This window comes from Panthera tigris, chromosome C1 (genome assembly GCF_018350195.1).
Source record: "Panthera tigris isolate Pti1 chromosome C1, P.tigris_Pti1_mat1.1, whole genome shotgun sequence".
Classification (NCBI taxonomy): Eukaryota; Metazoa; Chordata; class Mammalia; order Carnivora; family Felidae; genus Panthera; species Panthera tigris.
The window spans coordinates 158,937,164-159,007,859 of NC_056667.1; the positions used below are offsets into that span (position 1 = coordinate 158,937,164).

General features: G+C 35.4%; 1 protein-coding gene across 4 annotated transcripts; it reads left to right on the forward strand.

Moving 5' to 3' along the window:
• Nucleotides 1-1,415: 1,415 nt before the first annotated feature.
• On the forward strand, nucleotides 1,416-59,997 carry DYNC1I2 (dynein cytoplasmic 1 intermediate chain 2). 4 transcript variants are annotated; one of them, XM_007074578.3, is made up of 17 exons: nucleotides 1,416-1,612; nucleotides 2,962-3,078; nucleotides 5,139-5,256; nucleotides 16,780-16,870; nucleotides 23,056-23,115; nucleotides 24,907-25,022; nucleotides 36,314-36,409; nucleotides 36,618-36,780; nucleotides 36,904-37,003; nucleotides 37,531-37,656; nucleotides 38,543-38,689; nucleotides 39,059-39,172; nucleotides 39,451-39,584; nucleotides 40,452-40,596; nucleotides 55,435-55,575; nucleotides 57,414-57,539; nucleotides 59,343-59,997. In XM_007074578.3, exons 2-17 carry the CDS (start codon nucleotides 2,971-2,973, stop codon nucleotides 59,454-59,456), a joined length of 1,899 nt encoding a protein of 632 aa, XP_007074640.1. In that variant the 5' UTR covers nucleotides 1,416-1,612; nucleotides 2,962-2,970; the 3' UTR covers nucleotides 59,457-59,997. The 4 variants fall into 4 exon arrangements, with proteins under 4 accessions (XP_007074640.1, XP_015396825.1, XP_042850632.1 ...); XM_042994698.1 differs by lacking the exon at nucleotides 1,416-1,612 and adding an exon at nucleotides 1,683-1,860; XM_042994699.1 differs by lacking the exon at nucleotides 1,416-1,612 and adding an exon at nucleotides 1,884-1,992.
• Nucleotides 59,998-70,696: the final 10,699 nt, after the last annotated feature.

The window sequence follows — 70,696 nt, forward strand, 5'->3', positions numbered from 1 at the left end:
ATCTTCTTTGCTTGGTTAGCTTCTATTCAACCTTCCAGAATCAAAGATTTAGCTCTGGAATCATTTTCTCCTGAAAATTTTCTTTTCCAGAGTGTTTCCATCACTTCCCTACAGAATCCCATCATAATATTTAGTTGACCTGGTGTCCTGATGGAGATATGCATTTTAGCTATTACATACAGCACCCAGCACCATTCCAGGCACATGGTAGGCAATCAATAGCAAATTTCCAAATTAAACAAAAACTAAATACTAGGAAAGAAGGAAGAAAATGAAAAGATACAGTTTGAAATTTTAAGTTATGGGAAGATATCTTGAAATTCAAAGAATTTTCTTTCTCAAATTTATTTCTGAGATATTTACCTTGCATATAGGCAAAGTAAGATAAGGAAAAGACTAGGCACAGTCCCAAGGACTTAGAATTTGAATCCTAAAAATGAATCCTAGATTTGAGCAATGTCCCTCTAGAATTGAAGAAAGACATTTCTTTGGTGTTAGCTTTGTTTCTAGATAGTCTTTTAAATTATTTAAACACAAAAATTTTTAATGTGTATAGACCCATACATTTCCGGAAAATTCATATTCCAATAACTTTCCCTTTTTTTGTATATTAAAAAATCAAAAACTGTGGAAACCATTCTTGTCCGGTTTTAATAGATAACATGATTGATTTCAATAGTGTTATGTTTTCAAAAATTCTTTAAGAGAAAATAAAAATGCTACCTACCACACTACAACAAAGAACTGAAGAATTATTTGCAATGCTGATAAATATTTATTTATTTATTTATTTATTTAGCTAGCTATTTATTCCAACAGTAATCATTTTATTTCTGGGCTCAAATAAATATTCCATGTGTACATGATGAAATTTAGGAGAAAATACAGGAATTAGAAGTTCTTATTGCTAATTTTCATAACTGTAACACTCCAGCTAAGCAAGTTTACAACTGTCCAAGGATGCTGAGTAAAAACTGAATAAAGACTTACAAATTTTTTAAAGACAAATTGTCACATTTCTGAAAGAATGTAAAACTTTAGTTTTATATTTTAGATATTGCCTAAGATGCCACATGACACCTCAATAAGGGGTTTTCTCACTAAAACTGGTGTATATAGCCTAAAAAAATGTTGTTCATGTGCAGTGTAATACATAGGTTCACAGCCGGAAAATAGCCCTTCTTAAAATCCGGCCAGTGTTGAGTCAAAGATCTTAATATATAACTTATACAACACTGTGAGCGCTGACCAATGGACCAGAATACTGGTTTAAGGCCAGTGCTGGCATCTTCTCTTTGGGATACTGAAGATAGAAGGCCTCGACTTGGGAAACCGTAAGCCTCGGAAAACACTACACGTCCCAGCATACTTTGCGACTATCATTGACCATAACTCCCAGAATGCCTTGCTCGGCGCACGCAGGTTTCCCTTACAGCTGGGGCTTGTAGTTCTCCCTCTCTGGTCGTGTCAATCTGTAAGGCAAGGGCGGTGGTTGCTTATCCAGTCCGAGGATATCAGGCGTATTCTTCCAGATTTTAGCAAAGTGGAAACACTTCGGGTCCCTGGGCTGACTGAGGTCTTTGTCTTACCTCTTGGTTTCTACTTTACACAGGTAAGTCACGGAGGGGCTGCAATTCCACGCAGCGGGGCCCCACCCCTTCTTTCTGGAAGCGACCTCGTTCTGGTGAAGCCATTTGTCCCTAAGCTCTCGCCGTAGTGGCCGCCGCCCATCTCTCTTTGTGTGTGCCTCGGCAAGTCGCGGAGCTAGTGGCGGCGATTCTTGGAGTCGGGGGTGGAGGAGAGGGACGTTACCGGGTCGTTGCAGGCGGGCGGACTCTTTTCTTTCCCGCCAGCTTACAGGTGGGTTGACTGTGCTTCCCTCAAGGCCTTTCTGTCTGCTGTGTCTCACGTCGGGGCTCAAAGGGCGGTTTGGCAGTTCCTGCTGACTGCGCTGCCCGGCCCGACTCCTGAAGGAGAGGCGGGGAGAGCCAGGTGCGGTGAGTTGGGAAGGCGGGTGGAGACCAGACCACTTTCTTTCCTCCTTGACCCACCGGAGGTGGCCGGCGGAGCCTCGAGTCTTGCTCGGCCCCCAGCGCCCCCTTTTCCCAGACCCCCAGTCCTGGACTGCGCCCTCTTGGTGGTGACCTCAGGGGAAAAGCAACTCTTCGCCTTGCTCCATTTTATAAATAAATTACTACCCGGCGATGACAGCGTCTTCCCTCCCCGCGCGTGTTGGAAAGTACCCGAACATGGAGGTTGTAGCACAAAATTACCGAGACTTTGTCTTCCTTGTAGTTTTGAGAAAGTGAACTTGTCACTCGTGGAGCTCCCGGCCTCGGAGGAAGAGCCGGTCAGCTGTAGGTAGTGAAGCCAGTCAGACTTTGTTGTTGGGCTCTGTCTAAAAATATTCGTACTTTAAATATATGTGATAGTTAATGATGGCAGTTTTTGTGTTTTGCTTGTCCTGAATGTTAGTTTTACACGTCGGTTTTAGAATTTACAGGAATTTTTGTCTGCATATTGTTTTCATCAAATTTCTAGGGATGAATACAAAACTCTGGTGATAGATTTGGTTTATGTCCTATAGTCGAAGAGCTCCTTAATGCCAATCCATGCCTTCTGTTTTAAGAGTCAGAGACATTGTGTTAAATTTGGACATTTGAACGTTAAAGAGCTTACTGTGTGCTAGCTACTTTGCTCAACTCCAAATATTTACTTGCATACATTTCTTCATAATGTTTCCCAAGTCTTAGTGATATATATATGCTTCCATATTTGAAAAGTAGAGTTTATATGTTGTCTTTTGATCGCAGTGCACTACATGGCCTCTTGAGATAATTCTCTTTTTGAAGACTGATTTTTTAAAAGAGCCCTGCTTTTACCAACGTAATGATGATTGTAAATGGTTATATATTTTATTCCAACGTAATGATGATTATAAATGATTATATGTTTTTTAAGCTCACAAACATGTCGGACAAAAGTGAATTAAAGGCAGAATTGGAACGTAAGAAGCAGCGGTTGGCCCAAATCAGAGAGGAAAAGAAGAGAAAAGAAGAAGAAAGGAAAAAAAAGGAAGTATGTTTTCTTTTTTTTAATAAACAGTGTAAAATAATTGGATTTAATATCAAATACACTTTTATGTAATACCTGCAGAATAAAAATCTAGCAGTTGTGACTGCAAATAGAGCACTGTATGTGAATTTTAAGGAAATCAGATTTAAAAAATGTGAAAATGACAAAGTTGATAAGTTAAAATGATTTTTTTTACTGAATAAAAATATTTCATATGGATTGATGCATAAAAGTTCAATTTACATATTCCTAAGAATATGCTTATTATATAAAGTAAGGGACATCTGCCTTGTAATAGCTCTTAAAAAACATGGCATATATATCATAACTTAGTCTGGATTTTGAACTTTTCTGAATGTTTTGCCAGTCTGTTCTGCTAATAATTTGCAAGACTAAATAACGCAAAGAGAAATACATAATAGATTATTTAATTGATAGGGAATTTGTTCTTTTTTCCTTCATCATGAAATACTGAAATATTTTTGGCAAGCAGTGAGTTGATACTGCCTTAAAGATAGACCAGGTAGCTATCTCTTCTGATTTTTCACATCACCATTTCATCATGTATGGCAATTACACATTAATCCTGAGCTGGAGATATTTTGCTCGCTCCTGTGTTGAAATGTACATTTTTTCCCAGTGGAAACTATTTGGACAGATTTGTATAATTTTACCACAGACATGTTTTAAATGGTCGGTGTACAATAATTTGTCCTAAGTGTGACATTAGTTGCAAGGTTTTCTATTTGATAGCTAATAGCCAAGACTTCTAGAAATCTCTTAAGGGAAAAGAAAATCAGAAAAATTAAAAGTATGATTTATGTGCAGCATTGCTATGATGCTATAAAGGCCTGTAATTGAAGAATTTTCTAATTTATTCTGAACCTTGGAAAGTTGGAGATTTAAGTTAGCTGTTTGATTAAAAGTTAACTGATAGAATGGTAGAGCCATTCCAAAGTAGTATCTACAGCCTTAAACCCTTCAGTGCTGAAAGCATATTTGATTTTTGTTTTTCAGAAATGGCCTTAAGTGGCATAAATTGCCTCTTAGCGACATCTACTACATGATTTATAGCTAATTTAAAATTTATAAAACATTATGAGGGATAAGTTAATAGCATTAAATAGTGAGTCTACTAATATATTGCTATGTACAGGTAAATTATCAACTTGGTAATATAACCTCTTTGACTATTTTGATGAAGTTCATGGATGACTTCTTTAAGTTAAAATGGTATCATAGAATGTTATGATTGACAAAATTCACTGCAGATAATTGTATGAGTAATAGTGGTTAGCCAAAATAGGCATCTGAGGTGAATATATAACACTTTTCCTTCAAAAAACTTAAATTTCACTTGAAATGTTTTGGATGATTTCAGATTGTTGAGGCTTATCTAGTTTAACTGAAGGATTTTGCTAAAACTATAAAAGGCTAAAATCTGGCAATAATTTTGCTATGCAAAAGTGAATTTTAGCTTTACCAAATCCATCCGTGTTTTTTTTATTATAAAAATACTACCTATAGTTTCAAAAACTAAAATAAAATCTTTCCTCCAGATGAATTTTTGACAAACATCCTCTACATAAAATTGCATAAATACAATGAAAAGTACATTGTACAAAAGTTTGAGATACTCATACTTGATTTTCAACAGAATACGTTGTCCATTTACTTAAAATGTGTTACCTGTTAAATAATCTTTTTTTCTTTTTTCAATACTGTTGTGATATTTATATCTACGCTTTTGTGTCTCTAGGGAAGGTTTCCACAATTCCTAACCATGAATAGCAGTTTCATACTGTGGATAAATAGAAATAACTGTACTTTTTAAATTTACTAGGTAAAAACTTTTGTGGGAACTCCTTCATTACATATCATTTGGAGATTACTTACTAGAACTCTATTGAGAATGGTTTTCATTTAATGACTATAACGTGTATTCAAAATTAAGTCCACTCTCCCAGAGTATACAGTATCAGTACATTATTTAAAATACATTTTTTTGCAAACAAATATTTCATGTCCTATGTAAACTTAAGTTTTTAACTTTAAAAATTTAGACTGATCAGAAGAAGGAAACAGTTGCTCCTGTGCAAGAAGAATCAGATCTTGAAAAAAAAAGAAGAGAAGCTGAAGCATTGCTTCAAAGCATGGGGCTAACTCCAGAATCCCCCATTGGTAAGGATAAGAATATATCCATTTATAAGAGATAGATTTTATTTAGCTTAGACATATCTGAGATGAATGAATTGACTTTAATATGTTTTGCATATTTTTCTTATTTGTGTCTCTTAAAAATGACTAATCTTACAATTTATTCAGAATTATCTTTTTTCACATGTGCCAATACATGGTTATTTTGTTTGTTTAAAAGAGCTGCAAGATTAGGTATACTTATTAACATACAGTGAACAACCAATTGACTTTTATTGTTCAATCAGTAATTTATTTCAACATTTGTTGAATAAGTTTTCTGTGGTATACTGTATTTAACTCAAAGATAACTGTGATTCCTGGTCTTAACTCTATATTTCTTTCTGTAGGTTAAAGAGGTATAATGAGTCAAAGTTCTAAAAGCTTATTCGTATTCAGAGGTAGAGGAAGGAAAGGATACACCTCTGCTGTCATTGCCAATAAGAGAAGTAATACTGGTAGCTTATTTTGGCAGTGATTTGACTTGTTCTGCTTTTGTGCTATTCATTTTGATAACAGTACTAAACCAAAAAGCTGAGGTAGTAGAGGTACTGAAGACAATCTAGTTACATATCAGAAAGCATTAAATATTTAAATGAGCTGGGTGCTGTTACATAGTATTTTAGTTTGATATGGCCTTTATCATTTCTGGTTCGTTTGTGGGTTAATTCCATCTAGTTCAGGGTACATATATTTTAGAAATAGTAACTGCTGTTTGCCTCTTGTGAAACTACAATATAACTATTTCTAGAGCTGATATTTCTAGAAGGTTTCAAGATGAAAAACTAGTTACTCTCTTAGTCTGCTTCATTGTTATTTCTTTCAGCTCATTTGCCTTTCTTTATGGTAGAATTTGAAGATTGAAATATAGTAACTTGAATTGTATTTATTTATTTATTTATTTATTTATTTATTTATTTTGAATTGTCTTTATTTAATAAGCTAATGTTGCATAATGGCAGTTTTAAAAGTAAATGAATCATAACACTATTGTTAAAAAAATACTCTAGTAACTAAACCAAGTTGCTTGTTAGTTGCATAGACTATAATCAGTTTTTCTGAGTCTTTGGCTTCATTTTTCTCCTATAGGAATTTTTTCCCTTTTCTGTTTTTAGGATTTCATTTTCATGGAATTCACTTGCTCATAATTCTCAGTTCATATTCGTTATCAATTCTTGAAAGGACAGTCTTTTTTTAAATTTTTAAATTTTTTTTAATGTTTATTATTTTTGAGAGAGAGACACAGAGTGTGAGTCGGTGGCGGGGGGGGGGGGGGGGGCGGGGGGCAGACAGAGAGACAGAGAGACAGACAGACAGACATAGTATCTGAAGCAGGCTCCAAGCTCTGAACTGTTAGCACAGAGCCCGCCTTGGGACTCGAACCCATAAGCCGAGATATGACCTGAATCGAAGTCTGACGCTTAACCGACTGAGCCACCCTTGTGCCTTGAAAGAATGGTCTTTCAGTGTGTGGGTGTGGGTATGTGGGTGTGCATTTCTCCCTCATTCCCCATCTCCAATTCCATTCTCCTTCCTAGTCTTGCATTAAGTTCCCATTCTTGCATTTTTAACATATATCCTCTTGATCTGTCCTACATGTGCTTACGTATTTCAAGGTTTCATATTTATGTATATCTTACACACATAAACGGCATTGTGCTGTGTGTGTCATTCTGTTTATACCTTTTTGTCAAGCAGCATTTGAGAGCTACCTATGTTGCCAAATACAGATCTAGGTATTTATTTTTGACTGACACCTAATATTCTATTCTGTACCATATTTTACCTGTTTCCCAGCAATAAGCACTTGGCTTGCTTCTCCCTCTTTGCTTCGCTCTCACAAGCAACACTGCAAAGAATATATACTTTCTCTTTGAGAGCTGTGGAAGAGTTTCTCTGGGATGTAAGCCCGAGAGTTGATTTGCTATGTTATTTGTATGGGCTTACTTACATTTATTAGATTCTACATACCACTTTCAAAAATGACCCTCCCAGTACCACTGAATAAGAAAGTAACAATATTACCGTATCCACATCATCACTTGACCTTCTCCAGCTTTCCAATTTTTGCCACCTTGATGGGTATAAAATGGTATACCAAAAAAATTTTTTAAGTTTATTTATTTACTTAGAGGGGGAGAGAGAGAATGAATGGGGGAGAGTCAGAGAGAGAGAAGGGGACAGAGGATCTGAAGCGGGCTCTGTGCTGACAGCCAAGAGCCCAATGTGGGGCTTGAACTCACGAACCATGAGATCATGATCTGAGCCAAAGTCGGATGCTTATTAACACACTGAGCCACCTAGACGCCCTTACCAAAATGTTTTAATATAAATTTATCTCTTTATAGTGAGGTTGACCATTTCTCAAATATCTGTTATTTTCTCTTCTGTGAATTGCATATTCATATCTTTTGCCCATTTACCATTGGAGTTGTAGGAGGTCCTTGTATATTTTAGGGGAGGACTTCTTTATTTTAGTTTTTTAACAAAAATACCTCTCCCAGTCTATTACCTGTTCACTCTGTTGATAGTATCTTTCATTGAACCAAATCCTTCATTTTGATAATAGATCTGCCAATTATAACCCTTTTTTTGTACCTTTTTAAAAAAATTGTTTTAATGTTTATTTCTGAGACAGAGAGAGACAAAGCATGAGTGGGTGTGGGGCAGAGAGAGAGGGAGACACAGAATCCGAAGCAGGCTCCAGGCTCCGAGCTGTCAGCACGGAGCCCGACGTGGGGCTCGAACTCACAAATGGTGAGATCATGACCTGAGCCAAAGTCAGTCGCTCAACCAACTGAGCCACCCAGGCGCCCCTGATCTTTTTTTTTTTTTTTTAAAGAAATACTATCTTTGAGGACACAATATATATTCTCCTACATTTTTTTTCTGTTAGGCTTTATAGTTTTAGCTTTCACCTTTAGATATTTGGGTTATATTTTTGAATATAGTATGAGGTAGGGATCCAATCTAGTTTTTCTCCATATAGTTAGCTAATTTTCTCAATACTATTTATTAAATAGTCCATCTTTTCCCTCACTGATATCTGATGCCAACTTTGTCGTACAATCAGTTCCCATGTATTCATGGCATTTCTACTTTCACTGTTGATCTAATTTGTTTGATTCTATACTATTAACCCCCAGTTTTAATTACTGTGGCTTTGTATTATATCCTAATTTCTGATAGAGAAAATCACCCCTCTTTTTTCCTCTTTTTCAAAATAGCTCTAGCTTAACAAATTTTTCTTCCCTATAAAAAACTAGTTTAAGTTTCCCCCCCAAAATCTTGCTGCACCATATGTTGCATTTAGTGATATGTTTGTAGTCTTTCTAGATCTAGAAGATTCTTCACACACTACTTTTTGCCCTATGTCATCAAGTTGTTGAAGAGAGTGGGCCAGTTGGTCTCTAGAATGTCCCACCTCCGGCGTTTGTATGATGGTTTTTCTCACATTTAGCTTTTGTTCCTGTATCTTTTGTATTTCCTCTACCCTGGAAATTTGGTTTAAAAAACTTGTTTGGAACATCTTTGGAAAGAACATCTCATAGAGATTCTGTGTACTTCATATTACATCATATCAGTAGTACACATGCCTGGTTGTTGAGCTATTAGTGATGCCAAGATTGATTACTGAGTTACAATTATGACAGGCAAGTTTCTCCATCATAGTTTTTTGTTGTTATTGTTGTTCTCCTTATGACTATTCAGTAATATCTGGAGATGGTACTTTGGCACCATGTGAATGTTCATTTCTCCATCAACTTTTCACCAAATAGTTTTCATACTTCTTGGTGATCCTTATCTAAATCAGTTGTTTAATTAGGAGTTGCAGAACTGTTTTAATAATTCCATCTTTTCTAGTGCACTTAGTGGCTGAAATTCTTCTGTAAAGGGGAGCTTTCTCTCATAATAGATTTATTTGGTTACCCTAAATGAATTTCCTGTTAGAAAAGCAGAAGACATGCTTAATTTTTTTCACTTTAATTACTAAGAGTCACCTCCGGGGATTGCCAGAGATTTTGTGTGTATTTTTTAAAAAGATTAGCCAGTACTGTATTTAGAATCTTTGTATATATATTCATAAGTAAATTTGCATGTAATTTTCTTATACTGTTCAAGTTCATTGGCCATCATGGTTATGATTTTATCTTTTTTTTTTTAATTAATTAATTTATTTTGAGAGAGAGCAGGGGAGGCAGGAGGAGAGATTGAGAGAGAGAAAGAAAATGAATCCCAAGCAGGCTCTGCACTGTCAGCACAAAGCCCAGTGCGGGCCGGAACTTGAAAACTACGAGATCATGACCTGAGCCAAAATCAACAGTCAGATGCTTAACTGACTGAGCCACCCAGGCGCCCCTGGTTATGATTTTAAAATAAATTAGACAGCTTTCCCTTTTGATATTTTGTACAACAGCTTGTAAAAGGTAGATGTTACTTTTCCCTTTAAAACTTGGTAAAATTCAACTGTAAAACTGCCTGGGATTGCAACTTTTTTTCCCAGGGAGTAGTTGGGAGCAGAGATTATTCACCATTTCTAGTCTTCTTTTAAAGTTATAGTCTATTCAGGTTTTCTATTCCTTTTTGTATTGGTTGATTTTTTAAAAATAATAATAAACATTTATTATCTCTCATAGTTTCTGCCTGTCAGGAATTTGGTAGTGACTTAGCTGACTGGCATTGGTTCCTGGTCTCTCATGGCATTGAAGTCAAGATGTCAGTCAGAGCTGCAGTCATCTGAAGGCATGCTTATTACTAGGATTTGCTTTCAAGGTGCCTTACCTACATGGCTGGCAGTTGATATTGGCTATTGGTAGTGGGAGTCCTGAGTTCCTCTCCACACAGAACTGCTTGAGTATCTTTGCAGAATGTCAGTTTCTCCCAGAATGAGCAATCCAAAGATAGAGAGAACCAGGAAGAAGCTATTCTTTTTGACTTATTCTTGGAAATCATAGAGCATCAATTCCACCACATTCTGTCAACTGGAATTCACAAAGAATTTGGATATTTTTTAAAACTGCCAAAACTGCAACAAATTCATCGTTCTCTTTATATTTTGAAATGATATGGTTTTTTTTTTCCTTTTACTGTATTAATACAATGATTTATCATGATAGTTTTTCTAATGTAAATGCATGTTTACATTCTGGAACAAATCCCACTTAGTTATGAGATAATTTTTTTCTTATACATTGCTGAATTCATTTGCTAATATTTTATTTAGGAGTTCTTTATGCTCATAAGAGAATCATGCCTGTAATTTTTTTCCTTTTATTATATCTTGTCTGGCTCTATTATAATAGTTATAATAGCCACCTTAAATGGGTTGTGTGGTTTTCCATCTTCTTCTGTTCTCTGACAGATGCCTAAAGATCTTTCTAGTATTTATTTAAAATTAGACTTGAAGAATACAGGATACAGGTGAAGTCAGTGTCCATAGAACTTTCTTGACAGTAATCCATAATAAAAAATATATTTTATATCATGACCCAGGATGGATATTTGTTTTCCTTTTCACTACAGAATGTACTTAGTAAACATTTTTGAATTGTAGAAGTATAAAATACTGCTAGAATATTTAAGAGGATTTATTAAAAACACCACTCTCTGATTTTCCTAAAACAGACTTTTTTCTTTTTTTTTTTAAATTCTGAAAGGAATTTGTTTTATAATTTTATTTATTTTTTTGAAAAGATTTGATTTTTTAAAAAGTTACAGCTAGGGACACCTCAGTGGCTCATTCGGTTAAGTGCCTGACTTTTAGCTCAGGTCATGATCTCATGGCTCGTGAGTTCGAGCCCTGCATCAGGCTCTGTGCTGACAGCTCAGAGCCTGGAGCCTGTTTCTGATTCAGTGTCTCCCTCTCTTTCTGCCCCTCTCCTGCTCACACTCTGTCTCTCTCTCAAAAATAAACTTTAAAGAAATTATTTAAAAATATATATATATATAGCTAATAAAATCTCTTTTAGCTTCTCTTTGTTGGTAGATTCTTACTTGGTGAGTTGACTACTTTTTGTCAGGAATCCTCGAGAGCAGGGACAGTAGCATTTTTATCCCTGGTGTCCGGCACAGGCTAGACATTTAAATGTTTGTTCAATTATTACTAGGTCATATGTCTTTCTCTACCTTGTAAGGCCAAATAAAAGCCATCTGCTTTAAAAGTAATAACAAAATGTAATTGTTTAAATTTCAGAAAAAAGCGTCGTGGAAATTGAAATTTTAATATTTCATAAAAGAAGCATGGCTTGTTTTTTGTGTGTGTTTTGTTTTTAACTAAATTTAAGTGGCCAAAGTTAATTTTATTTTATTATTTTATTTTTTATTTTTTTTTATTTTTTTAAATTTTTTTAACGTTTATTTATCTTTGAGACAGAGACAGACAGAGCTTGAATGGGGGAGGGTCAGAGAGAGAGGGAGACACAGAATCTGAAACAGGCTCCGGGCTCCAAGCTGTCAGCACAGAGCCCGACGCGGGGCTTGAACCCACGGACTGCGAGATCATGACCCGAGCCGAAGTCGGACACTTAACCAACTGAGCCACCCAGGCTCCCCAAAGAAAGTTAATTTTAGATACAACTTTCAAACATGTTGTATCCAGTGTGGAGCTCTTAAACGATGATTGAAAAAAAGTGAAGTGAATCTCTTTTGTATGTGTAATTACTGTTTTGACCATCTTATAGAGAGATGAAAACAGATACTGTCAATTAGTCTGTAGCCTGAGTCCGTATCAGTAGGACACAGTACATTGATTAGTATGATAGTTTATTATCTGTATTTTCTTTTATTAGGAAGAAACAAAAGGACTTTGCTAGTCAAAAATAAGTACTTCATTTATTTCCCTCATACTTTGTAACTTTTCAATACCTTAAATCTCATTTTTTGCCAGTTTTGTTGAGAAGTAATTGACATGTCACTATATAAGTTTACTTATTTGTAGTGGTGTGATTTATGTATATTGTAAAATGATTACCACAATAGGTTTAGTTAACATCCATCATCTCATACAGATATACTAAGAAGAAAAGAAAAAAAAATTTTCTTCTTATGGTGAGAACTCTTAGAATCTACTCTTTTAACAACTTTCCTATGTACCATATAATAGTATTAACTGTAGGTCATGTTGTAGGTTATATCAATAATATTTATTTATCTTAAAACTGGTAAATCTGATTTTTAGATAGAATGAATGTTTCCCATGTACCAAGTCATTTCTTCAAGGTTAGACTGATTTTAACAAATGGTTCCTTAAAGTATATTAATGCTACAGAATTTTATTTTTATATATTAATTTCTTTTAAAAAACTTATCTGATGCTCTGAACTACATTGAAAAGAAGGAAATGAAACGTTTAGGGGAAATTAGTGGCAGATATTTAAACTTTATTATCAGGAGAAGGGGCCATAGAAAGAGAGAAAACATTTTTAGATGTTTGTTTATTTCTAGAGAGATGGGAGGGGCAGAGAGAGAGGAGAGAGAGAATCCCATGCTTACAGTGGGAAGCCCGACCTCAGGCTTGATCTCACAAACCATGAGATGATGATGCCCTGAGCTGAAATCAGGAGTGGGATGCTGAGCCATAGACACCCCATAGAAAGGGAGAAATTAATATTTAAGAGAATTCATGTTTAAAGCAACACCTTTCAGGACAAAAAGAGGAAGTTATGAAAAAGTTATTTAAATGTTATTTTTCCAGGCTAAGAGTATCCACAAGGGGGCATTATTGTAGTGTGTGCTGTGTTTGAATGTTAAGTATCATTGATTACCTAGACAAGGTCTTACAACTTTGGGTTATCTCAGAAGCTCACTTCTTCCATTTTACTGTCTATACTAGCTCTTACTCCATACATTCGCTTTCCTTGGTTGTTCACTTTTTCTAGGTTCTACTTCCTGGCAAAAGCCCCTTCTTGCCAGAGGCTTTCTTCTACATGAGAAATAATTGGGCTATGCATCATCCTTCATCTCTTGAGACTTGTGTGGTTCTGAGTTGTCAACTCAAACTTAAGTCTAATTGTAAATCTAGGTGCATTCCTAGTTCCCTTCTCATTTAAAAATAGTCTAGGTGAGGGGCGCCTGGGTGGCGCAGTCGGTTAAGCGTCTGACTTCAGCTCAGATCACGATCTCACGGTCCCTGAGTTCGAGCCCCGCGTCGGGCTCTGGGCTGATGGCTCAGAGCCTGGAGCCTGCTTCCGATTCTGTGTCTCCCTCTCTCTCTGCCCCTCCCCCGTTCATGCTCTGTCTCTCTCTGTCTCAAAAATAAATAAACGTTAAAAAAAATTTTTTTTTAAATAAAAAAATAAATAAAAATAGTCTAGTTGTTTCTTTGTGTGCCAGAAGGCAGCAGTGTTAATTTTACATCCTTGGAAGGCCAAGATCTAAACTGGCAGGAAAGGCCTTCTTGATTGGGTTTTTGTTCTAGAGAATTAAAAAGTCACAGTCTTTCAATACTACTTAAGTGATCAGTGAAGGCCATGGTGCAGATTTGTTTACCAGTTTACTCCATGTATCTCCCCTGGTTTTCAAAAAAGGAAATAGGATCTTTGCTCTAGACTTCTAAGAAGCTTGAACTTGTTAAACATTGACATATGGTAATGTTAAATCTAGTAATGTGATTCAATCACTGTTCTTACTAAACATTATATCTCTGATACTTGGCAAAAGCTAATTAGTAATGGCTTTTGTTATTTTCAAAGCTGATTGGACTGTTAAACCATCTTTGCAAATGAATTCTAGAGTTGAGTCTTGAGATTTGAGGGACTGAGTTCAGAGGTGTTTTTTGTTTTTTTGGTTTTTTAACCTCCTTGAATACATGCTGTTTGTTCTTGGGAGGTTGTTGAATCTGGGAGTATGGAGGCGTTGCCTTGTTGTGCAATTGCTGTAGTCTTTGATTTTTTAGACTAATTAGGTTGAAATATGGTAGTGACCAAATAACATTATCATTCCCCTTTTTCTGTTAATGTTACTCCTTTTTCAATAATGGTAATTTTCTTTTTCTAGGCTTGTCCCTTCTGTAGTATACATTATTTATTATTGCAAGATGAAGTTGGTGAGCCAGATAATAATTTTGAGTCTTTAATGAGTCCTCTCCATAGGTTGCTTGAAAAATACCTTTTGTGAGAAATAATATAGTTCTAGGATGGAGATTTTTATTGAATTACAAATTTGATGTGGCAATTAATTTTGCTTCTGTCTAATAAACTATGGTAATTTGGTAGCATCACCCCTGTAATTTATTTTTTATTTGGGGAACTTTTACTTCTGACACTTTAAATGGCTAGGTTAGTGTATTTATTTTGTGTATAATTACTTTTTAACTTGTTTCCATAAAGAACTTGAGGTAACATTTTTTTATAGTGTAGTCTTAACCAGTATGATACTGTTGAATTTATTGAGTGGAGTCACTGATACTTAACAGTCATCAGAAAGGGTAACAAATATGGTAACCATATTAAACTGCAAAAGAATTTTATAGTTCACCACAAATAGATTGATAGAAATATTACTGTTTTCCTCCAATCTTTGCAATATGTATACCTAGACAAATTATTTTCCTAAGCATGAAGTTAAGTATGTAACTTAAAGAATACAAAATTTCTTCTTTAAAAATCTTTAATATGAAAAAATCATGGTGTCTCACTATAATAAACATATTTGTGCTTTACAGCATAGTTGGCAAGCCCCTGTTAGATACTATTTATTCCTGTATTTATTCCTGTTGGGATTTAGACTAGGGGAAGCCTCACATTGAGAGATATACAAAAAGATGAGGAAATGTGATCTAACTGAAGCTAGGGGACATTAATATTCCTTTATTGATACAGATCATGATATCATGATACAGATCATGATACAGATCATGTTTAGCTACTTTGAGTTGTACACGCAGCACCTAACACAGTGCCATCCACCTGTAAACTATATGAAGGTGTCCTGGTTTTTCATTATTTCTGAGAGATTTAATCACAAAGTTAGAAACATTTGATTTTAAGCGAGAATTAACCACTATGTCTTGGGAAACCTTCTAGCTATGATTTTTTTCCCCTTCTAATCTTACTATTGGTTACCAATAGAATTTACCATTGAAAACATAGGGATGGTTAGTTTTGTACCTGTGTTTAAGATGTAATTCATCGTAGGGGCAGCCGGCTAGCTCAGTTGGTAGAGCATGCAACTCTTGGTCTTGGGGTCATGAATTCAAGCCCCACATTGGGTGTAGAGCTTACGTTACAAAAACAATGTAATTCATCATACTAGTACATTTTGTTAGATTAGCAAACCCCCTTTTTTATTGTATCATGTATAAACAATTAAACATAATTTCAAGGATTCAGTGAATGCAACTATCCCCAAAACAGATTTTTAATTAAATATATACTTCTTTAGATTAGTTCCTTTATAACTAGGAACTCACCTTCTTTTCAATACACTATTAAAACAGCAGCTTGCAGCTCAACATAAAATGTGTTAGTCACTTAATATTGTATACTGAAAAATTATTTTAAAAAGATACTTGGGATGGGGGACATTTATGGTAAAATTTAACCAGAAGATGGCAGTGATGATCCTCCTATACTTCCTGCAATGGTAATCAAAATGTTTTACAAATGTAATAGCATGAAATGTGCACGTTTAATTGTTGGTATATAATGTTAAGAGTGATGATTTAGGGGAAAGCATTTGCTGTTTGTTTTATATACTATGAAAAATGTATATTTTTCTATAAGAAGGGATTAAGAATATTTTGGGTGTCTGTATCTTTGTTTGTACACTTCAGTTTTTTCTGAATACTGGGGTAAGGAAGTTATCATAAGTCTTGCCTTGTTTAAGTTGCATGCACCACTTTATGTTATGCATCATGTCTAGAAGGCATGCTATTTTATGGCCTGTTTACATTTTTCACCCAAATTGCTGGAAACTAATGGACATTTTAAAGGAGCCATTCCTTTAGCTGTAGTCATTTCTCTAAATTGACCCCTTTTCTTGTTGGGGCGGGGGAGGGGGAAATGAGATCATTTAAGGCATTAATTCCTAAAATAAAAAGTTGTTAGACAAAAAATAACATTTTGAAATATCAGAAAATCAAAAAGCAAATGACTTCTGAAGAATATTTCAGAGTTTTGATTTTGACAGCAATTATAAATAATATTTATAATCTGGTGATCTTAAAAGTGAGAAGTTAGGGGAGAAGGAATGCTCTCCTTTGAAAATTAGTGCCCACATTTGGTGTTGGCTGGGATGAAGATGCATCCTTTCATAATCTTTTTTTTTTTTTTTAATATAAAGCCCAAATGCATTTTGCCAGAGAAATTGCATGAATCGTCAGCATGCATTGTTAACTTTGTTTTTTTCCTCTTCTTTCTACTGTTCATTTTCATTCATGTATTTTTGTTTTTTGGTTTGCCATTTTTTCTTTTTTGTTAATTACTTCATGTTAAATTACTTTTGAAACGTCATAAGCTGAGCAACCTCTCCGTGTAGTAACAGCGGATACCTGTCTATTTCACTATTTAGTCCCTCCTCCTATGTCTCCATCCTCCAAATCTGTGAGCACACCAAGTGAAGCTGGAAGCCAAGACTCTGGAGATGGCGCAGTGGGATCTAGGTACAGTAAATTTTTAAAAATGTTTTAATGATAGAATGCATTTAGTGCCCAGATACCATTGATGCTTTAGAGGGATTCTAAATAGTTGTGTTGAACCTAACATTTTGAAATCTAAATTGTCATAGAAGTTATTTGTTATAAATTGGGGGAAATTTTTTTAATAGTATTTTAATTGTCCCCATTGATTAAATCAGACTGATTTTATGGTATTTTATATTGAAAATAGAGTTTTAATTCATTTAATTTTTTTATGTCTAAGCCTACTGCATGAGTTATTGTGTAAAGGTTTTGTATATATAATATATATGAAAAATGTAAATAGTGTATAAATAGTGTAAATAGTGTATGATAATATAAAATAGTATAAATATAATAGTATAAATATAGTGTGAAATAGTTTATAAATGGTGTAAAACCTCTTTGTTGTGCTTAATTCTCCATTCAGTAATTGAAAATCTAAAGAATTCACTTAAACATTTCAGTTGTGTTCTATTGAGTCACTAGTTCTAATTAGGATAGAAAATAATAGTGCATAAAATATCAAATAGAGATAACTGCTAAGGAAACATTAAGAGTGTTTACTGTCCTGGGGCACCTGGGTGGCTCAGTCAGTTAAGCATCAGACTTCAGCTCAGGTCATGATCTTGTAGTCCATGAGTTTGAGCCCTGTGTCGGACTCTGTGCTGACAGCTCAGAGCCTGGAGCCTGCTTTGGATTCTGTGTCTCCCTCTCTCTCTGCTCCTTCCCCCCCCTCACTCTGTCTCTGTCTCTGTCTCTCTCTCTCTCTCTCTCTCTCTGTCTGTCTCTCTCTCTCTCTCTCTCAAAAATAAATAGACATTAAAAACAAGTTAAAAAAAAGAGTGTTTAGTGTCCCAAGGGCAAAATGAAATACAAAATGAAATTTCATGCAAAATGAAATAAGTGAGAGAAAGACAAATATTGAATTATGTCACTTATGTGTGCAATCTAAGACCTCCCCACCCCCCCCAAAAAAAATCCAAGCCGTAGTTAAAGAGAACAGATTGGTGGTTGCCAGAGGTAGTGGATAGGGGACAGTCGAAATGGGTGAAGAGGCTCAAAGGGTACAAACTTGCAGTTATCAAATAAGTCATGGGAATGTAATGTACAGCATCATCACTACAGTTAATAATACTGTATTGCATATTTGAAGATTGCTGAGAGAGTAGATCTTAAAAGTTCTCATCATAAGAAAAATACTATGTATGATGATAGATGTTAACTAGAATTATGGCGATCATTTCACAATATATACAAATATCAAATCATTATTTTACATACCTGAAATTAATATAGTGTTATATGTCAGTTATACCTCACTTGATAAACGTTTACCCCCAAGTTTTTCTGTACTCACGTCTTCCTTGTAAACTGTATTTCATGTTTGTTTTAGGATCCTGCACACATGTTGAGACTTGCTTTTCCAAAGTTCAGTAAGATTTCACTTCTTTCCAAAGATTGTATCAAGGAAAGTATTATTATTCCTTTCTGTCATGCTAACAACATGTCTTTTAAAAACAGGATTGAGGCACCTGGGTGGCTCAGTCAGTTAAGCGCCCGACTCTTGATTTTAGCTCAGGTCATGATCTCAGTTGTGAGACCAAGCCCTGTGTCAGGCTCTGTGCTGAGCATGGAGCCTGCTTGGGATTCTCTGTCTGTCTGTCTGTCTGTCTGTCTCTCTCTCTCTCTCTCTGCCCCCTCAATAAATAAACATTAAAAAAAAAAAAAAGGAAAAACAGCATCGTGCTTTTTGACTCCTTGTGAGAGCTGGAATGAGATTAAACATAGTTAAAATCTTTATTCAGAATCCTTATTTTGGGCAGGAAGTTAAATGTCCTCCTCCGAGCAATTTCTTAACACACCGTTTAATAAGAAATAAACATGAGAAGTTCTATCTTCTTTGTGCCTGAGTTCCTCTGATTAAGGTTATAAATAAATAATGAGTATCAAAAAAGCAGGCAAGAAAAAAGAAGCAAGGAACTAGATAATAAACTCAGTATTTTAATTAATTCCTGAATAATCGAGTTATCGTTAACAATTAGAAAACACAAAAGTCTCACCAGTTTGTATTTGAGCTGTGTTTTCCAAAACTGTTTTATAAATAGAACTGAAATTACAAATCTAAGCTATACTGTCATTTGAGGTAAATGATATAATTATCATTTAAGAAAAGTCAGAACTTTTTTTTAGAAATAATAGTACCTTATAAAATAGTATATATTATAAAGACTAAATTTATTTAGTCTACATTCATTTTTAAGGCTAAATTTGTTTCATACTTCATACTTCTGTACTTTTATACAAATGTATTAATATTCTTTTTGTAATAAGCAAGTGGTATTTTCTTTCTTTCTTTCTTTCTCTCTCTCTCTCTCTCTCTCTCTCTCTCTCTCTCTCTTTCGGGAGCCTCTGCACGAGCAGGGGAGGGCTAGAGCAAGAGGGAGAGAGAGAATCCTAAGCAGGTTCCATGCCCAGAACAGAGCCCAATTTGGGGCTTGATCTCACAACTGTGAGATCATGACCTGAGCAAAATCAAGAGTCGGATGCTTAGCTGATTGAGCCATCCAGTCGCCCCAGCAAGTGGTATTTTCAAGAGAAGGCTTTTTTTCCTCTTCTACAACATTCTTGTAATACAAATATTTACCCAAAGAATTATTATATTTATTAAATTTGTTTATTTCATTATACATTATTTTTTATGTAGATATTATACTTTGTTCATTTTGCACTCCCTGTTCTTGATTTTGAATAGGAGTAGAAAGATAATTTTAAATGGAGTATTAGCAAGTTTGCTTTCAAAACTACTGTATAACATCTACTTGGTTTTTTAAATTTGAATTAGAGCATGTCCTCCTGATGGGACACCTGGGTAGCTCAGTTGGTTAAGCATCTGACACTGGATTTCGGCTCAGGTCATGATCTCACAGTTCATGAGTTCAAGCCCCACATCGGGCTCTGTGCTGACAGTGCAGAGCCTGCTTGAGATTCTCTCCTCCCGCCCCCTCTCTGCCCCTCCCCTCGTTTCTCTCTTTCTCAAAATAAATAAACAAACCTCAAAAAATATATTAAAAAAAAGAAGAACGTATCCTTCTGAGTTTCACTGGGAAACTTAGAGTTTATTAGAGACCATTGAAATACTGTGAATTGGTATAGGAAGTAAACGCTGTTAAGAAAAATATTTATTTGTATATGGAACACATTTATCAAATTGCCAATTTAATGTTAAATACTGTATAGGTTACCACAGAAAATAAAATATTCATGGCCCTTGCCTTCATGGAACTTACATTCTAGTGATTACATAATTAATTTTAAGATATTCACTGTACTGAAAAGTTCTAAGCATAGTGTGCTAACTTGTGTTTAAGTTTAAAGTATAGGTTTTTAATGGTAAGTAATAAAACAAGAAAATAGGTACTTAAATATCTTCAGAGGCATTTGTTCTTATTAGATAATGAATATAAAATTTAGTTTCTTCGAAGTTTAACAGGAGGAAAAAAATTCCTCTTTTTGAGTGAGATGACCTTGTTATCTTTTTAATCGTACTACATACATTGTCCACTTTGAGAGCACAGACTCAGTTTTAATCATTAATTTTCAAGAGAGCTGTGTATGTTCTTTTTTATGTATATATGTATACGTACAAGAGTAAAAACTATGAGTTCTGCATCATCTCCAGATTCCATAGTAGAGAGATAGTTAATCTTGTTGATTAATTGGTGCTATTGGCAGTGAAATAATAGCATTTCTAAATACATGGCTTTTAAAAAGAATGCTAAGGGGCGCCTGGGTGGCTCAGCTGGTTGAGCATCTGACTTTGGCTCAGGTCATGATCTTACAGCTTGTGAGTTTGAGCCCTGACAGGCTCTGTGTTGACAGCTCAGAGCCTGGAGCCTGCTTCAGATTCTGTGTCCCTCTCTCGCTCTGCCCCTCCCTCACTCATCTTCTGTCTGTCTGTCTGCCTCTCTCTCTCTTTCTCTCTCAAGAATAAATAAAACAGGGGCGCCTGGGTGGCCCAGTGGGTTAAGCATCCGACTTTGGCTCGGGTTATGATCTCGCGGTCTGTGAGTTCGAGCCCCGCGTCGGGCTCTGTGCTGACCGCTCAGAGCCTGGAGCCTGTTTCAGATTCTGTGTCTCCCTCTCTCTCTGACCCTCCCCCGTTCATGCTCTGTCTCTCTCTGTCTCAAAAATAAATAAACGTTAAAAAAAAATTAAAAAAAAATAAAAATAAAAATAAAAAAAAGAATAAATAAAACATTAAAAAAAATATGTTTGAAAAGAATGCTAAGATCTGAGAATGAAACAGAATGAACTTGAACTGAGCAGGCATGTTGGTAATGAAAAAATGAAGAGAATAAAAAGTATCAACGGAAAAATACATGAAGATGTGTGAAATGTATGAACCTCTGCACTTACTTGGCAAGACGTCCAAGATTAGTACACTCAAGAAGTAGGAAAAGATACATTAGACATTACCAAGTATGGTATTAAGACATATCTGAATCACTATTTCTAAATGCCAAAAATTTCTGTTGGGCCTGGTTATAATTTACGAATAAATATAAAAGGCCATGAAAAGTGTTCTCTCTCTAACTTTGTAGATTTGGAGTTGCATTTCATTAAGTTTCTAGTTCTCTTAGCACTTCTCTTATGTCTAAAATTTCGCTGACAGTTACTCAGTTGGGTAATCCATACTTTGTGTTCCTTTTTCCATTCTTGATGAGTTTTTCTTTCAGGCTTTTAGATTATGTTGGAATTTCACTTTATATGTCTATTGATGCCTTTAATATAATTCTGTATGTTATACAATGTATTTTCAGTAATGGCTGTATTTTGAGGCAAAGTTTTTCTTAATTTTAGACTTAAATGGCATCCTCAATAAGGAGCTGTATGTCACTGATAACAGTTATCCCTCTCATATAATGTAAAGGCTGTGGACAGAATATTCCTTGGAGAGCAGCTCACAGAACCCCCCTCTGATTCAACAAAGCCTAAGTTTGTTGCTGTTCATTGCTTTTAGTACAAAGTAGATCTTCAGAGTGACCTTTACATACATTATACACAATCCTGTTTAAATCCCAGAATCTTTATATTTCTAATATGAAGAATTTCTCTAGCTCAATTCATCTGAAAGTTTTTATTGATAAATTATATAGGAAGTAAAGTATAGAAACGATTTGTTGTATTTAAATATTATAGCTATCTTAGTTATATGTTATAACTTTATATAAATGAGAAACATCTGACAAAAATGGTAGTACTGAATATATTGTGCTTAACTTTTTTATGAAGGACTATGAGCATCATATAGTACTATACCTAATTATCTTATATACTGTTAACTTATAAGAATGCCAGTGTGATAAAGTACCTTTTGTTTTAGTCATATAAGATTTGGCTTAAGTGGAAACGGTCCCATGTAAGTTATTTATCCAGTAGGCAAGGCTAAAACACAACCAAATATTTATTTAGAATTAATATTCTTTAGGAGTTTATTTAGGTAAGTCCTTTGAACATAAAACACTTTTCCTGGAAAAATTTATCTCTTCCTAGAGACAGAAATCTTTAGTTGCTTTCTAAAGCAGATGACATGTAAGCCCAAGGCAGTGCTTAACCCATAAATTACATAGGGGTCACATTTTGGAAACTTTAGCTTTTTTGTATCCCAGTGGAATAGTCTTTGGTTTTCTTACCAAAAGGCTTATGTGTTGATTCATTTCCTTTACCAATATGACAATTTCCTGCACACATTTAATGCTTTGGGCAAGATTATAATATGTTAACTAAGATGTTTTTACTAATGTTTTTTTAATTAAGAAAATTAAAAGTTTGGCTATTTTTATAGCCTAACTTGATATCCAAAAATAATATATTATTTGTGTTGTATGCTTTGGCTGTTCTTGTCCATTATTATGCAATACTAGTTTCCTGTAGTCTCAAAATACTGCCTTTAACTCTTCTGGGTTGTATGTTTGCATCTTTAACCACATTATGCTTATGGCATGCACTAAGCATTGAGTGATACCTCGTGTTTTTTTCATACTAACCAGAACATGTGGTTTTTAATTGTGAACAGTATTTTAGCTTACCTATTCATAGAATGTATTTGCTTGACTAACGTATGGCCTTTTTTGCTAACGCTTCATGGTTGTCCTACAACCATTTAGGACGCTGCATTGGGATACAGATCCATCAGTTCTTCAGCTTCACTCAGATTCCGATTTGGGGTATTGAATAGATTTTTTACCTTCCCTCTTTTATAGTTAATTTGATTCTTTGTGAAACTGTCCTAATTTTACTTAAATTTCTAATGTACATTATACAGTTAGGGAAAGAGTTAATATTTTACTGTGACACCTCATTTATCCTCTATCATTAGTGAAAGAAATATTTTATGTATATGATTTTTTAGGTACCCTAAGTTTACCTGTTTAAGTTCCAAAGTCCTTTTTTTTATTTCTGTGTTTTTGATGTAAAATTTTCTAAGCTGTGTTACAAACTTCCCAGATTTTTTCTGATATATGTTCTACATACAGTTGAAACTTTTCTGGGTTACTAGATATGAATATTAATTTATTTTCCTATATTAATATTTCCTGATGATTCCTTCCTTAGAAGGTTTCAAGAGGAACAGAGCTGTTGGTCATCTATACCGTGGCCCCAGATTGTATTGATTTATTCATTAATTCATTCATTCACTCATTTATTTATTCCAGTCAAATTATAAATGTTTATAGATGCCATTGTTCCTTACTCAGATAGTTGTTTTACACTGATAATTTGTACCTTCTAAAACACATGACCAACACCTTTTGGAATTATGTCTAAAGTCAGAGTAAGTTTTCCCACTTAATTCTTTGATTATGCATTTTTTTCCCTTTGAAGCTAAGATAATTCCTAAAGTGGAAAACACATTAAAAATTTATTATGGCCCACATTTAGAACCTTAGAGAAAATTAATCCATTTAATGTACTAATTTTATTTTTTTGTACAAGATTTTGAAAATGATGTTTTATAAGAAAAGTTACTATATTACATATATATGTATATATATGTATTCATGGGTGTGTATGTATGTATGTGTGTATACGTACCCTGTGTGTGTATGTATGTATGTGTGCATACATACCCTGCTTGATATTCTGGAAGTTACAGCAGTGCTTTTATTAGATGTTCTTTTAAGACAGTCTTATAATTGAGAATTTCTTTGGGAGTTTGTAAGCATACCACATTATTTGATTTAGAATTTAGATATTCTAATAAACCAAAAAAAAGATATTTTTTATTTGATCCATTTTCCTCAGTTACAGTTCTCTTTTTTTGTTTATCAAAAAAGAATGTATTCCCTCTGTTTAAAACAGAAGGTGACTTTAGTAGTTTTATGGTATTCAAAATACCTGTTACTTTAGTTCAAGTATAGACAGTCTGTACTATAGTTTGTCCATGTGTGAATCAAGGACAGTACTGACCATGCAGAGATTAGAGATTTAAAATTTTTAATTTAAATTGACTTTATGATTCTCAATTTCTGCAAAGTAGAAAAAAGGCTTTCAAGAGAAACTTATTTTCCATTTTTAAAGCTGAAGTCTCCTAATGGTGAAGGAAATGAAATGTGGACTGAGTGAGGTCTGTATACCTGACTCTTCAGAAAAGTCAAGATTCCTATCCTCCTGCTAAGAGCATTTCTTATAACCAACAATATTTAGCAGTCCACTCTGAAATTCCTATCCTCTTACTCTATTATGCACACATTTGCTCTAAGAAACTAAATTATTTTCCATTTTAAGGTGAAAAATAAATGAATGATTCAGAAATATCTTTGTTTTTGCTACCTTCTAAATTTCTTTTCTTAAAATGAAGCCAATTCATTGTTCATCTAAAATGTCTTGAATAAAACAGGGTTTTAAATTACAGTGTTGGACACATAATGTTTAATTCTTAATTTTCCAAAATAACATGATTTGATGTAGTCAAAATGTTTCATTTGTTGTATTTAAAAACATTTGTCTTTATTTAGACGAGGACCTATTAAACTTGGAATGGCTAAAATTACACAAGTTGACTTTCCTCCTCGAGAAATCGTCACATATACAAAGGAAACTCAGACTCCAGTTATGGCTCAGCCCAAAGAAGGTGAATATCTATCCTTAATATGATGAGCATTAAGCTTCCATATTGAATAAATGGATTCTTTCTTTTTTTCTCTTCCCTTTTTTTTTTTTTTTTTGGCATATTTTCTTAGGGAAATATGAAACTAATACACTAAGGTTTCTGTATTGATGTATTTGTTTCTTAGAGTTTTAAAACTTTTAGAAGTTAATAAAACTATAAGCTGTGATTATGGTTTTTAATTATATTGGCATAAACTTGAGTTTTTTAATCCTCATTTTGTCATTGATATGTGCTGTTTTAGAAGCAGAAAAGGTTAGCAATCTATTTCTCTGTCACTGAGCATAATCCTCTAAAATAGTATATCGCATAGTAAATGAAACCATGTAAATTATTTTCTGTAGAGCATGTATATTCTGATACGCTATCATTGTTATTCGTATTAATGAACAAATCTAGACCTAATTCTTAAACTTTTTCTTTTGTGATCTAAGGGCTCAATTATATTGAGTTTATAAGCAATCTTTAATCTGTGCGTAATGGAGAGAAGTATACACAGACATTGAATGTGGAGTCCTTTGATTCTTAAACCAGAAGGAGTTACCTTTTTTACATTAGGGACTAATTTTTAAAATCTCATCAGATAGTTAATGATTCAAGCATGAAGTTAATATGCTAGTTCTTATGTTTTCCAGTGAGGCTAATAAATTTATGACACAAAAGAGGTTTACATAAGATCCACAGTTTCTTATCTGAAACCTTTGAAGCCATATATGTATTCAAATTCAGAATTTGTCAGATTTTGGAAAAGTTACTAGCAAAGTAGATGTACCATAAGTAAATCCTCCAGCAGCATCTTGGACATTAATATTTTGGCAGCAGAAGATATGACTGTTCAAACTAAGTAAGATAAATAATAATTGTAAATAGCTTTATCTGTGGTCAGGGTTTACCACCAAATGAGTTATGGATTTTAGAGTTGTTGATATTTTGGATTTTGGACCTGTAATAAATTTTCCATTTAGCAATCTGTGCATAAGGAACATTTTTTTCTCTTTGGCCAGGAAGATTCCTATTTAATAATGGAATATCAAACATTAAAATGTTACTTATCAAATTTTTAAAATTTTAGTTGCATTGCTGTATTTCTCCCTGAATGAGAAACAAAAGTAATATTCACTTCAGAAAGTCTAGAAAATACAAGTAAACAAAAAGGAGAAAAAAATCCTTGAAACCTCTGGCTATTACCAAAGAAAATCTTTAAATTTTCATGTTTATATATACCTCAAAAGGTATTAGGATATACCTGTTTAAGTCTTTTTTTTACTTAATAGTAGATTATCACATGCACTTTTTAACAACTCTCCTTTCCCTGCCCACTAAGGATGGAAATGAAATAAATACCTTAAACTTTTTTGTTGACTTTCCTCTTGTTCCCCAAAAAACCATACTATTACGCTTGGAAAAATTTGAGGAAATCAGGGTAACATTTTTATCGTAAGTAGTTTTTTTTTCACTTGATCATGCAAATGTTCATTTCTATGGATACGTTTTCTCAGTTCTATTGCTCCATTGATTGGTAAGATTGCTTTCACAGGTGGAAAAATCCTCATCTTACTAGAAAAAAAAGCCACTGATGGTAAACTAAAGACATAAGCAACTTAAAAAAGGAAAGATAAAGTGTTGAACTATCAGTATGGAGAATACTAATACTGCAGGATTCCGTAATTTCTGGAAAATAATATTTTATTAATTAGTATATTCAAGTATTTTAATGTCTCTCTGAAGCTACATCATTAGATATGTTAACTCAAAAAGTGAGCAAAATAACCAAAATTAGGGCACAATGACTCATTTAAAAAGTTATTAGGCTGTCTTTCTTCATCTAATAATTTGGAGATTTATTTTTAGTTATTCCATCATAATTATGAAATGCATCTTGGAATGTTTGAAATGTAAAGCATTCTGAAGCAATTTTGGTCAGTGCCATCATAGTAGACTTAAATTGAGTTTAAGTGAAGAGTTCTTTGTTTTTTTAAAATAATTTTTTTTCTCATTATTACAGTAGTATATCATAGAGAATTTAGAAAATACAGAGAATGAAACTAGGATACTATCTTTCATCATACACAAAAATAAATTCAAAATGGATTAAAGATTTCAGTATAAGACCTGAAACCATAAAACTCCTGGACTGGAAGAAAACATAGGCAGTAAGTTCTTTGACATCAGTCTTAGCCATATTTTTTTAGACCAGTTTCCTCAGGCAAGGGCAGCAAAAAGTAAAATAAGCAAATGTAAAAAGTTTTTGTGAAACCATCAACCAAAGAGGTGACCTATCGAATGGGAAAAGAAATTAACAAATCATACATCTGAATAGGGTTTAATATCCAAAATATATAAAGAACTTAGACAATATAAAAATAAACTCAATTAAAAAATGGGCAGAGGACTTGAATAGACCTCTTTCCAAAGAAGACATACAGATGGCCAATAGACACATGAAAAGATGTTCAACGTCACTAGTCATCAGGGAAGTGCAAATCAAAACTACAGTGAGATATCACCTCACACCTGTCATATTGGGTAGAATCAAAAAGACAAAAAATAACAGATGTTGGGTGAGCATGTGGAGAAAAGGGAACCTTTGTACCCTATTGGTGGGAATGTAACTTGGTGCAGCCACTCTAGAAAACAGTGTGGAGGTTTGTCAAAAACTTAAAAATGGAGTCACCATGTGATCCAGCAGTTCCACTCTGGGTATTTATCAGAAGAAAATGAAAACACCAATTTGAACATTATATGCACCCTTATGTTCATTGCAGCATTGTTTACAATAGTCCAAAATATGGAAGCAACCTAAGTGTACATCTATAGATGAGTGGGTAAAGAAGATGTAGTGTGTATGTATACAATGGAATGCTACTCAGCCATAAAAAGAATGAGCTCTTGCCTTTTGTGACAACGTGGATGGACCTAGAAGGTATTATGCTAAGTGAAATAAGAGAAAGTTACTGTATGTTTGCGCTTGTATGTGGAGTCTAAAACACAATAAAAAACCCGAAACAGAACCCGAACAGACTCATAGATACAGGAAGCAAACTGTTGGTTACCAGAGGGGGCACATGTTGGGGGTGGGTGAAATAAGTGAAGGGGATTAAGAGGTACAAACCAGCAGTTATAAAATAAATGAGTCATGGGAATATAAATTACTGCATAGAGAATATACTCAATATTATAACTTCACATAGTGACAGATGGTAACTAGACTTATTGTTGGGGTCATTTTGTAGTGTATAAAAATATTAGATCACTATGATGTATACCTGAAACTAATAGGATATTTGTGACAATTACACTTCAGTTAAAAATATATATATAGGGTGCCTGGTTGGCTCAGTCGGTCAAGTGTCCGACTTTGGCTCAGGTCATGACCTTATGGTTTGTGAGTTCAAGCCCTGTGTCTGCTCTTTGCTGACATTTCAGAGCCTGGAGTCTGCTTTGGATTCTGTGTCTCCCTCTCTTTCTGCCCCTCCTCTGCTCACGCTTGTCTCTCAAAAATGAATAAACGTTAAAAAAATTTTTTTTAATTATGTGTAGGATGAGCACTAGGTGTTGTATGGAAACCAATTTTACAAATTATATATTAAAAAATATGTGTATAAAGGATATATATTAAAAAATATGTGTATAAAGGATATTATGTGTATAAAGGATACACGATTCCATTGTGTAATAGCCGCTGTTAATATTTCCAGTTTTCTGTAATCTATTTTTTCAAAAATTCTGTGTATATGTACACACACACACAAATATATATACACATATGGTTTTATATCCTGTTTGAAATTTGCATTTTAATTGCTAATTTTTGAGATGTGTATAAATTTTTATTTTTTATTTATTTTTTTAAATTTTTCATGGGGCTTGAACCCATGAACCATGAGATCATGACCTGAGCCGAAGTCAGATGCTTAACTGGCTAAGCCACCCTGGTGCCCCTGTGTGTAAATTTTTAAGTGTGAACATGTAACTTACTGCCTTTGAACTAATTTGAATGTATAGCTGTATAAGACTGGCATTTTTACAAAATTCTTTTTCCTATTTTTATTTTGCAAGTAATTAAAAATTTGAAAGATCATGATTTGTTAGATAGGCTGATGATCCAGAAGCACAAAATAAACTGTATTCTTTTCAGTTTTAAATTATTTGGAGCAAGGCTTTTAGCATCATCAAACTTTGTCAGATTTTCCATGAGCGTAATAAGGACTGTTTCTTCTTAGCTGCTGTAATACCTGGTCTGGAATAGTGCCTGGCATGTAGTAAGAACATAATATTTGGTGAAGGAATTAATTGTTTATATCTACTGTGGAGAATAATTTTGCTTACTTGGGTTATTAATTTTCATGCATTTACTCTGGAAGTAACTACTGGAAAATGGGTTATTTTCAAGTGTTAATGCTACAGTATAATTATTGATGAAATTGGTGAAAAAGTATGATTAGTCTCAGTTCTTGGTTTAATGTGACTATATAATTTTCTAATCTCTATTTGCTCTTAGATCTACAAATGAAACCATTATAGATTCTCCTTAAAGCCTTTGTGGATTCCATTGTGACAAACTACGTAGATACTAATGTGGTGTTATTTTATGTTCCTGTGTATCCCTCGGAATGTTTTGAACAAAATTGAACATGTTAGCATCTTTCAAATATATTATTTTAGCTATTTATTTGTAAACAGTTCTTCAAACTTTATGTTTAATAGCTGAAAATTTCAACAGCAAAGAGTGCTACATGTCAGGTATAGTGTAAGCACTTCACGTTATCACTAATCCTCTCACCAAATATTGGTTCTTTTTACACATGAAGAAGGTAAAACTGAAGGAGATAGTTTATGAAGGGTCATGTAGCTAGTAGCTAAGATTCTAAACCAAGTCTGATTCTAAGATGTACTTTCTCTCGCATGCTGCCACTAAAGCAGCATTTGCTACTTTTCATAATAGTAACCTATGATAAAAATTCAATTTATAGTATAATACAGTACAGACGTGGGTACAGATGTATCACTGAAACAAAAGTTTTATTAAATAGCACCTCCCCTTTTGTTACATTTCTTTTTTTTTTTAATGAAAAATGACCATAATGTGCTAAATTTATATCTGCATCTGGATAATATTTTATAGTAATTGTCTAAGTAATGAATAAACAGCTTTGATCTTTCATAGTGCTATGTGTAATTTTTCTTATTGAAGTTGAAGTGACAAGATACTTGAACTCAGCCTAGTTTCTATTGATTATGTCTGCATCAGCAGTGCTACCTTTTGAATGTTCTTATGCAGACTAGACCTAGATACTACAATTAATAAAGGTCCTATTTGCAACCTAACAAGTATTCACTATTCTACAATTTTATGGAGTATGCACTGTATATGAAGGCACTAAGTCATTTTTGTTGTTGTTGTTGTTTCAAGTTGAGTTATGTAAGTGAAGGAGAATGAGAAACTTATCCTGCTACCATAGGGCCATCCTTGCCCTTTGGAGCTGTTGATAAAAATGAAATCATTTCTGTATTATTATAATTATTTTCATGTCTAGGGCTCTTATATTAAGTTTCTTTTCCCAATTTGGGAAAGTTTTAGAAAGAAAGAAAAAAAGCTGAAATTAAGGTTTTTTAATGAAAACACTTTGTGCTGAACTGTACTTGTACTCATCCATTTTTTTAATGCAGTGGTTCTCAAACTTAGCCTGGTTGGTTTCCATTTAAGAATTATGTAACAAATTCCCAAACTCACCATGAGACAGAATTGCTGAAATTACAATTTGAGTGTAGCAGACAGTAAATTAAACTTGGGTAGGCAGTGTAATCAGTGCAGAAGTAATATGAGTTACTAAATTGAAGATAAAAATTGGTGTTAGGCTTAACTCTACCATTTTTTTTTTTAAAGGCTGAATCTATTATTTTAAAAAGCAGTGGGTGTTTTGTTTTGTTTTGGTTTTTTGCTTTGTTTTTCTTTTTCCCCATTCTAGCCATCTTCTTGGTTTCAAGTTTACCCTGTAAGTTGGTAGCACTGTTTGTGAACTGAGGTGCTTTGCTGTCTTAAAGCACCTACTGTGAATGAAATTGACTAGGAACATGTGACCTCAGTCAATTTCTCTCTCGGCAGGTAAAAAGCTTCTTATGGTGCCCACAGATAAACTGCTGGAAAAGTTACTTTCTTCCCTTACCTTTTAGAAGTCTAACTCTTTTGAAAATAGAATTATTTTTTCTTACCTACCTTTTCAGGATGAATTTTTTTGTTGCTATTTTTAGACAGATTTTCAAAGAGGAAGAAATCCTGTCACCTAATGTAATCAGTTTGTTTACATCAGAGGAAACTGAGGCCTGAGGAAGTTAATTGACAAGCCTGTCCTTACAGTGTGGGTGAATACTAGGGCCACAACCAGAACGTGGCTTTTGATTTCCCCTGAAGTGCAGTTCTTACGCTATTCCAATTTCTTATCTGTGTGGAGTTTTACAATTTCTTTTGGTGTTGGTTTAGTAACCAGATATTTTTCCTCAGAAACGTCAATTAGTATTTATAATGTATAGAAAAGTATTATATGTAAACAGCTCTTAAGTTTTTTTTATTGCATCATCTCAATATCTATCAGTAATCCACGCTTACCAGATAGACTAAATTTGTGGGCCTTCTTGTTGATACTACCCTTGTCCAAAATTGATTTTTCTTTTTTAAATTCTGGAATAAATAAGGTATTTAATAAATTCATTTAACCCTTAGAGAATCTGTGAGAATGTAAATATAATTGAAAATTAAAGCGTTTGTTCTAAATCTTAAAGACCATTAATCAGCATATCTGAAATTATGGCTTGAGAAAAATGTAATATTTATGACATCATAGATCTCAGGATCTATGTAAATGATGCCACTACTGCCTAGATAAAATCTGAATTTTGTATAAGAAAGACCATGTAGAGAGACAAATTGTGTTAAATGGTATAATTGAAATTTTACTTCTTTCTTATTTTCCCCCCAAGTTAGCATTAGATCTGTATTCAAAATATTTCCTGATTTAAAAGTCTGCTATATATCTTCCTTTGTTGAAGCTCTAAATTATTAAGGAAATCCAAGTGACCTTGCATATCACTCTATGTTATTTAAAAAAATAATAAAAGGAGTGGATTCTGTTGATCCATTCATGAAGCTTTGTCCCAACATAAGGTTCTCTTAATATTGATTTTAAAGAATAAGGTGTAAGTAGATGAGATTAAGGACAAATGGGTTGAAATGAAGTGGGTCAAATGATTTTGATCTAGAAATTTTTAAAGGAAAACTATTTATATCTAATTTATATTTTAAAACTAATGATGAAAGCATTTCCCTCTAATAGTTTATGAAAGATTTTGTGAAGTTATTCATAAGTTGAATTTTTGAAAATTATGTTTTTATATGTAACAAATTTTCTAATTTTTAGAACTTGGTGGCAACTTCCTTTGTACCGTGAATAATCAACCTACTGTGTAATTTAGGAATACTCCATAGGACATTAAATTATCTTAAAATAGGGCACACCGATATAATGAAAATACAAAATAAATTTATAGACAACAAATGTATTTCCTAAATAACATTAATGCACTAATGATGGGATTTGTTTTTCACTTCATAATGAGAATTAATTGTGATAAGTGATAGATTAAAAAGTATCAGTGTTTAGTGAGGATTCTCTAGAATGTTACACATTACCTGTTAAATGTGTTATAATATTTTAAAATAATTCAAAGTGTACTTTGTCGCTTATTCTTAACTCAGATGTCTCTTAAATGTAATGTGAGATATAGATGAGAAAACTTGCTCTGTAGACTCCTTTCCTCAGCTTAACAAAAGCCACCCATTTTACAGATGATTTAACTTTGATTAACCTACTCCATTGTAACAGATTATTCCGACAACTGGAATTTCATTCTTTGGTGTTATTTCTAGGTGCAGCTTAATTTACAGAACAGCTTTTCTTTCCATCTCACCAAAATACATCACAATTTTGATGTTAACTCAAAGTAAAAATTCAATGGTTCATTAAACCTAGTCTTAGCATTCATTGACAAGAGATTTGTCATTTTAAAAGTAACTGCTACTTTATGCATTCTTTACTGCTCAGTTTATAACCCTAGATTCCCTGTCAGAGAAAGCATGGAGTTAACCACTTAGCATATTGCAATGAATATTCATCAATAAATTGATGTGACATGGCAGTCCCATTTTTCAGTCTTCTTGCTCTGTTGCATTCTTTTTCTGTTTTTAATATATTATAGTTTATCATGTAATAAGGACTAGCTTAGAAAATTTCCAGAATTATGATACTATATTTTTGATCATGTTAATTAATAGTCATTTAGTAGCTATTGTGTTAGTTTTTAATAAGAGAAGTGTATTTGTTCAGAGGAACATTCTCTAATCTGATGTTACTGATGGGCGTTTTCGTCAGATATTTGGTATATATAGATAATTGCCTAAGACTAACTTTATAATAGAAATATTTTTTGTAGTTTTTAAGAACAGATCATTTGTTTTATGTTCCTTGAAATTTTATTTAGCTTAGTCTTTTGACCTATCACAGTTTTTAAATCAGTTTTTAATCCATGTAGTAAGGGAGCTGTGTACATTCACTTTAAAACAAAATCCTGAAAACATGTATCTAAATGGTAAGTCATCATTCAGCTACAAGTAAACTATATGGGCAAATAGCATAGCAAATGCTGTATAATAGGCAGATATAGATCACTGTCTAACATACTTCATTTACATTTTAAATTTTAAAAGGAAAAGAGTGTCTATAAACAAGGTCTTTTCTGTTAAATATGTAGATTATGAGGTCACTTAGCACTAAAGTACTGACCATATGCATTATGACAGGAATTTGACACCTGTCATTGGAAATGGTACTTAGAAGCTGTATAATGCAACAAAGTTGAGGGAGGAAAATACAATGTGGGTAGGAGGCTGTAATTTATAATTCACAGTGCTCAAGAATGAACTGTCCAGGGTATCTCAAAATCCTTCTCTTTGATTTTAGGATTTACATACAGTAAACCCTGCTAGTAAACAAAATTGATTAGGATAGCTAACAGCAGAAAATAGAATATATATATATTCTCAGACTTCATTTTTAATTGAAGTAAATATATCATTCTAAAAGTCAGCTTCTGAGTTAAATGTAATTCACCTATTTTATTACATTACACCTGCAGGTGATTTTATGGTAGAATTTCATCCTAATGTTTGAGCAGTACAGTATAGAATTGTTACCAGTTATACTGTTTTCAGATTAATAATCTGTTGTATATGAGAATTCATCTAAAAAGAAGTACTGTCTTTCTGTTTCTCTGTGTGATTATTTTGCCCAAAAAAAAGCTTTCATTTTTTTAAGTAGCACAAAAGCTGTAATTGGCATGCTTTGTAAGGAAGTGTCAATGTGCAAGAGAGTGGCGATCACTAAGAATTCTTTTACGTGTTCTTTCCCCTTTGCACCACCGCCTCCTCAGCAGGGTCACTGAGATCACTAGCTTTTCTTGAAATGGCCATTTTCACTGGCAGGTGCATTATACCCTGTATTTTCAGATTGTTTTTCCATTCTGAATGTTTGGCAGGTTGATTGCTCTGGCTGCATTGACGGAGAAAGGGCTGACAAATGCGGTTGGGCTGGCTGAAAAGACAGTGATTACTGTTTTCCTTTGTGGCTGATTGAGGCCCTTGAAAGGAAAAATTTTAACCTTCACCATTTGGTTCAAAAGTATGAGCATATATTGAAATCATTCGTGCCATTTATCCTAGTTCTGTAAACTTGTCAGAACGTAAAAATCGCTCAATTTCAAGTAATGTAGGATTGGCATACGTCATTATCATTTTGATTAAGTTGGAGGTTGTATCATTGTGTGCATTATACAGTGTCATTTAAAGCTTTCTCTCCTACAGGTACAGTTGTATTTTTATTGCTTATACTATAGACTTAGAAAGATTTTCATAGCTCTCCAAACCTAACACTATGTGTGTGGTTTGGCAGCTGGTGTGGCCTACAAGCTGCATTTTGTTTGCAGGGTAAAGGCTTATCTGTAGGCCTCCTGGAGTGTGGGTAATTGCACAGGCTCACCATTGGGGAGAGACAGGATTGGAAGCAGCCGAGCGGAAGAATGTTGTGCCATCCCTTTGCCACCTTGCAGCAGAAAGACACAATCCCGGCAGTGCCATCTGGTTGTTGCTATCTTGTCAGCTGGCCTGGCTGCTGGGACCATGACTTGGCAGCTGGTTCCCATCCTTGACCAGTTCTTTTGTGTATGTAGCATGTATGTGTGCTTTAGATAATTTTGAACATAGGTTGGGGAAATGACTATAACTAACAAGTCCCCTTATTGAATAGGCCCTCATTACTTCAGATGCACTGTGCTGTAGACGCCTGCTGCCATTCCCTTATAGACAAATGACACATCTGTTTAGGCAGTGAAAATAACCGTTTTCTCCATAGAAAATCTATCCCAGTGTGTAGTGCAGAGTTGTATGTTCTAAAACATTCTAAAGTAAGTGATTTTAAGGTATCTCTTGGTTTGGAGAGGAGATTTAGTAATAAAGTCTTCTTATAAACATTGTATATTATCTCAATATATATTTTTGTTCAAGTTAATAAAACATTATTTTAAGTGCTTATTGCCACATCATGCAACGGTACATAATGAGACTTGCATTTAAAATGACAGAATAGAAAATGTGGTCTCATAGCTATTATCTTTAAAATCTGCCTCTCAAATAGCAACCTGAGAGTTAATGTAAGCCGTCTTTATGCCATATGAAGACCCATTAGACACTGATGGTTTCAGATCACAAGTAAGCAGCCAGCTCTGTAGGCTATTTTAGACATTTGATTTTCTTCATTCTGCAGCATTAATGTGTCAGCATGCTACATAAAACTATGCAGGAGTTACATGTTATTCTGTCTGGAATGATAAATGCTTGCAAGCTTTTAGAGATTTCCATGAGGAATTTATCCTAGTTGCATATATATCTTATTTCAGTTTATGTAGCTACAAAATTTGGAATGACTGTTGGAGGTGCCACATAGGTATGTATAAACACCAAGAAGTTCCACTTATTTCTTTCTTTAAAATTGTGTTGATGAAGTTTGTATCATTTTTACTCATTCTGTCTTATCAGCGGTTTATCTTTAGCTTTTATCTGAAGTTAGTTGGATACCTTCTGAACTATTGCTCAGAAGTTCAGTTATTTTCATAGAAATAATTTTTGTGTTACTGCTCTGTGTTTTTAGATGAAGAGGAAGAAGATGACGTAGTGACTCCTAAACCACCTATTGAACCAGAAGAAGAGAAAACTTTAAAGAAAGATGAAGAAAATGATAGTAAAGGTATCTTAAAGAATTTAACTTTAAAAAATTTTGTTGATTCCAATTAAGATTTTTTAAATTATTTATGTGTTAAGGTAGAATAAAATGCTCTAAATCGATGAGGCGAACCTAGTTGGAAAAAATGTGGCATTCACTGATCCAAACTGATAGTGAGTTGATGTGATTTGATGGACATAAATCAGACTTCAGGAAAACATTTGTTTTCCAGCTCCCCCTCATGAGCTGACTGAAGAAGAAAAGCAACAAATCTTACACTCGGAGGAGTTTTTAAGTTTCTTTGACCATTCCACAAGAATTGTAGAAAGAGCTCTTTCTGAGCAGATTAACATCTTCTTTGACTACAGCGGAAGAGATTTAGAAGACAAAGAAGGGTAATATTTAATTGCTAAAATTACGGCTTCAGCAACATTACTTTAAGATTACTTAAATTACTTTAAGATCAAGAGTGAGAAGTTATAACACCATCTTTTTTTGGGTTTTGTCTTTTTCTGTAGAGAGATTCAAGCAGGTGCTAAACTGTCATTAAATCGACAATTTTTTGATGAACGTTGGTCAAAACATCGTGTTGTTAGTTGTTTGGATTGGTCATCTCAGGTAAATTGTAACAGAATTGGTTACTGTTAACTCATTTCTGAATTAAAATTAATAGACACTTTTAATTATGGAAATGTAATTAAATCAATATATATCATTTAAGGTAATAATGGATGATGGTTCTAATGTTATCATATTTATTTTATTTTATATACTTTGGAAGAAGGGATTGGAAACATTATTTATATTTAAAACTCAAGATTGAATTTATGCCACAACCCAGGTTTACTGATTTCAGTTGCTCACTCAATCCTTTGGATAAAATTGCAGCATGTTTTAATAAAATGTTTTAACATTAACATTTAACATTTTATTAAATGTTTTAATGTTAAAACATTTTAAATAACTAATTGTAGTAACTTAAAGTTGTGTTAACATCCCATTGAGCATTAACTCTAGAGATATCTCTCTTGGGGAACTGTTAGGTATTCGTATTTGCAAAACAATTGATAAAAACAGTTGAGTAAGAATGTGAGGCAATTCTTACACGCATAGCATTTTTTTTCCCACTTGATTCTTGTGAGCAGTATCCAGAGCTACTCGTGGCTTCCTATAATAACAATGAAGATGCTCCTCACGAGCCGGATGGTGTGGCCCTTGTATGGAATATGAAATACAAAAAAACTACCCCCGAATATGTGTTTCACTGCCAGGTAAGATGGTCTCTTAACAGTCTTCCCTAAGTTTAAGAATTCATTAATGAATTTAGACAAGTGCCTTTTTTCTTTTCTTGTCAACATGATGATTTCATTGGATTGGCATTTACTAAACCACCCCATATTTGCAAACAGATGTTAACAGAAAACTGAGGACTTCTCAGTTCAACATGATATGCCTTTTGTAGCTTTTCTGACATCTCTTATGTTTAATCACACCTAAAGTCCTTTGCAGTTGTGATTTTCTGTTATTGTGATTGATTGTTTAAAAGGAATCTTTTATAAAATGTCTTTTCTACAGGGAATTTCTCAGGAACTTATTTGCTGAATATACAATTAGATGGTTGGCCCACTGAATTACTTATACATGGCCTGAGGAATTGGAACTAGATAGTTTTAACTAGAAACATATGTTTGAAGCAGGAAACAGATGCAGATTTTTAAAGTGGGTTTAGTGGAAGGTTAGAATTTGTAAGCCTTTTCTGGTTGCATAAGTTATAATCTTTTAATAATAATCATAATTCTGAAAAAAATGCTTAACTGAATCACAACTAACTTATACTCTGTTGTCAGATTACTGTTAGAGGCTAATGGAGAGCCAGTTGTCTTTTGATTTAATACTGTAAGCACATGAAATAATTTTTTTGCTTTTTTTATAAATTGAACACATTTATGCAAATAATCATTACTTTTGACTTTAAGGCAAAAGCTGTTCTAAAGGTATATTTTTATATTCCAAAATAAAATGAAAATTTTAAATAAATTTCTTTTTATAATCTCTAATACCTTATAATAAAAGGGAAGATGTTTTGGATATAGAATTATTTTTATAACAAGCTTCTTCCATTTGAACCTTAAGTATAAAAATCTTACTTATTTATAGTCAGCTGTGATGTCTGCTACGTTTGCAAAATTTCATCCAAATCTGGTTGTTGGTGGTACATATTCAGGCCAAATTGTGCTGTGGGATAACCGTAGCAATAAAAGAACTCCAGTGCAGAGAACTCCGCTGTCAGCTGCTGCACACACAGTAAGTAAAGAGCTTATTTCCACTAGACTCCTGTGCTGTTTCGCCATTAAATACTTAGTAGTGTCCATCAGAGTAGTCTCGGAATGTGTTTCCTTTGATGTATGAGTTCCTTATCTAGCCACCAAGAATGAAGGCAGTTTGTTTGGTTTTTTTTTGTATTTTTGGAAATCTGTTTTATTAGAAACTCTTCTATCTTCTGAGACAACATTTTGTTTATCAACAGAATAGCATCAAACTTCACATTAAAAATATCATCAAGATAGGAGACTGTTTTGATGTGAAACAGAATACTTGTGATTATAGTGTAAAAACGGTTTCATTTCTTTGGTAAAATAATCCCAGAAAACTTCTTTTAATATCTTTCTTTAGCATCCTGTATATTGTGTAAATGTTGTTGGAACACAAAATGCTCACAATCTGATTAGCATATCTACTGATGGAAAAATTTGTTCATGGAGTCTGGACATGCTTTCCCATCCACAGGTAGGTTAAACTTGGAAAACTGAAATTTTGAGACAAGTGTTATTTTTTAAGTCTGTACTGATCCCAGCTTATGTTTTTCATAAATGTTTTATAATAGTATTATAAGTTTATAAACTAAACATGTATTAAGTACAGTTGTATGTATACTTTATTTTCAAACCTGCGTCGTTTAAAGTACATTTCTGTAAGTATTATAGTAAAAGAATTGCTTTTAAACCGATTAAACTAGAAAATTAAAAATTGCAGGTTTATCATTTCCTCAATTTTCTTCTACGTAGGATAGCATGGAATTGGTTCATAAACAGTCAAAGGCAGTAGCTGTGACATCTATGTCCTTCCCTGTTGGAGATGTCAACAACTTTGTTGTTGGGAGTGAAGAAGGTTCCGTGTACACAGCATGCCGCCATGGCAGGTAAATCTAAACTGGAATTTGTAATTGTTTAAATGTCTCCCTTTAATAATCTCATTAAAACAAGCTGCCCCTGTTTAAGTAGAAATTTGTCAGAGAGCCACTCATTATTTTTGACAAATTATATTTGAGTTCAGATATATAATATTAAAACTTATATACTTTTTTAAATAAAAGGTTATTTGGGATCATGATGTGTTCTGGATCTTAAGGATTGTGATGTGTTTTTGTATGTGTGCATGTGTTCACAGAAGTTAGCGGTAGGACGTAGCTTTCAGCAATTGGAAATACAATATGCCCGTGCCACATACTGACCCTTAGAGTTGTAAATAAAATTTTCAGCCATTTTCCCATTTGATTTATTTGTACTTTGAGCTTTGGTTCATCTTCCTGATAATTGTATTATAATTGTAATGTCATGTACATATTTTAAATTGGTATGTCTTCTGCTGTGCAGTTTGTTTTGAAAGTGTCTAGCTGTACCTTATCAGTTGCTTCCTTAAAAAAAATGGTGTCTAGGTTTCATCTCAAATACAGATGACCTTCACTTCAAAGCTTTTGATACAGAAGTACCCCGGATTTTCTGTCTTACGTATAGCATCCCTTTGTCTCTATTCCACCACCTTAGATATTGAAGTTATGAGTTCTGCTGTCAACAGCATATATTTATGGTTCAACATGTACCTACTGCTTTAGTAGTGTTATCAAATCTGAATAGTTACACTCAACATAAGTTACTCTGATGTGTTATGAACAGAATTAGGTTTGTTGAAATTATGTTAGAGTCTGACGTATAATGCTTAATAAGATGTATTTGTAAGTGGTCTACTTACAGGAGATTTCCCTAAAATTTTCACTCTTATGAAATAGCAAAGCTGGAATCAGTGAGATGTTTGAGGGACATCAAGGACCAATCACTGGTATCCATTGTCATGCAGCTGTTGGAGCAGTGGACTTCTCACATCTTTTTGTCACTTCATCATTTGACTGGACAGTAAAACTTTGGACAACTAAGGTATCTAAAAACTAAGGTATCAAGGCTCATTTGCTCAGGTTTCTGACACAAGGTGGTGCTCTAATTCTACATGGGAAAGATGAAAAGCTTTCTAGTAGCTTAGAATGATTCACTGATAGATGAAACCTGATAAGTTATACTGAACATGAGTGAGCTACTAGATGTTCTAGTTTTCATAAGTGTACTGGCAAATACATTAACCCACACACAATCAAAGACCAATTTTCCCACTTAAGGCTTTTTAAGCACAGAACTGTTTATCCTGAACTGAGTTGGGGAAGAAGCACCTGAGTATCTCTCATAGCACCTTACATAGCTGTGTATAGCCTGGCACAAAAGCCATCTATTTACTCTTGGGAGAGCTTTCTGGAGGCTGCAGTAGCTCACAGAACTGTTAGAAAAATGGAGAAAACACAGCTAACTGACATACAATAAATCCTATAAAATAAGACTATACAGGGGCGCCTGGGTGGCTCAGTCAGTTAAGCGGCCGACTTCAGCTCAGGGTCATGATCTCGCGGTCTGTGAGTTCGAGCCCCGCGTCGGGCTCTGTGCTGACAGCTCAGAGCCTGGAGCCTGCTTCAGATTCTGTGTCTCCCTCTCTCTCTGACCCTCCCCCATTCATGCTCTGTCTCTCTCTGTCTCAAAAATAAATAAACATTAAAAAAAATTAAAAAAAAAAATAAGACTATACATAACAAACTTGAATCATTAAAGAAGTATTGTGTGAAGAAGGCATGGATGAATATATATTTTTGTTTTCTACAGTAAACACTTTAAATTGTTTTGGTTTTAATAAGCTTCAGTTTTTTAAAAAAACCCACTGTGTTATTAAGTGCTTCCTAATCCTCTAGCAATTCCAGATAAATGTGACATCGCCCTGCTTCAGTGAAAGTCTCAAGGCAAATCCAAGTAAGGAATGTTACTTTTTGTGATAGGCTTTCTAGTTTCCTTTAACCCCATATTTAAAAAAAAATTTTTTTTATTATTTAATGTTTATTTTTGAGAAAGAGATAGAGCGTGATTGGGGGAGGGGCAGAGAGAGGGAGACACAGAATCCAAAGCAGGCTCCAGGCTCTGAGCTGTCAGCACAGAGCCCAACATGGGGCTTAAACCCACAAACCGTGAGATCATGATCTGAGCTGAAGTTGGACACTCAACCTACTGAGCCACCCAGGCGTCCCTCATTTGCCCCCATGTTAAAACTAAGAAGTCTTGACTTTGCTATCTTTCTTTTCTGCAATATTATATTGTAGTTGGCAAAGCTGCACAATCAGAATATCAGATTCTATTTAAATCAAGTTAAATTTTAAGCTGTATTTTTCTCATGTTTCTATTTGCCTTATTCTAAATGTTGACACTTTGAATAGTTTATTATGAGACAGAGGTTAGAGATCTTACTTTGTTCTTCAGTTTCTTTGAGGAAACCTAGTGGTCTTAAGAAATGTTCTTTATTGTTAACAGTGAACTCATGTTTATATGTCAAATGCTGGCCTCAGAAAGCTGGGAAGGATTCACTGTTCACTCTTGTTCTTTCATGATGCTTTCTTTCAGTGTAAAATATGAAGTGAGTTAGAAAATTTTGCCTCTAAAAGCTTGCCTTTTAAATCTGAGCATTTTCTTGTTTGGCATTAACGAGTATAAAAATAGCACTTAAGGGTAATGAAGGAAACTTATAGATAGGTACATAACACAGTGTCTAGCATGTAATAGGCACCTAGCACTGTTTAGTTTCTCTCCCCTTCATGAGGATCAGACAGAGCCTGAATGCTTTTAGTCAATCATTTGTTTGCTTTCTTGGGTTGTTCTTAAAAAAAAAAAAAAAAATTTTTAATGAGATTTTTCAGTGGAAAAAGGTAGAGGAAGAAGAAGGCTCTTACAACCACAAGCAAAGAAATACATAGTTTAGCTAGTAAAACCAAAGCAAGATGCAGAATTGGAGAGATGAGGCCAATTATTTCAGTATAGGCTGCAGGCAGCTGTATAAGAAGCTAGATTTCTTAATGTGTTTTCACCTGAGTAGTCCTTTGTGTAGACACAGGAGACATCACATCTTTGTTAGGTTGTTGCCCAGCTTCCTTTTTCAGTAATTGAAAAGAATCTTTTATAAATTTGTAGATTTAAATATTTCACAGGGCTTCAGTTGCCAGGTTTTTAGCTTTAAACTTAACAGCAGGACTGGGGGCGCCTGGGTGGCTTAGTCAGTTAAGTGTCTGACTCAATTTCAGTTCATGAGTTCAGGCCCCACATCGGGCTCTGGGCTGGCAGCACAGAGCCTGCTTGGGATTTTCTGTCTCTCTTCCTCTCCCCCTCTCATGCTGTCTTTGTCTCTCAGAAAATAAATAAACTTAAAACAAATTTTTTAAACTTAACAGCAGGACTGGAAAATGAAGAATTCCTCTTCATTGCCTAAACAAGAACAGAACGTATGTCTGTGATAGCAGACTGATTGATGCTTGCTTTTGTGGTGTTACACAGCTGGTTGATTGGTGGTTGGTATTTTTTGTTCTAGTATTTTGCTGTATTTCAACATAGAACTGCCTTCTGAATAAGAATGACAGGCAGGCATATCAGTTTCTTTACTAATTGAGCTAGGCATTGCTTCCTTCTGTGAGCTTCATTTATTCATTCATCTGTGATACATATGTCTCCCCCCACCCACATACATATGTGCATACCTCTCCAGTATTAGTGACCAAAAGACTAGCCCACATTGAACAGGGTGTTTTTATACATGCTCAGGGGCCCTCTAAAACTTTACAGAAAAGTTATCTTTTATTCTAACTTTTCTGCACACAACTAATTCTAGTCTATGAAGAATAGAACAGCAACAATCTGAATAAATATTTTTTTATTTGATCATATCATGGCTTCCAGTATTCTTGTTTTGATCTTGGATTTATACTTCATGATTAATTGTATTATTGGTATTTACTGTCTGCCCTGTCAAAAAACCTGATAGAGCCTCTGTGCTCTCCAACACAATAGTTATAAATAATAGACAAGGTTTCTAAATAATCTCCTTAAAAACATTGTTCCAGTTCCATTTTAAGCTTTTAAACCAGTATCTTCACATCCATGAATTTAACAAAATTTAAATGTTTTTCTTCTCTGCCTCTACTTTTTTATGAAGGTTTCATGGCTCTAGGAATTGAGCCCCTATAAACTGGAAGGAATGAATTATTAGATACCTTTGTGTCCTTTAAGATCTGGCTCTGCCCAAATAGCAAACAAAACAAGATTCCTCCATTTTCTCCCTTTCTTGTAAGTCTGTTAAAAAAATCCCAGAAATCTCAGTTTGACACTGCGTGAAATTTAGCTTAAAGTAAGCTACTTCTGGGGCACCTGGGTGGCTTAGTCTGTTAAGCGTCCAACTATTAGGTCATGATCTCATGGTTCGTGGGTTCAAGCCCCGTGTTGGGCTCCATGTGTTCAGCGCCAAGCCTGCTTGGGATTCTCTCTCTCTCTCTCTCTCTCTCTCTCTCTCTCTCTCTCTCCCTGTCTGCCCTGCCCCTGTGCACACATACTCTCTTTCTCTCTCTCTCAAAATAAATAATAAATTTTTTTCAAAGTTCAAAAAAAAATAAACTACTTCTGTAGTCAGCTTCTTATTTTTGCCTGGTCAGGAATTTATAAGGCAACAATAGTTCTGGTTCATCAAATTGTTTTCATGACTTTTTTTTTTAATTCAGTTATTTTTAGTAAAGAAGATAAACAGAGGGAGATGATTTTCCACATTTTGGTGAGGTTTATACCAACCAAGACATTGCTTCTAATATATTTGGAAGACACTATTACCTTTTCAAAATGCCAAATTTGAAAGTTTACAACAGAAGTATTTGGCAGCCCTGAAAAATTGTGGGAAGAATGTGTGAGGAATGAAACTTCTTGAAGGTAACCAGAGGATTCCGTAAGAGCTCAATTTAGGGGTAGACCTGGTAAATTAGCTTAATATTCTACCACATCTAACCATACTTGTTACATAATCACTCTTAAAATATAAGAATTACTTATTTGGGGGCCAAAATGTTTTCATGTATGCACAGTATATTCTAACCTCAGAACAAATGCCTGTCAGAATTGTATTTACCAGTCATGGTTAAAATTATTAATGTGGGTAATTTCTTAGAATAGGTAGTTTTCAGACTTCGATAGTCCATCTACACCTTGAATTTTCACAGTCTCTGATGTGTTAAATCCTCTTTTCTATTTTAACAGCTTAATTATTTAACTCTCAGAGAATACCAGCCTAAAAATGGGGTTAAAGAGATTTTCCTAACGCTTGGAATAACAACTGTGCACATGTTGAACAAGTTCAAATGAAAAAATGCTTTGAATTTGGATTGTTTCTTGGGGAAGGCTGTCCAACCATTAGGACCAGTCCTCCATGTTAGCATTTACTATAGTAACTTGCTACTAGCCAGTGTCCAGCCTGCCCTTTGCATATTCAGAAACTTAGTCTTGTCAGTCTGCTAGAGTTGATTAGCCAGGGAGTGCTGACTGGAACTAACAAGCTTCTAAGACGCTGACATGGAGAGGATCAATTTATTAATTTACCAATGAGAAACGATTGCCAGAAGGCCCAGAGATGCTCATGCTGGCCTGACCAGCTCATTGTTTCCCTGTAGACAACCCACGTGGGAAGCCAAATTATAATCAGAAGATTGCTTAGTGAGCAAGGAATTGGAACAAAAGAAGTTTTCTAATTTGAATGTTTAATGGCATCAAGCAAAGATAGTGTGATTCATTCATTTTCATAGAGAGATAGCCTTGCCATGGGTGGTAATTTTTAGAATCCATTGGCTGAGATTCTCTCCTGGACAATTGGGTACTGTCTTCATTTTTCTTTTAAGACTCTACTTTGTATTTCCATTGCTTTTAATAGACATTCCTTCTCAAAAAGTTTGTATCTTCAATAAGGCTATATAGGAGGATGTTTCTGATCTTGGAATTATTTGTTTTTAAAGAGATTTTGTTTATTTCTCTTCTCATCCAAGTGAGGGCATTCTTAGTTCTCTGGAGAGCACTTATCTGTTATGTTCATAGATTTACTATAGGGACACTTTTGGTTATTAAGCTAGAACTCTCTCTGTAGAAAAATATAGAATTACTATATTAGTTTCCTAAGGCTGCTGAAACAAATTGCCACAAACTGGGTGGCTTAAAACAACAGAAATGTATTATTTCACAGTTCTGGAGACTAGAAGTCCAAGATCAAGATGTTGGCAAGGTTGGTGACTTTCAGAGGCTTCTGAGGGAGAATCTGTTCCTGTGCTGCTTGCCTCTTTCCTAGCTTCTTGTGGTTGCCAGCAATCCTGGTGCTTCTTGGCTTGCAGCTGCATCACTCCAGTCTCTGCCTCTGTCATTACATGGTATTCTCCCTGTTTGTCTCGGTGTCTCTGTCCAAATGTTTCTCTTTTAAGACAGCAGTTACGCTAGATTTGGGGCCCACTGTAATGCAGTATAGCCTCAGCTCAACCTGATTACATCTGCAAGGAACCTGTTTCCAAATATCATCACACTTACAGGTTCCAGGCGGACATGAATTTGTAGGGGGAGAGAGAGAAACTATTCAACCCAATACATAATCGTAAAGAACTCAGAAAAAAAAAACATGGCTTCTCACTTGACCATACAGTGTTTATTCACACCACTGTACTATAATGAGCTACTTTTGCTTATTCGGATGCTACCTATCATTCAAAGAAGCTTGTTTTGATTCATTCTTTTGGCAGATGTGTTTGCAGACCTTTTATTTGTAATAATTTTACAGCTTCACTGATCCTTTAGACGTTATTTAGTTAAGTGCGTCTCAGTTTGGGTCACATTAGAATAACCTGGGCAACTTTTAAAACTTTTAGTGCTAACCTTGGGATGCTTGGGTGGCTCAGTCAGTTGAGCATCTGACTCTTGATTTTGGCTCAGGTCATGATCCCACAGGGTCAAGGAACTGAGTCCCACATTGGGTTCTGCACTGATGGAGCCTGCTTAAGATTCTCTGTCTCCCTCAACCCTGTTCACACTCCCTGTCTCTCTCTTAAAAAAAGCAAAAAGAACACTTTTACTGCTCACTTGGCATGCTGAACTAATTAAATCAAAATATCTAAGGGGAGGAGCACCTGGGTGGCTCAGTTGGTTAAGCATCTGACTACAGCTCAGGTTGTGATCTCTCGGTTAGTGAGTTCAAGCCCCACATCAGGCTCTGTGCTGACAGCTCAGAGCCTGGAACCTGCTTTGGATTCTGTGTCTCCCTCTCTTTCTCTCTGCCCCTCCCCTACTAGTGCTTTGTCTCTCTCTCTCTCAAAAATAATAAACATTTAAAAAATTAATAAAAAAATATCTAAGGGGGAGATCCGAACAACAGCGTATTTTTAAAAATTCTCCAGGGTTAGGGGGATTACAATGTATAGTCAAGGGTCAGAACCACTGATACAAAACCTTTGTCTTGTAAATAAGGAATTAGGGCCCTAGAATGATGAAGTGACTTTTCTAAAGTCTTAAAACTAGTTATTAGTAGCCCTGAGACAGTGATCTGGGTCTTGTACCCCTCTTCAATTCCTCCCTGCTGCCTCTCTGCCATTTAGGCAGAAGTCTTCAAGTTAAGAAAAAATGTTACCGTTAAAACGTACTTTAAGTGATCCATTTGGGGTTTTAATTGACAGTTATATAAAATTATTATATTACAAAACAGTATTTGGTGTTAAGTACATGTTTTCTTTTTGAAAGGAAAAAATTGCTAGTCCTTGGATGACTGTTTTTAAAATTAAACTTGAAACAATTGTAAGAGGTCTATAATCACATTTGAAAAATTTGGGAACATGTTGCCATTTATTGTATTTTTATTTTTAATACAATCTTTTACCCAGTTGTACTGCTTCCTGCTTTTTTTTCTGGCTGCAGCATAGTGCACTGAGTAGATGAAACATTTAATCTAAACCATTTCCTGAGATATTTACCAGTCTTCTTTTTCATTATAAACATGAATAGCTTCTAATCTAGTTTGCATTCAACTTTTTTCATATTTTATAAAAATGGAATCATATAATATTTACTTATTTGTGTCTGGCTGCTTTTGCTTAACAGTATGTTTGTGAGATTAATTCATATTGTTTTTCTTCTCTTGGTTGTATACTATTCCATTGTGTAGGTATACCACAATTTGTCCATTCTACTGCTGATGGTTTTTGGGTTGATTCCAGTTTGGGGCTGTTATGAATAGTGTTGCTGTGAGCATAGTTGTAGATGTCTTTTGATGGACATAAGCAACCATTTCTCTTGGGCATATATGTAGGAGTGAAATACTTGGCCATAGGATATGCCTACATTCTGCCTTAGTAGATACTGCCAAGTAATTTTCCAAAATAGTTTTACCAGTTTGTAATCCACTGGTAGCACATGAAAGTTCCCCCAGTTCTGCATCCTTGTCAACACTTAATATTTTCTGCCTTTTTCCATTTTAATCATTCTGATGGGTGTAGTTGCATTGCATTGTGGTTTTAATATACATTATCTTGAGACTAATGAGATTAAGCACCTTTCATGTTGTTTTTGACCATTACGTGAAGTGCCTGTTCAAGTCTTTTGCCCATTTTTCTATTGATATCCCCTTCTTTAGAACATTATGTAGACCAATATGTATTCTTACAGAGCTGAGCAAGTGAACATGTTTTGAACAATTTCTGTTTTAAATCTTTGATGGGACCACAAAATTGCTTGAAAATGGGATGTCCTTGGGGAAGTATACTATCACCTCAGGAGTAACATACCTTAGCATGGTGGTTCTTAATCGTGGTATGCATCAGAATCACTAGTGCAGCAACACCAGAAACACTGATGAAGTGTATGGAGTGAGGGGGTGGGGTGGGGGGAGGATGGGTTGCTGCATCTGGATTTTTAAAAAGCTCTGCAGATGATGGTGATGCCAGGCCTATGTTGAAAACCACTACCTGAGAGTGAGACTTCATTTATCATTGTTGCCTAAGAGATTTATAGGAAAATAGTGATCTTAAGAGGATAAAAAACTTACTAGTTTCTGTTTATAGCTTATAAAACTTTTAAGTTTTGTGAAAAATTTCTTAATTACAAGCAAACATTTTTAGATACTAAGATAGTCATGCTGTTGACATTTACTATGGTATCTGAAATTTTTAAATATTTTTAAACTATTATGGAAAATTCCAAATAGATACGAAAGCAGAGAGAAGAGTATAATGAAGCCATGCATTACCTAGCTTCCACAATTATCAACACATGACCAGTCTTGTTTGATTCATTCCCATGAACACTCCCTCTGTACGCCTGGATTTTAAAGCAAGCCCAGACATATTATTTCATCTATAATTATTCAGTATGTATCTCTAAAAAAGAAAGTCTTTAAAAAAGAAAGCCATGATGCTCTATATCACACCCCCAAAAATAAACAGTGATTTCTTAGTTTCATTAAATAGCCAATCAATGTTCAGTTAAAAAAAATTTTTTTTACCATTTGTTTGCAGCAGGACCCAAATAAAGTCCATATATTTGCAGTTGATATGTCTATTGAGCCCCTCTCTTAAGATAGGGCTTCCTTTCCCTCTCTTCTTGCTTTACTGCTGTTGTTGAAGAAGAAACCAAGTTGGTTGTCCTGTTAAGAGTTTCTCACAGTCTGGATTTTGCATTCTTAGTGTATTATAGTTGTAGATTGTTCACGCTTCCGTAAAGTGAAGTTTACCCTCATGAATCACTTGGTATCTCCCTGTCCTTACTCTGATGTCTCCTCAGGGGTTTTTTTTGTCATCTGAAGCTCATTCTGCAGTAGAGTGCTTGTGGATGTGCTTGTAGTTGCATTATTCCCAATTCATAATAGCCTGTCTTGTTAGAAAGGTCAGTTTGGCTATATGTAAAATCCATGATTTAGTTTTTTGTTTGATTACCTTAAATGTTATTCAGTTGTCTTCTGGCAAAAAGCATTGTTGTCAAAAAGTCTGATGACAGTCCGATTTCCTTTTCCTTAATTGTGACCTGGTCTTACAAAACCTTTTTTTTTTTTCTTCTTTTTCTTTAAAGGGTTGATTTTCCTAGATACAAAGGAGTACTCTTAAATACGTAGTTTCAAGCCGTCTTTTATTTTAGGAGAGTTCTCTTGAATTATTTTTCATACTTGCACTATATTATTGCTTTGGTTTTCTTCTTCAGTGGCTGTCTTTATAGGTATATTTTTGTTAATTTTTGTCACTTTTGAAAAAATTCATTTTATCTCTTTTTTTTCTTTTTTAACGTTTATTTATTTTTGAGACAGAGAGAGACAGAGCATGAATGGGGGAGGGTCAGAGAGAGGGAGACACAGAATCTGAAACAGGCTCCAGGCTCTGAGCTGTCAGCACAGGGGCCCGATGCGGGGCTCGAATTCACGGACCGCGAGATTGTGACCTGAGCCGAAGTCGGCGCTCAACCGACTGAGCCACCCAGGCGCCCCTCTTTTTTTTTCTTTTTTTAATTAACAGCATTATTGAGATACAATTCAAATACCATAAAATTCACCCTTTTAAAGTGTACAATTCTTAGTGTATTCACAGAGATGTGCACTGTCATCACTGTCTAATTTTAGAACATTTTCAAATTTCAGAAAGAAACCTTATATAAATCCTTTAGCAGTCCATTCCTCATTTCCCTTCTCCAGCTCCTGGAAGTGACCTAATCTACTTTCTATTTCTGTGGAACTTCCTGTTACAGACATTTCATGGAAACGCAGTATGTGACTGGCTTCTTTCACTTCACATAGTATTTTCAAGATTCATCCATGTGTGGCATGTATCAATACTTCATTCTTTTTGCGGCCAAAAACTATCCCATGTTATGGATATACCACTTTTTGTTTTACCCATTCATTAGTTAATGGGCATTTAGGTTGTTTCCACTTTTGGGCTGTTATGAATAATGTTGCTGTGGACACTTGTGTACAAGTTTTTGTTGTGTACTATGTTTTCATTTCTCTTGGGTATATACTAGGAGTGAAATTGTTGGGTCATATGTTAACTCTAATTAGCATTTTGAGTAACAAGCTGTTTTTCAAAACAGCAGCACTAATTTATATTTCCACCAGCAATGTATGAGGGTTCTGATTTCTCACATCTTCACTAACACTTACTATTGTCTGTCCTTTTTATCAGAAGACATCCTAGTGTATGAAATGATATCTTATTGTGGTTTCGATTTGCATTTCCCTGATGGATAATGATGTTGTGCATCTTTTCAAGTGATTATTTGTTGTTTGTAGATCTTCCTTAGAGAAATGTTTGTTCAGATCCTTTACCCAGTTTTTGATTGGCTTATTTTCCTTTTTTATTAATGAGTTTAAAGAGTTCTAGATACAAGTCACCTATCAGATGTATGATATCCAGATATTTTCTCCATTGTATATGTTGTCTTTTCACTTTCTTGAGGGTATTGTTTGAAGCACAAGAGCATTTAATTTTGATATAGCCCAATTTATTGACTTTTTCTTTTGTTTTTTGTACTTTTGGTTTGGCGACTCCAAGGTCACAACAACTTAACTCCTATGCTTTTTCCTAAGAGTTATAGCCTTACCTCTTTATTTGGATATGTGATAACATTTTGAGTTACTTTCTTTTCTTCTTTTAAGGTTTAATTTTAATTCTAGTTAGATAACATGTAGTGTTATATTAGTTAACATACAGTGTTATACTAGTTTCAGATGTATGATATAGTGATTCAGCAATTCTTTTTTTTTTTTTTTAATTTTTTTTTTCAACGTTTTTTATTTATTTTTGGGACAGAGAGAGACAGAGCATGAACGGGGGAGGGGCAGAGAGAGAGGGAGACACAGAATCAGAAACAGGCTCCAGGCTCCGAGCCATCAGCCCAGAGCCTGACGCGGGGCTCGAACTCACGGACCACGAGATCGTGACCTGGCTGAAGTCGGACGCTTAACCGACTGCGCCACCCAGGCGCCCCAGCAATTCTATACATCCCCTGGTGCTCATCACAACAAGTGTACTCCTTAATCCCCATCACCTGTTTAACCCATCCTCCTCCCCCCATACACCTCTCCTCTGGTGACCATCAGTTTGTCTTCTGTAGCTAAGAGTCTGTTTTTGGTATATCTCTTTCTCTCTCTCTCTTTTTATCTTCCCTTTGTTCCTTACATTCCACATTAGTGAAATCATATGATATTTGTCTTTCTCTGACTGATTTCGCTTAGCATTATACTCTCTAGCTCCATCCAAGTCATCGCAAATGGCAAGATTTCATTCTTTTTTATGACTGAATAATATTCCTGTGTGTGTGTGTGTGTGTGTGTGTGTGTGTGTGTGTGTGTGTGTATGTATACCTTCTTTATCCATTTATCAGTCAATGGACACTTGGGCTGTTTCCATATCTTGGCTATTATAAATAATGCTGCTATAAACATAGGGGGGGTATATGTATCCCTTTGAATTAGTGGGGTTTTTTTTTTCTTTTTTTTTCTTTTTTTTTTTTTAATGTTTATTTTTGAGAGGGAGAGAGACAGAGTGCAAGCAGGGGAGGGACACACACACACACACACACACACACACACACACACACACACAGAATCCCAAGCAGGCTCCAGGCTCTGAGCTATCAGCACAGAGCCCGACGCGGGGCTCGAACTCACAAACTGCGAGACCGTGACCTAGGCTGAAGTTGGGCTCTTAACCAACTGAGCCACCCAGGGGCCCCTGAATCAGTGTTTTTGTCTTTTCTGGATAAATAACCAGTAGAGTGATTGCTGGATCATAAGGTTGCCTCTATTTTTAACTTTTTGAGAAATCTTCATACCATTTTCCATAGTGGCTGCACCAGTTGCTTTCCTACCAACAGTGCAAGAGGGTTCCTTTTTCTCCATATCCCCACCAACACCAGTTGTTTCTTACATTGTTGATTTTAGCCATTCTGATAGGTGTGAGGTGATATCTCACTGTAGTTTTGATTGCATTTCCCTGATGATAAGTGATGATGAGCATCTTTTCATGTGTCTGTTGGCCATTTGGAGATCTTCTTCAGAGACTTGTCTGTTCATGTCGAAGACTTGTCTATTTTTAAATTGGATTATTTGGGTTTTGGGTGTTGAGTTGTATCAGTTCTTTATATATTTTGGATACTAACCCTTTATTGGATATGTCATCCCATTCCGTAGGCTGCCTTTTAGTTTTGTTGGTTGTTTCCTCTGCTGTGCAGAAGCTTTTTATTTTGAGGTAGTCCCAATAGTTTATTTTTGCCTTGGTTTCCCTTGCCTCAAGGGACCTATCTAGAAAAAAGTTGCTATAGCTGAGAAGTCAGAGAAGTTACTGCCTATACTCTTCTAGGATTTTTATGGTTTCAGGTCTCACATTTAGGTCTTTAATCCACTGTGATTTTATGTCTATGTATGGTGTAAGAAAGTGGTCCAGTTTCATTCTTTTGCCTGTAGCTGACCAGTTTTCCCAGCACCATTTGTTTAAGAGACTTTTTCTCATTGGGTGTTCTTTCCTGCTTTCTTGAAGATTAATTGACCATATAATTGTGGGTTTATTTCTGGGTTTTTTTTTCTCATCTGTTCCCTTGATCTTGTGTCTGTTGTGGTGCAGTACCATGCTGTTTTGATGACTACAGCTATGTAATATAACTTGAAGTCTGGAATTGTGATTACCTCCAGCTTTGCTTTTCTTTTTCAAAATATCTTTAGCTATTAGGTGTCTTTTGTGGTTCCATATAAATTCTAGAATTTTTTGTTCTAGTTCTGTGAAAAATGCTGTTGTATTTTGATAGGGATTGCATTGAATGTATAGGTTGCTTTGGGTAGTAGAGACATTTTAACAATATTCTTCCAATTCTTGAGCATGGAATGTCTTTCCATTTCTTTGTGTCATCTTAAGTTTCTTTCATCAGTGTTCTGTAGTTTTCAGGGTATGGGTCTTTCATGTCTTTGGTTAAGTTTATTCCTAGATACGTCAATTATTTTTGGTGTAATTGTAAATGGGCTGTGTTCTTAATTTCTCTTTGTGCTGCTTCATTATTGGTGTATAGAAATACAACAGATTTCTGTACACTGATTTTGTATCCTCTGACTACTGAATTCATTTATCAGTTCTAGCAATTTTTGGGTGGCATTTTCCCCATTTTCTGTATATAGTATCATGCCTTCCGCAAATAAAGTTTTACTTCTTCTTTACTGATTTGGATGCCTGTTATTTCTCTTTGTTGTCTGATTGCTGTGGCTACTAGTATATTTTGAGTTACTTTTTGTGTAGGGTATGAGAAAGGAGGGGTCCAACTTCATTCTTGTGCATGTGCATATTCATCTTGTACCCCCCAAAAAACATTCTTTTCCCATTTAATTGTCATGACACCATTATTGATGATCTGCTGCAATAACTTTGGGATTTGGCTAAGAACCTACTATTGTATTTATTTGTTTATTTATTTGTTTAATATAGAGAGAGAACGTGCATGAGAGAGAGACAGAGGCGGGGGTGGTGGGGGGGGTGCGTGGTGTGGAGAGAATCCTAAGCAGGCTCTGCACTGTCAGCACGGAGCCTGATGCAGGGCTTGAACCAGGAACTGTGTGAGGTCATGACCTACACTAAAATCAAAAGAGTTGGGTGCTTCACTGACCAAGGCACCCAGACACCCCAACTAAGATTCTTTTTTGTTGCTTATTGTCTACTAGTGAACTGATTTTTTCTCTACTCTTAGGAGGGAGGTAATGGGCAAGGATAGCTTTTCTAGTTTCATAGTCTAGATTAAAACTCTGTTGGGATGAGCACTGGGTGTTGTATGGAAACCAATTTGACAATAAATTTCATATTAAAAAATAATAAAATAAATTTTAAAAATTAAAAAAAAAACAAACCTCTCCTGTGTTTAAGTTTCATTTATTTCAGAAGTCTTTACACCCACTGTGGGGTTTGATCTCACGACCCCGAGATCAAGAGTCTGTGCTCCTCCGATGCCCCTTTCTGCAAAGTGGGTATTTACCTCTATGTGTCTGTCTATCTTGTACTTTCTGAGATGTGTGTTTTATGTTTTTTTCTACCACTTTTATCTGAGCCTTGTCTTTCCTTTGTCCTACTGTGCTATATATGCCACAACTTTGATTCTTCTCCCAGCAGTTTCTCTTTGGTGAGATTTTGTCTTGAAAGAGAACTTTGGTTTGTTAATTTTGAGAGTTTATAGAACTCAGACTGCACCATTAGACCTTACTTACATCACATTGGAGTCTGCTTGCACTTATTTATAAATAGAATTGCGTTAAACTCCCTCCTAGTTTCTGCTGCGGTTCTCAGACTCCATGTGCTCCCCAGCACTATGCAGTGAGCATCCGCTGTCAACTGTGAGTCTCCTCTCTTCTGCTCTCTGGTCGTCAAAAGCCCCATGCCTTTCCACACTTCTTCTTGCAAGGATGCTGGTACCCTGTAGGTCTTGCAGTTGGCAGAGGTTTGTTTCTACTCACATTTGGAGCTTTGTCTCCTGATTTTGTTGTACATATTGTCTGTGAATCTTTGGTTTTGCTATCCTCTTTGCTGTGTCTGGGTTTATGGGGAGATTTAGAGGAGGTTCAAAAAGTACACAGCCATTACTATCCTCTTCCCAGAATCCTCTCATGATCAAGTGTTTTTGAAGTACATTCTGTTCCTTTTTTTTTAAACAGTATGGTATCTACAAGTTAAAAAGAAACTGCAATCCCATAGTTGATTCTTAGTTTATAACTCCAGGTAATTTTGTGGCGAAACAAATAAGAGGAACTTCTAGGCTGAGTTAAAGATCATAAAATGTTATTCATACCTATTAATGTATGTTGTATTTTGACTATATTAAGAATCAACTTTTCCCTTTCAGAATAACAAGCCTTTGTATTCATTTGAAGATAATTCAGACTATGTTTATGATGTTATGTGGTCACCCACCCACCCAGCCCTGTTTGCTTGTGTGGATGGCATGGGGAGGCTGGATTTGTGGAATCTCAATAATGACACTGAGGTGAGCAGGATAATAACAAAAATAGCACTGAAAAATAGAAAATTGGAGATTTATTGAATAATTTGTGAAATTCTTTTTATCCCAAGGAATGTAAAAGGGCTCTGTGATTGTAGCTTCATCACAAAGCAACCAAATAAGCTTTGTACCCTAAATAATAAACAGCATGCTGTGCAGAATTGAAGGGAGAAATAATGTTGCCAAGAGCACTGGGGCATTTCCTTTTACTTCTGAAAAGCACTATCATGTCTGTAATGTCCTGGCAAAGTCTCATTCATAAGGCAACTGGGATATTTTTCATTCATAGACTACAAAGCAGATAGTTTCAGACTGTTGAAATATGTTAACCTTAATTCTGAATTTCTAAATTATCTCTTAGCCTTGACAGAATTGTATATCATTCGTAAACATTGGTCTTAGCCTGACTTACTTGAATGAAAGAATGTATTTTGATGACTTGTTCCATAAAGGACTGAAAACAGGTTGTTACTGTTACTATAAAACGAATACAGAAATCACCAAATTGCCTAATTTCTATGCTAAAATCATTTACTGTCAATGAAATTTAACTGTAGCTATTATTTATATTAGCTATGTGTATTTTTACCAACTTAGAGATGTTCCTTGAGTTCTCTATTGCTACCTGATGGTAAGAAGTAATATTTTACAGTTCTGTCAGAAGCAGTTATTGAGGGGAAAGTCTCCTGGTGCCTTCCCCCCGCATTCCACATTTCTTCATGTGTCTAGTGGCAGCTGTCCAAATTCCTTGAAGTACAATAGTTGGTTATACAGGGCAATGAAGTTATGTATTGGAAATGTAGGAATACTTAACTATCCTAACTACTGGTCTAGTAGTTTGAGGAGGGACATTCAGATACTCCTAGGAAAAGGTGTTAAGCCCTGACTAGATGGTTGGGCTTGCTATTACATTTGTAGTTACCTAGAATGGTATACTAAGTAATTGTGTTTTTTTACTTTGGGTTTGGTGTTTGAGATTTGTGGTAATGCTTAAATTTGGATCTTTCCTATAATCATTACCTCAAAGAATATATCTAAATTATAATTTTTCTCTATAACAGTTTTGGCATTCTAGGAGTTAAATTAATCACCTGGGGATGACTAGTGTCAATTAAAAGGATTATTTTTAATCAGATTTCAGAAATGTTATTGTGTCTCCAGTCTGAGCCAAACATTAAATGTTTGTTCTGTGTGTGGCAGATAAATCTCTCTTTCCTCAGCATAGGAGAGGTATAGTCAGATTCCAAGGGGCTGGTACCATTGTGTTGGTGCTATCTTCCTACTCGCTCCAGACAGTTCATGGGAACAAGAGCTTTGGAAAGACCCATACTGCACCTTCAGTATAAGCTGTTTCTAGGAACTGTGGATCAAATCACGGGGTTCAGCTGACAGAGTTGCAACCTACAAAAGTAATTTCTGTCCTCTAAAATTGAACCGTAATCTGTTTATGAGGGCTTTTGAAATTTCTTTAAAATGGGGTTTTGGCCGTCTGTTTTCAAACAGCTTGATTTCTTAAAAAAGTTAAAATAACAACAAAAAATCCTTTAATAAACAAAAGATCTTTCAAAATAATGTATCCAGTCGCGTGAGAATTTCTTATATAAGAACTTCAGTTATTTTCCCAAACCATTTTCAAGGATTGACTATAATGTCATTCATAAAGTATTACCGCACAGGAAGAAAGTTGGGAAAATTCTTCACCTGTTTTCATCTTTGTTTTAAAAAATGTAGCCAGATTGAAAGAAAGAAGAGTTACTGCTTTACATGTTTATAGAAATCTTGATGAAACTTTTAACACTGCACTATATTTTAAATGACTTTAGGTGCCAACTGCCAGCATTTCTGTGGAGGGTAATCCTGCTCTTAATCGTGTAAGATGGACTCATTCTGGAAGAGAGATTGCTGTGGGTGATTCTGAAGGACAGATTGTCATATATGACGTGGGAGAGGTATGGGGCTCACTGCCTGTAATTTTGATACATCTGTTTAGCTTTCAGGGCATTGTAGTTATGGTATCTTTGTGGCTAAAACTAGTATTCAAGGTTCATGAATTGTATAAACTATATGGTTGTAAAGATGAAACTTTTTCCACCACAGAAGCAACTCTTGGAATTAATTTTCCTAAACTAGACGTTCTGTGTCCCCATGCAACAGATTTTGAGGATAATATCATACATTGGAAGTACCTTGTTTCTTGAGGCATAAATCACTAGAAATTAGAAATTCTTCAGGAAGAAGCAGAAATTTGGAGTCAAAGTTGAGTTTATAGACGTTGGGGCTTTCCAGAATTAAGTTCTTATTTCTCTGTATTTGTAGATTTGTTTGGGCCAGGTAGTAAAATACCTTTTGAGGGGTGCCTGGGTGGCTCTGTCAGTTAAGCATCCAGCTCTTGAATTTGGCTCAGGTCATGATCTCACAGTTGTAACATAGAGCCCCTGCATTGGGCTCTGCACTAACAGCACAGAGCCTGCGTGGGATTCTCTCTCTCCCCCTCTCTCTGCCCTTCCCCTGCTTGTGCATGTGCACACTCTCTCTCAAGATAAATATTTTTAAAAAGTAGTATTACTCTTTTGAGAGATATTTGAGAGATACTTGATATCTCAAGATAAATATTTTTAAAAAGTAGTATTACTCTTTTGAGAGATATTTGATGCAACAAATGTGAACCTTGTTGCAAAGCCATTATCATTGAATCCAGTAGGATGAGTTGCATCTCTCTCATCTTTAGTACTTGGGTTGGCCATGCACAATGTCCAGGGTGATTTCCTTCTTGTTAGTCCTGACTAGTGCCTTAGTCGCTCTTGCTTTTGCTCTGCCTTTATGATTCACCACCCCTCTGGACACCCTACAGTTTCTAGCAATTGGATCTGGGAGGAGGTAGATTGAAGCATTTAGAATAACCAATTGAACTGTCCACACAGATGGAATTCCTGTCTTTCAGCACCAATGTGGTAGTTACTAGCCACATATGGCTATTGAACACTTAAAATGTGACTAGTACAACTAAAGAACTGAATTTTAAATGTTATTTCATTTTAAGTAATTTAATTTAATTGCCACATGTGTCTGGTAGCACCATATTGGATATCACTATCCAATCTAATATGGTAGGTTAAGAAACAGGCACATTCATTTGCCACCCTGAGTGGTTTGTGTCCTCATATGGCAGTATCTGAATTCCTCCAATATTATGATGACAGTTATCAAAAAGTTTTGGTCCTTGGATGCTTCAGGGAAGCATTTTTTTCCCCTTTTGCTGTTTGTACATCACTAAAGTGTTAAGAGATAACATACCTTCTGATGAAGGGATTAAGATATCTAAAAAGGTTATCTTATGCTCCAAGCAAAAATAAATACTTATAAGAAACCCCTTTGAAGCATGCTTCAAAAACTATTTCCTGTTAGGAATAGTGCAAGAAGTAAAAACTGTTAAGGAATTCCTCCCCACCAGCAAAATCCATGAGATAGTGCATGGGAGTTATATTTACAGAGCGTCATTGTTATTTTCTCTTGCACTGATGGTGGTAACAGCAAAATCATTTCTGAGGCTGTCACAACACACTTCACAAACATCATCGTTTGTTTTGAAATGTATTGTAAAGCGTTGTTATAGTCCCTGTAATTATGGAAAGACCATTTAGGTCAATTATTACTTTTTAATGGAGAAATTATTTGAAAACAAACTGAAATACTGGGTAAGATGATCTTTTATTTCAGCGTACATTGAAAAAACATTGTTTTTCTTTTAACAGCAGATTGCTGTCCCCCGAAATGATGAATGGGCACGGTTTGGCCGAACGCTTGCAGAAATTAATGCAAACCGAGCTGATGCAGAGGAGGAAGCAGCTACCCGAATACCTGCTTAGCTCCTGACAGGGTGATATTGTAGCCTTAGTGGATTTGGGGAAGACTCTAAGTAGAACCTAAGCTGTTTGCATGTTTCTATCTAAATGTTAATTAAATGGAGATTTCGTGGATTAAACCATGGATTTAATGCAGCAAGCAAATCTTACAGTCTTACAAAAATGTCCCTTTTATATAACATGCATCTTGTTTTGGATTTGTGTCATTTTTAATACAGCCGATTGACTTTACAGATTGCGGCCTTTTCTGAATTCTTATACACAGGTTGTATATTTGGTATTAGTTATTCTTTTGAATTCTTTTCAACTTATAACACTATATGCAGGTTATTTCTAAAGTACAGATTAAATAAGTTCTGCATATTTTTAAATAATCACAATTCCCTGTTCTACTGATAATGTTCTCACTAACCATAATATGTAAGAACGTTGTTTATTCTTAGCCAGAGCATGCATACATCTGCCCAAGTTCCATTCTGATGTCCTTTTTCTTCTTTATAATTCATGTGATAGCTATCTATAAATAAAAACAAATATGCTTTAACTTTTCAGATTTTTATTTTCACTTAGCCTTGCAGTTTTAACCTTTCCATCTCTTTTATAAAGTGTCTTTTTTTCCCATATCTTTCTTTAAGCTCTTGTAAGCAGTCACCTCAAATCTCGTAGTTTTATGTCTTAACTTTTTTTTTTTTTTGAGAGAGAGACAGAGCATGGGCAGGGGGGGAGAGGCAGAGTGAGAAGGAGACCGAATCTGAAGCAGGCTCTAAGCTGTCAGCACAGAGCCCGACGTGGGGCTTGAACTCACAGACTGCGAGATCATGACCTGAGCTGAAGTTGGACACTTAACTGACTGAGCCACCCAGGCGCCCCACAGTTTGGTGTCTTAAATATTCCATACGTTATACTGTAGATCTCTTAATGAATTGGACTGATGTTTAAATAACCTGTCAGTTAAAACATTTCTCCTAGGTTAACTTTTGCATTACTCCCCTACTTTCCATCTGAGATCTATTTAGTCTAAAGAATAAACAGAAAGCTGCCTCTTATTTTCACTGATTGAGATTGCTATGTATGTGAGCTTTCTGAGACTAAAACCTCCTTTGAGAGAAACTGATTTCATGGTTGCAGTAGTAGCCGTAAAGGAAAAGTGTTCAAATGACGTTGTCATTGTATCAACTCCACATCTTGAAATCCGTTACCACACAACCTTGTGTAATAAGTCTGAAAGATAAGTGACAAATATCTAAGAATTAGTGTTGAAATCAACCAATTTCAGGATTAGAGGAAAGCATTATGATCAGATCTTTATTTTATCCACTTTAAATTGTCCATTTCCTTAATCCTGACCTCTTGTCTTTCTAAAGTTTACCTGTTGTTTATTCATCAGAACATGAACTAGGAAGGGAGAGTAGATAGCAGAATTTGAACATTTTTGTTTTGGTTTTATAATTCTAACTAAAATCTGTTGGAAGATAAATTTCCAAATACAGTAATAAAATTTCTGAACTATGAGTGGCATATAGTGTAAGAAATAATCAACTAGGAATACTAGACATAACTCTAGTTCTAGCTCTGGCACTCATGAGAAGTGTGATTTTAGCCAAGTCTTTCCGTCTGTTTGTATCTCATTCTTTTTATCTAGGAATAAAGCTTAGATTAGATGATTTTTAAATTTCCTTCCAGCTCTAAAATTATTAATTGTAATTACTTCAGGCAGTTCTCCATTTTAATATATTCAGTTTTCACAAATTAACACCCTAAAATTGCCTATAGCATACCAAAGATAAGTTGTTGTTTTTTTTATATTAGTAGGCAAACATCTCATGTTAGCTCATGGTAGCAGTGTCTTTGAGTCAGAAGTTCAATTTCAACAGGATAACACTGTCTTTGTATAGAGAAATTCATGTAGTCACTGTAATAGTTATTATGTTTTTTGCCATCAGTTTGTAAAAAGGACTAGAAAAAGGGAAAACATCATTATGACTAGGGTTGGGAGTCACAAGATGTGGCAAATCAGATGCTCTTTGGGCTCCAGTTGATGTGTTCAGTTGCGAAAGAATAAAGTTGGTAAGTAAAATACTTAGCACGAGAGATTGTGCTTTTGAGGAATAACTTCTCTCCTTCTCCCCGCAAAAATGCAATGGAGACCTTTGCCCATTTAACTTTAGTCTACATTTTTAGGAATACAGGAATTTAATGGGAGGAACTGCCTTTTAAGGTTGATCGTATGACAGGAAAAAAGTAAGTACTAAGACTGTCAATATTGGTGTAGAATCTTCTGACAGATCAAGCTGACTAGAAGAGTAGAGCACAGCTCTTTACTCTTTTACAAATGAAAACCTTAAAATTTTCAAAAATATCCAGTTATGGAAATTATACCTTATTCGTGATCAGTTATACTTTTTTCTGAGTGGGAAACAAGCCATAGTTTTCTCGCTAGTTTCTTATTTTGTTTATTGTATGGTTATTATCTTTTGAATGAGATGTTAAAGATTATGTTAAAGGGTTATCCCTGTTTGTGTTGGAAGAATAATCAGTTTTGCAGACAATAATTAACTTAGAATAAGTCTCAGAAGTAATTTTTGGTATAATTTAAGCAAAAAAAGAAACACAAAAATTCATTGGTAGAATCTGTCTTCGTGTTTATAGATCCCATTCCCTACAAAGTTTAGAAAATCTCTAGATATAAAATATTGTTGCAGTAATGCTGACATACTGCATCTTGAAGGAGTGGATGGCTTAAAATTTAAGGGGAAGAAACTAAAGGAAAGTAGTATTAGGAGTGATCCTACTCTTTCAGTATTGTAAGAATGTTGACTCATTCTGTTTTGTACTAGTACTGAATAGACTAATCTCTACCTCTTAAACCATATGGAAAAGAAGGGCTTGAATGAATGAAAGATAATCTGGTGTAAAGCATGTGATTTTTCATCTTTCCATTCTCTTGGGCAGTGCAATTTTAGAAATTCTTTTTTGTTTTATGTTTGTTTATTTTTGAGAGAGAGTGAGAATGGGCAGAGGAAGGGCAGAGAGAGGGGGACAGAGGATCTGAAGCAGGCTTTGTGCCGACAGCGGCAGGGAGCCTGATGTGGGGCTCAGACTCACGAACCGTGAAATCTTGACCTGAGCCAAAGTTGGACACTCAACCAACTGAGCCATCCAGGCGCCCTTGAGCAATGCATTTTTAAATCTTTTCCACATTCCTGGTATTTCAACATTGGTATTATGTTATTTTCTAAATAGAAAAAGCTGTACAATTAGGTGTATATCGGAGAGGATGGATCACTGCTTACAGCTCCAGCTGCTCAATGGTTGTGGGAACTGAGTTGTTCCAAACATGACGTAGCATCCAAGGTGGTAGTGTCATGCCTGAATCTTGGGCATAAGTCTAGGATAAAAAGCTATTGGCTTTGCCTCATTTGATGATTTAGTGATGAGATTTCCATTCAGATTTTTTTCCCCAAGCTACAAAGAAGCAAAAAAGGAATTCTTGCTTCTCTGCTATCACCTTCCTATTGCTAAGCAACTAAAGAAAGATCTTACAGGTTTGGGAGAAATACCTGGGACTCTTCTAGTGCTCGTCAGTTATTTACTTAAAGATCTGGTTTACAGATTCTGGGGGCTTCTAGTGCTACCAAAGAATTTGAAAGGTGCCCCAGAGACAACCCGTGTTTAATAAAAAAAACACCCAAGTTCAATATTTTTTTTTAATTCAAAGATTACAGTTAAGAACATTAACCAGTCTCTTTAATCTTACTGCCCCCAAAAGGTAACTTAGTATGTTAAATTTTTTAAATCCTTTTCACATATAACAAACCTGTTTTAGAAAAAGATGATACAATCCTAACTCAGAATGCCAACCAGAAGACTTTGAATAGTCATCACATTGCAGTACTTTTCTCAATAGGCTGACGCTCTTGGAGCTTTAGTTGGATTTTAGGTGTACAGATTCTTTCTGCCTGCCATGTTCACAACTTCTTAAAGTTCAAATGGATTTCAGGTATTTAAGTTTTCAGTATATAGTTCCTAACCACTGATAGTTTCAACATAGCCAATCAGCTATCTTTTACAGACTTTTCTAAAATTACAGTATTTTGTGTTGTTAGTTTCATAGCAGGAATCTCGGTTTTGGCTTCTTAATATTCCATTACCAGTTCCCATTCAGAGGATGGAACAGCTTGCACTCAGGTAAGCTTTCAGAAAGGTCTGTTTCACTTTGTGAGGTCATTTATTCAGGTGTCTGGTAATGTATTATCATGCCTGTTTTTTAATGTGCTTGATTTGGCCAGAAAGCTGTGAGGCAGTGATTGTGTGGGGTGTAGAACACACCCACCTGGTGCCGAACATGCAGAGACCTGCCTCTGGTGACTTCAGAAATCAGGTATAGCACCGGTAAGGCTTTGATGGCGAGGAATGTTATCTTTCGTGAATTTTCATACTAGATTAAAAAACATTTTTTTCTGAACAAAGTAACGGAAATGGTTTGGAACAGAATCTCTTCTGCTTAAGTGGGGCTGGTGTATGAGAAAAAGAACACTGGGCTCAGAAGACCCAAATTCTATTCCTGATACCACCCGTAATGTAACCTGGGACAAGGGTCAGTATTCGTCTGGGTTAAATGAGGAAAATGTTCACTTTCTGTGAAGATTACAGGAGATACTGTGTATGTGAAAACTTGTAAATTATAAAGCCCCACACAAATAAGGAACTTTTCTCTTTTTCTTAAGGATACAAAAATGTAAAGAGACCATTTGTGTAGCCATCTGTGCAGCGTAATAAGCATGCATCTTCTGAGGGTTAAGTGGTTTGGTGTCCAAGAAAAAATTTTTTTATTCTAAGACATCATAATTTAACTCTCAGATGTTTATGAATGGCAGTGAACTGAGGGATATTAATTACCCTTAATCAGTGATACTTTTCCCAGGAATGTTTTATTAAATTCTGTGGTTTATAAATTATGAAAATAGGAAAACAATGACCCACTCTGAATTTCCAGCCTGTACTCAGCTGTTGCTCTTATGTTACTTATGTAGAACATGGGTTGTGATATCTGGAGACCGAAAAAGAGGAGGTGGAACCTCTTTTACAAATCATTGAGAAAAAAATTCATGACTACCCAACTACATGGTAGCAGAACTGGAATCAGTCACTTACACAAAATTCTGGGGAGAAGTTCTTCAACTTTTAAAACTTACAGTTCCGGGCGCCTGGGTGGCTCAGTCGGTTAAGCGTCCGACTTCAGCTCAGGTCATGATCTCATGGTTCGTGGGTTCGAGCCCCGCATCAGGCTCTGTGCTGACAGCTCAGAGCCTGGAGCCTGCTTTGGATTCTGTGTCTCCCTCTCTCTCTGCCCCTCCCCTGCTCATGCTCATGCTCTGTCTCAAAAATAAATATAAACATTAAAAAAAATTTTTTTTAACTTACACAGTTCCATTCCTTCTTCCCTACAGTCAGTCCCTTTGAAAATAACTTGTGTTTGCTGTAGGAAGATAATTACTAGAAGGAGGAGCTTCAGTCCTTGATGACCTGTGTATGGCTGTCAGGCTTAGAGGAAGCCTTAAGATGAGTCCTGCACTAATAGCTTTTATCTAACTCACATCTGGATTGGCAGATCTCTGCTATCTCATTGTATCCAAAATGTGATTTTGAAATAAGTCAAAACTTGACATGTTAATGAGTACCGATTGAGCAAGAAACTTGGTAAAATGACTAGGTCCTTCCTAATGGGCTTCATTCCCAATAATGTTTGATACAGTCATGATCTGTCAGTACATGGAGGGTTGTTAGATGGCTGTGAAGGACCTGTCCTCTTCTATCAGCTCTCCTGAAACTTAGGAGTTACTTGAATAGAGGTGGTATCAATTGAGAAAAAGGACTTTTGTATTTTGTGTTGAAAATCAGACAAAGAAGGGTGCCTGGGTGGCTCAGTTGGTTAAAGGTCCGACTCTTGATTTCAGCTCAGGTTGTGATCTCAGTTCATGAGATTGAGCCCCACATCAGGCTCTGTGCTGACAGCATGGAGGCTGCTTGGGATTCTCTCTCTCTCTCTCTCTCTCTCTCTCTCTCTCTCTCTCTCTCTCTGCCCCTCGCACTCTTGTGTACTCTCTCACACAAAATACACATTAAAAAAAATTAGATAAGAAGAACAGTGTGATTCATAGAAGACTGCCCCTGGGGTTTGTTGTTCCTCATCTCTCTAGACCTTCATCCTAAATATTGTAAAATGAATGCCATAGTAATAATAGTGTAACAAGAGAATAACTGGAATAGTAGATCCACAGAGATCAAAAGCCCCCCAAAAGGCTATAACATTATCAGGATGTTGTACCTTAGTTGGAACTATATCCACTGAGAGGAAACAGTTGACCACAAAATTCTAATATTTGGTTGGTAAACTCGTTCAAAACATGGTGGCTCTGAGATTTGTATTTCTAGTATAAAGAGTCTTGGACTTATAGTCAGCTTGTGTTGAAACTCAGTTAACCATAACTCTGAGCACATGGTTTCACCTCTCTAAGCTTATTTCTACATCTGCTGCTTCACAGGGCTGTTACAGAATTAAACCAGAATCTGTGTGAAAATGAAGAATTATACAAAAAAAAAAAAAGATACAAATATGAGGCATTGCTATTATGGTACGTGATGAGTAAATAGCCTTTAACAGGTTCAATAACTGCTCTTCAGTAGCACTTACAAGTTTATACACTTTATCTCTTTGCTGTTAGAGCTTAAAGACAAGCTTGTACAAGTTCAGAGGTCTCTGCTTTACCACACAAGGCTTTCTGGATTGACCCGTTAGGATTCCCTTCTAATCCTTCTCCCCTCCCCTTGCTTCCTCTACTGAAAGAGACCGCAAAACCAGAATGGAGTAAGTTTCAAAGAAAAAGAATGGGGAAGGGGTGCCTGGGTGGCGCAGTCGGTTAAGCGTCCGACTTCAGCCAGGTCACGATCTCGCGGTCCGTGAGTTCGAGCCCCGCATCAGGCTCTGGGCTGATGGCTCGGAGCCTGGAGCCTGTTTCCGATTCTGTGTCTCCCTCTCTCTCTGCCCCTCCCCAGTTCATGCTCTGTCTCTCTCTGTCCCAAAAATAAAAATAAAAAACGTTGAAAAAAGAAAAAGAATGGGGAAGAAACACTCAAAAGATCTTCCACTAACTCTTCATACTTAATGGAACTGTATATTTCTTGTTTCCAAAGTTTCCTCTGCTTTACAAAGAACTGGCCTTTGTGCATTCTGACCATGTATTTATTAATAACTGGTAGCATTTATTGAGCATTTGCTAAATGATTATATATGACACATACTCTTATTTATCCTAGCTTCCTATAATATGGGAACTATTATGATTACTAATACACAAAAACAAACTAATTTGAACCAATTTCTGTGGGCCTGATTTATAGCCAGTTTCCAATGGTACAAACGCCCCCACCACGGCCAATAAATAGCAAACTATCAATGTGATATCACTGAATATGGAATTGGGAACATGCGCATATAATGGGGTTCTCCTTCAGCTGGTACAAGCCAGGTCCAGAATATCACTGGGCTTTGGGACATTAAGTGATTCACAATCTACGAACTAAACCTAAACAGTCTGATTTTAGAGCTGTGTTCTTAAGCACCACACTACACTGCCTTTATGATCTTGGCCAATCAACAAGTCAGTTTTTTATCCAGATAAGCCTACGTACTAGCTACATGTTTAGAAGACTATATTTAAAAAAAAAACAAAAAAACAACTCTGTAAGAGAGAGGAATTAAGATTAGTTTTCTGGCTTCTAGGAACCTACAAAGTAAGTTTCCACTGGCTGAGGATGATGGCAGTAGCTGTGACTTGATAGCTGAGCCATCGTGTGACATCCCTTATGGCATCTCTGTTAGCAAGGACTGTACCTAAAACCCATTTAGCAGTCACTACTTTTCTCCTCTGTAGGCCCTCCCCCTAACATTTACAGGCCTTGAAGCAGTAGGTCAGAAGATTTCACTGTTATAAAAACAAGCTATTAAATTATGTTCATAGCATGTACATATAGCTTGGATTTTAGAATTTTCAGAATTCCACCTCAAAATGTAGCAGCCAGAGGAGAACCAGCCCACAGCCCATTCCTCTCCTCCTCTTCCACCTGTTCTGTGAATGATGAGCCTCCAAGGAACTCTTGTGAATTCTTCAGCCCACATGCCTAAATTTTGAACCACTGGAAAACCACAGGCACTTCTTGACTACCCTTTAGATTTATAGGTGCATTTTAGGGAAGATGGACCTGGTTGAAGAAGCTCATGCAGGCTCTGGAAGCTGAGCTGTTCAGGGAGAAAATTTGAGTCCCAGGTACCTTGAACATGATCTTATAAAGGAATAAGATGGGCTCGAGGTGGGGATATCCTATTGGCCCTGCAGGGGCACAGCTATAGGAGGGTGTAGGCATAGATTTTGAAGATATCCTCTAAAATGAGGCACCTAAGGGCAGTGCTGGGCCTTTTCTCTTAAAGTCAATTGAGTAGTTTGTTGTTGTTGTTGTTTTTAATTTTTAGGCATAATTAAGATGTAAGATTGTGTAAGGTGTCCAACGTGTTTATTTTATATACTTATATAAACAGCCATTTAGCATGAAAAAGTGTTAGCTAATACCTCTTTCATGTCACATAATTACATTTTTTTTTTTTTGTGGTGGGAACAATTAAGATCTAATTGCTTAGCAACTTTGAAGTTTATAATATGGTACTGCCTATAATCACTGTGCTGTGCATTACATCTCCAAGTTTGTACCCTTAAGTAGTATATCCCCAAGTATCTCACCCCCCAGCCTCTGATAACCACCAATCTACTGTCTGCTTTTGAGTTTGGCTTTTTTAAAAGATTCTGCCTATAAGGAATATCATACAGTATTCGTCTTTGTGTCTGACTCACCTCACTTAGTATTAATGCCTTCAAGTGTCCATCCATGTTGTTACAAATGGCAGGATTTTCTTCTTTCTCATGGCTGAATAATATTGCTGTGTGTGTGTGTACCATAACTTCTGCATCCATTCATCTGTTGAAGGACAATTAAGGTTGTTTCCATATCTTGGCTATTGGAACAGTGCTGCAGTAAACATAGAAGTGCATATATCTCTTCAAAATCCTTTTTTTCATTTCCTTTGGATATATATCCAGAAGTGGAATTGTTGGATCATAAACGGTAGTTCTATTTTTAATTTTTTTGAGGAGCCTCCCTACTTTTTTCCCATTGTAGCTACACCAGTTTACATTCCTACCAACAGTTATACAAGGGTTTCTTTATCCTCACGTCCTCACCAACACTTATCTCGTCTTCTCAATGATAGCCATTCTAATAGGTATGAAGTGGTATCTCATTGTGGTTTGATTTGATTTTCCCTAATGATTAGTGATGTTGAACACCTTTTCATGACCTGTTGGCCATATATATGTCTTCTTTGGAAAAATGTCTATTTCCTATGCCTGTTTTTTAATTGGATCATTTGGGGTTTTGTCATTGAGTTGTAGGAGTTCTTTATATATTTTGGATATTAACTTCTTTAAATTCTTTTTTTTTTTTTTTTAATGTTTATAATTATTTTTGAGACAGAGAGAGACAGAGCATGAGTGGGGGAGGGGCAGATCGAGAGGGAGACACAGAAATTGAAGCAGGCTCCAGGCTCTGAGCTGTCAGCACAGAGCCCGACGTGGGGCTTGAACTCCTCAACCGCGAGATCATGACCTGAGTCGAAGTCGGACGCTCAACCGACTGAGCCACCCAGGCGCCCCTGGATATTAACTTCTTATTGGATAAATGATTTGCAAATGTTGTCTCCCATTCCATAGATTGCCTTTTCATTTTTTTAACTTTTGTTTGCTGTGCAGAAGCCTTTTTGTTTGATGCAGTCCTACTTGTTGATTTTTGCTTCTGTTGCTTGTGCTTTTGGGGTCATATCCAAAATATCATTGCACAGACCAATATGAAGGAGCTTCTTCCCTTTGTTTTTTTCTAGGAGTTTTACAGTATCAGACCTTATGTTTAAGTCTTTAATCCATTTTGAGTTAATTTTTGTAAGTGCTATAAGGGTTCAATTTCATTTTTCTACATGTGATTATCCACCTTTCCCAACACCATTTGTTGAAGTTCTTTTCTGATTGAGTGTTCTTAGCTCCCTTGTCAAATAATAGTTAACTCTGCAGGTAGGGATTTATGTCTGGGCTCTTCATTCTGTTCCATTGGCCTGTGTGTCCTTTTTTTTTTTTTAATGTCAGTATCCTACTATTTTAACTCTAGCTTTGTAGTATAATTTGAAATAAAGAAATGAGATTCCTCTGGTTTCTTTCTTCTCTGGATTGCTTTGGCTAGTCAGGGTTTCAAATTTTAGGATTGGTTTTTCTAGGTCTTGAAAAAGGCCATTGGAATTTTGATAGAGATTGTGTTGAAGCTGTAGATGGCTTTGGGGAGTATGGACATTTAAACAATGTTAATTCTTTTGATCTATGAGCATGGGATTTCTGTTTGTTTGACTCACTTTCTTTCATCAGGGTCTTGTAGTTTTCATTGTACAGATCTTTCACTTCCTTGGTTAAATTTATTCCTTAAGTATTTTGTTGTTTTTGATGCTATTGTAAGTGGATTTGTTTATTTATATGTTTCACCGTTAGTGTATAGAAATGCAGCTGATTCTGTAGGCTGACTTTTATCCTGCAACTTTGAGCTTGTGTGTCCTTCAAACTGAAGTGAGTCTCTAGTAGGCAGCATATAGTTGGGTTTGTTTTTTTTTTTAATCCCTCCAGCTACTCTGTGCCTTTTGTTAGTGAATTCAACCCATTTATATTTACAGTTATTACTGATACGTAAGGACTTACTAATGCCATCTTATTAATTGGTTTCCAGTTTTGTATTTCCATTTTTTTTTCCCTCTGTTTCTGCCTACCTTTATTGGTGACTTTTCACAGTGATATGTTCTTTTTCCCCTTTCTGAATCTTTTGTGAATCTGTTCTAGGTTTTTATTTGTGGTTACCATGAGGCTTACATAAAATGTCTCATAGATAGGAGCATCTGGTTGGCTCAGTCACTTGAGTGTTGGACTTCAGCTCAGGTAGTTCCTGAGTTCAAGCCCTACATCCAGCTCAATGCTGCCAGTGCAAAGGCTGCTTCAGATCCTCTGTCCCCCTCTCTGTGCCCCTCCCCTGCTTGTGCTCTCTCTCAAAAATAAAATAAACATATTTAAAAAACAAAATCTCATAGATAAAAGTCCATTTTA

Bases quoted from the DNA above. Each gene is read 5' to 3' on its own strand.
- DYNC1I2 (XM_007074578.3), top strand. From the start codon at position 2,971: ATGTCGGACAAAAGTGAATTAAAGGCAGAATTGGAACGTAAGAAGCAG. The intron at 3,079-5,138 runs GTATGTTTTCTT...TTAAAAATTTAG, and splicing joins AAGAAAGGAAAAAAAAGGAA to ACTGATCAGAAGAAGGAAAC. The intron at 40,597-55,434 runs GTATCTAAAAAC...TTTCCCTTTCAG, and splicing joins TAAAACTTTGGACAACTAAG to AATAACAAGCCTTTGTATTC.